This window comes from Coptis chinensis, chromosome 3, assembly GCF_015680905.1.
Source record: "Coptis chinensis isolate HL-2020 chromosome 3, ASM1568090v1, whole genome shotgun sequence".
Classification (NCBI taxonomy): domain Eukaryota; kingdom Viridiplantae; phylum Streptophyta; class Magnoliopsida; order Ranunculales; family Ranunculaceae; genus Coptis; species Coptis chinensis.
The window spans coordinates 87652231-87724319 of NC_141458.1; the positions used below are offsets into that span (position 1 = coordinate 87652231).

General features: G+C 37.6%; 2 protein-coding genes, 1 long non-coding RNA gene and 2 pseudogenes across 3 annotated transcripts; all 5 read right to left on the reverse strand.

The window, feature by feature from the left end:
* Positions 1-14214: 14214 nt before the first annotated feature.
* Positions 14215-20655, reverse strand: LOC147511404 (phosphate transporter PHO1 homolog 3-like; annotated as a pseudogene).
* A 7-nt stretch (positions 20656-20662) lies between these two features.
* LOC147511405 (uncharacterized) lies at positions 20663-21259 on the reverse strand. Its single transcript, XR_015219369.1, has 4 exons — positions 21136-21259; positions 20988-21059; positions 20830-20901; positions 20663-20740 (listed from the first exon to the last, which is right to left on the reverse strand). It is a non-coding gene; the product is annotated as an uncharacterized LOC147511405 (long non-coding RNA).
* A 4735-nt stretch (positions 21260-25994) lies between these two features.
* Positions 25995-27914, reverse strand: LOC147511406 (uncharacterized; annotated as a pseudogene).
* A 15724-nt stretch (positions 27915-43638) lies between these two features.
* Positions 43639-44028, reverse strand: LOC147511407 (uncharacterized). The gene has a single exon (XM_086598450.1). It carries the CDS (start codon positions 44026-44028, stop codon positions 43639-43641), a length of 390 nt encoding a protein of 129 aa, XP_086454576.1.
* Positions 44029-46445: 2417 nt separating this feature from the next.
* On the reverse strand, positions 46446-47429 carry LOC147511408 (uncharacterized). The gene has a single exon (XM_086598452.1). The coding sequence runs from the start codon at positions 47427-47429 to the stop codon at positions 46446-46448; it is 984 nt and encodes a 327-aa protein (XP_086454578.1).
* Positions 47430-72089: the final 24660 nt, after the last annotated feature.

Genomic DNA, 72089 nt, shown 5'->3' on the forward strand with positions numbered 1-72089 from the left:
AAAGAATCAGTTTGCCTTGGTAACCGACATAACAACCTAGTGTGTCTTGAACTTACCAAACAAGCGGCCATATCCATCGTCCCCAGCAACGTCTCCATGTCCTCATCTTTCACCTCGCGCCTTATCACCATCCAAGACGATCCCTTCTTTGGCCGGGTCGCTATGGCCCGAGTGGAAGCTTCTGATCTGGCGTTTCACCATACGCTTCTTCCCCGTCTTCCTCATGTAGTAGAATTCGCTCCCCACATCACCATAGCGCGGGGACGGACTCTCCACCGATCGGCCGATCAGGCGACCTTTGCCTCAGTCGCTACACTCCGCAGGCGTGGCGATTAGTGTCGCTTTACCCGCCGCGGTGACCTAAACACAATGCCGCCACCGGACGCCCAAAATACTCCTAGGTCGTTTATGACCCTTCGCCTCCACAAAGCAGGCTTTCCTCTTCCCCGCGATCACCATGCACGTGAGGTTCAAACTCCATCCTCTCCATTATCGGGAGACGTTTCTCTCATGCTTTCTTCTCCCTCATGAATGGGCGACACCTTGCCATGATAAAACCTAGCAAACAAAGGTGCTTCGGCCACATGAGCTACGCTTTATTCCAAACTCTTTCTCGACGAAATAACACTCTCGAGGAGAATGAACGTGACTCAACGAGCGAAGAATCAACGGCGGATGATGCACAACAAAAGAGCAAAGCGAGAAGACAGACTTAAGCTTAGGCAAGAAGATGAGCAAATACTTTGTTGGTATTCGATGAGCAGTTTTATTCAAGAGGGAAACGTCTTTTCCTAAAGCCCCATCATAACTACCTTGAGACGCCAAACGCCATCTGCCCGCCATCATTATGTTCCTTGAACCGCTCGTCTCCCTCCATGTGTCACGCACGCGAGGGAACACTGCCGTTAGCGGCACTAAACACAACACGATTTGACCTCCTTCACGAACCAGGATCCAGCGACCTGGTGGCCTCGTTACGAGCAACACCTTACAGCTGCAAGCAATTTAACAACAAGGCGCTCATGCAAGTTTACCAGTCATGGGCAGGGAAGTGGTCACTGCAATGCACCCGCCATGCTTTGTTATACGCAGACACAACTATGGTCAAGCAAGCGATTCACACATAATAGGGGAACAAACAACAAGCATGGCATACACGCAAACAACGACCTGTCCTAGCAAGTTGGAACCATAGTAAGTTAGCCGGGTTACTGAGACTACTCAGGAAATCCAACCCGACTAAACAATATTCGTCCTCACAGGAGTGCCCCAAAGCAGAACGGGGTACCAGATCACTCCAAGATCTTTGCACATACAAATAAAAGACGAATTGCCGTGTTACCCCTGTGAAACCAAATTTATTGTATCCGCGGCTTATAAAGGCGACAAAGATTACATAACAAACTTACAACTCGCCATCTCTGGGCTCGACAATTAGTTCTCCAGGCATGAGCGATTCATCAATCTCAGCATCCCTCCCAGTCACCATAACAGATACTCCATTCAAGTCTAAACTCATCAGCACATCAGACGCAGCAGCATCAGTTCACGGTAGCGCAATCTCCGGGATGACCTTTGAAGCAGCAAGAGCGCCACTAATTACTCCCGGCACCTGTTCTACCCCGATGTGAGATGTACAGCGTGCATGATCTGTCTTCAAAGCGTTGTAGTCAGCCTCTAGTTCAACGAAGTCTGCATCCAGAACGTCATAGGCTTTGGTAGCGTCCTGAGCAACCTTCTTGCAGTGTAAGGCATACTCGTTCAGCCTACCAATTTCCACGGTCGCTGCCAAGACGTTCTCTTCAGCTCCCTGTAGTTTTTGCCTCGTGATCTTACGCCCGGTGTCTTTCAACATCTTGGCGGACTTCGGTTTAATGAGCTTTCTTCAGATCTTCCAGTTCCTCGCGTTCCATCTTCGAGGCCTCCTGGACATTTTTCAGCTCATCAGATAGCTTCACCACCGCTTCTCTATCTGCCTCCGTGAACTGGGCAATCTCCTTCAATTTATGAAACCCACTTACTAGCTGCAAAAACACACGCATGGTTAATAGCCACAGAATAACAACGTGTATACGTAAACAATTACATCAAACGAAGATAGACACGCGTACCAAACATTGCGCAATTTCCGTTCGTCTCAAGTTATCAGCCAGCCCTTTCTCATCCAGCTCCTTACGGTTGCCATCCAGAGCTATCTGTTCTAACAGTAACCCGATATCTTACTCGACCGGCTACAATTGCCGGCTTCCGCGGTTATTTCGCCCATGCTCGTCCAGAACACAAACTGTCCTCTCTAGCTCGTCAGCAACCACAACACCCTTTCCACTCACCTTTTTACGCTGAGCTTTTCGCCGCCACCGGATCGGGTTCACGCCCGACGAGGGCGCACTAGACCCCGCCCCAAAGTAGCCAAGTCCATGACTCGCCAGTCGCTCCACCGGGCGAAACAATAACCCCAGCCGGGCCACCATCGAATCACCACCGGAGAGCTTTCCCCAAGAGCTTGCTACTTTCGTAACTTCGGACGGCGTCTTTGCTTTCGAAGCATCGCTACGGCCTCTTCTCCGACCTGCTCCTTTGCGTGAGGGTTGAAAACCACCGCTTTCTAACTCCACGGAGCATCGATCGAACCCCTTCGTATGGAAGCTCGATCCTCCAAATTTCGAGGCACCACCTCTAGCAGTCGCCTCAGCCCATCGCCATCGTTGCCTCTCTTCGTGTTATTAAGTCACTCGTTCGCGTCTCCATCACCTCTTCCCTTGTCTGACCTCGAGCTCGATCTTTTTGCGCCTTCCTTTTTTCCCGGATCGCAGGCCCACCCTTCTCCACAAAGAAGTGTGCAACTTCAGGCAACTTCACTTGCTTTTCTACACGAGTCAGCCGCGCGAAGCTCTCTATCTCCCCACGATCAGTTCGCTTCTTCACAGAAAACTCTGCAGTCAAAGCCACACAAAGGCCTGTTAGAACAACTATCAGTCGGTAAGTAAAGCAACAACAGAAAAATATTCCTACCCACCGGATATGTTACAAATCCTAGTTTGCAATCTACACCCGTTTACACAGTAGTTGCCAACTAGCAACAACAGCCTCTTTGTACAGGCCTCATTGCTTACACCATCGATCACAGCAGAACGCGTCGTCATGGTTTGCAAGCTAAAGTTCAAATTCCCAGATCGCCTTACCACATAGTGCTCCACTATGTCGGATACCCCTATGTCGTATTCCCCACTCGCATTCAACAGGTCAAACACCTTAAACAATCGCCAGGTGTTACCAACGAACTGACAAGGAGACTTCCAATAATGGACCAAGAAGTCACATACCAGTTTCGAGAACGGTATTTGCATATGCGCTCTCAGCTGGCCCTCACAGATTATTATTCCACCATTCGGCGGGTTGTACTCCTCACTACGAACATTTTCACTCAACCGTGGTTCGTATATCTCCAGGTCGGGGACATTAATCCCATACGCTGCCCTCAGTTCGGGGAACGAGTTTGTAGCACGACGGTTTACACTTCTAAGGGGCACATCGCTTGATGACGACATCTCCCCTCGACCTGACGTACTGGCTACGCCACCTTCTGACCTAGATCGAGTATTACCCTCATCTACCCTATCTTCCTCATCCAGTTCAACCTCAACGCCAACACTCACTACTTCTTCATCCTCATACTCTCCGCAACTCAATGATATCTCCCGAACCTCCTCCGATTGATCATCATCAATTACTCAGACATTATAACGAAGTCTTTTCTATCAATTACTCAAAATTAAACCCTATAATCTTACAATGACCTACTTACTTAACAAAGCGCGACGATGTAGAGAGGAAAGCAAATTGAAAATGGAAAGGTAACAGCCCGTGAGAAGCACTCACCGAGGAACCCTAGCTTCCCGTTTTGGGAAGAAGAAAAAACACGCAGCACCCTTTTGATGTCCCAAATTTGATTTTGTCTAAGCCGCCCGTTCAGTTACCAAGAAGTTATGATTACAGCCTATGCTCTAGCCCGCATTAATGTTCCAAGATATCTTGCCTTTTCAGCGCATTTAACGCTACCGACACCGATATTTCTTCCCCAACCGCTACGATTCTCATCGCGTGCAAATCACGCCACAACTTCCCTTTCCCGCCAAATTGTCAGGCCACATGATTCAAAAGTTGCGCCATCCCAGTTGGATCGTCCACCACAGATCGCTCATGTTCCACACGATCTTCCATTTTTTCTCTCGCCAGAACGTTTCCGTGACAAAACACTCTACCGGTAGGGGATTGACATTTCCTTAATCCTATAAATACCACCTATTTGAACTACGCCGGACTGATTCCTCTCCCCAAAAAGAGAAAACCAAAAGGGAGTGATATCCTCATAAAGTTATCGATAAACCTCTCTCTTTATGCGTGGAGCATAAAATCATACCATAGACCAATTACTCGGGACATCGACCTCCAAGACCGACAATTCTCGAAAAGGAAAGAGCAATGCTCTCTTGTGAACACACATGTCTTTCAAATGACTAATCGAACTTCGGGACATCGACCTCCAAGACCGATTATCAATAAAACAGGAGCGGTTCCTTTTTTCGGTGTAGGTGGTACGAAAGCAAAGATGTCTCGATATACCTTAATGCATGGCCAAAGACGACCCAACGCAGAAGTGGATAGGATCACCACCGAAAGGTAATCATTACCAAAATCTTACTTGTACTTCCCACCACCAAGAAATTAATGGGGATTAATTGGTAGATAAAGTAGGGAGAAAAATCCCAATCGTAGCCATTATGACTAATAATATAACCAGATTAAACCTTTGAATCACTCATTCAATAAAGTAGATCTCCACCTTTTCGATTTTGTGTGCAAGAGACACACGTGTCCCCCGGATTGACATTTCCTTAATCCTATAAATACCACCTATTTGAACTTCGAAAGCTGATTCCGGACCTGATTCCTCTCCCCCAAAAAGAGAAAACCAAAAGAGGATCGTGAATTAGCAGCTCAATTCCACTTTATCTCCTGGCGAACTTCGGTCCCTCTAGAGAATCTCAACCCTCTTCCCTCTTTCTTCGCGAACCTCAAGGAAAACCAAAACACTCCTTTACAGGTTGGGTATGAGAAAGTTGAAAGAGATAAACCTCTCTCTCTTTATGAAATTGGCATGGAACTTGTTAACAAAAGACAGTGATTGGGCCACTTTCATGAGAGGGAAGTATAACAACAGAATTGGTGAATGGTCTACCTACAAAACATCTACGATATAGACAGGTATCAAATGAGCACTAAATGAGATGAGTGAGCATCAAGGATGGGTGATTGGTAACGGAGAGAATATAAATCTATGGAAAGACAACTGGGTGCAGGACAAAGCTTTGATAGACTACATGCCCGAGAACAGGCTTATTATAACAACCCTATTTTTTTTAATTAAATAAATAAATATTTATAGTATGTATTTTAGTTTGTTTTATTAGTATATTATTTGGACGTGGGTTTAAGTGGGCTTTAATTAGAAAAAAAAAAAGGATAAATAGTGAAAGAGAAAAACGTGGGTAGATAGAGGGATATGGAGTTATAACCACCGAATTTCTTTCCTTGTATTGGGTTTTTAACAAAAGGATATGGGAGAGAAAACATAAAGTGGAAAAAAGGGAGAGATAGAGTGCTACTGTCTTAAGAGTAGTTAAGAGGAAGGTTCTGAGGAGGAAGACCACCTTCTTCGCACGATGGTCGACTTTCGGTCTCTAGTTCTGGAACTACCGCAAACTATTTTTATCATCAAGTGAGTAGTCTAAACATGTTCTTTAAAAATTTATTTGATTGATAATTATATGATTCTATTAGTTATTTACTTATTTTATATATTGGAACCTTGTAATGAAAATATTGATGTGGTCAAAAAGATTTAATTGGCATTCTTACGAACTCAAGCCTCACTTTGGTTATGCATAAATAGTCATGGGTATGTTCTCTGTAGTTAATGGTGGCTAGCATATATATAAATATTTGGAAGTAGGTTTGTGTGGTGACTTCCTTTTTGTTTTTGAGTGTCACAACCATTGTATTAAAATTGAACCATCATATTGTATAGAATGGAAACTTTGGAGAGAGCGGAAATTATTAAGCTATGGGATGCACGTTTTTATATGAATACAACCCACCATCTGGGATTATCAGGCATTTTTTTTCTCACCATTGATTATGTACAACCCTTCTGAGGTGGTGTGGTCTACTGAGCTATATATTTAAAACTTATATGTAATTTGCTTAGAAGGCCGCATATCTAGATTTAGCTGACCGTATTTGTATTGTATGGCAGCTTCAAACATTTTTTCCTAGATTTAATTGATAGAGGGTGTATAGTGGTAGGCCTACACTACCTTGTTTTGCTATACATATAAACTTAAGGTATTTAGTGAAGGTTTCCCAATATACTGCATGGGATGTATTAGATAGCTAAGCAAACTTCAGTTTTGTTTGCTGTTTAACAACAATTTCTTAGCTATCTGGGTTTCCCTTTCCTTTCTATTTTGTCATTCCTTGGGAGAACTTGAGGTGGAGGTCCATTTATATTTTGGAATTGGAACTGTACTCGTGAGAAACAGAAACATAAAGGCGCTACATACCTCACCTACCTGAGAAATCTACTTGTCTGGAATATATAAGAAGTACATGCTGAATTAGCTAAGGAAATGTTTGACTATAGTTATTGTGCACCTCTATGATATTAGGTATGTGTCTACTGGGAATAGTAATGTTTGATTTCTACACATAGCTACAGAGTGAAGTAAATTCATATACAATTGAATGATATGTGGTCAAAAGTGGAAATGTTTGACTGAGATACATGAATATATTTTTCTCTGTTCCATGATTAAATACAGAGTGTTGTCGCTGGTCTGATTTCAAACTCAATTTTGATTTAGTTATAGTTTGAACTAGATTTTTATGAAAACATAAAAAAATAGGATTTGGAAGTCTGCTTTCTATTCCAATTGGCTTCATCGCATTCCGAAGCCTATGGAATTAATTATGACGTCTGGAAGTTTGACTGGCAGAAAACAGTGCGTCAGAAATCAGTTTATGTGCACTGTGTTCGAACCTAGTTTTTGTATATTTAGAATGAGATTGAGTATTTTGTAAAACATAAAAAAAGTAAGTTCTGTGTGTTAGCTTTTCAACACAAAAAGCCTCGATGTATTTGGATACCTGTGGAAAGGGTTGTGTCATTCGGAAGATAGTCCGTCAGAAATCCAATTTGCCGAAATTAGGATGTTTACCATTTTCAACATAAGTTTTCTTTTAGATGGGCTGAGGTTGGGACTTCGAGTTCTACATGAAAAAATATGTCTACATACCCTAGTTTCTAAATAATTAAGTTACATGTCATTTGGATGAATGTAGAGAAAACTATAGCATTGACAAGTTGGCTAGAAAACCTACTGTGTTATTTTTTATGTGTATGAACCTATTTTGGGAAATATGTCTAGTAATGAACTAAGAGTCTCTTAAAATCTTCTTGGGTGTTTTATATAGTGTTTGTAGTATACTTTTAGACTGTGGTTTTATTTGGAACCGACATGGTTCATAAGATCGTTTTTTTTAGAATCAAAAGTAGAGAAATATCCATTTTTGAGTTTTTGGATTTAAAGGTTTATAGTGTATCTATGGGTATGAAACTTTACGTATATGATTGTGGGAGTATTTGAAACTTATTATATGTGATTCTATATAGTATAAATTTTTGTTTTCTTTAAAGGTACATACAAGGATATTGATATTTATTGGTTAAGAGCTATGTAAGGCTTGATTCTAATCTTGAAAGATTGGATACGTAGACAGTCTTATATAAAGGTGCAGCCACCATATTATATATTATATATTAGTTTTAGTGATAACTATATGTGTACAATATTAGTATTAAATTGGGTACGTAATAGTGGTTATTTAAAAAGGTATTCATTGAATGTGACATGAATGATTTCTTGGTGTTATGACGGGATATTCTTTGAATGTGGCGGGAATGACCCAAGGTATTCATTGAATGTGCCATGACTGACCTGTTGGTGTTATGACGGGTATTCCTTGAATGTGGCGGGAATGACCCAAGGTATTCATTGAATGTGCCATGAATGACTTGTTGATGTTATGATGGGTATTCCTTGAATATGGCAGGAATGACCCAAGGTATTCATTGAATGTGTCATGAATGACCTGTTAGTGTAATGATAAGTGATATTTCCTAATAGGTAGGACGAACCATGTGGTATCAATTAGACTTAAATGTCTTAATTGAGGTTTTGATTATGAATGGAAATTTGACTGGTTGAGATAAATCTTTTTATTGTGATGTCTAACTCTGTTTTTGCAGGAGGGTAGGATCCGCTAATCTTGTATGTAGGGACGTAAATATCCTACCCTAAGATGACTTGCTGGGTATGTAAAGGTAAAGTGTATCAAACTCATATTTAAATAAGTTATCATATGTGCATTTAATAAGTGGAAGGTAAGTGGTATTTGTATTGTGAGTTAATTTGGAAAATGGGAATGATGAGTACTGTTATACAAGTTTCTTGGAAATATATATTGGGATTGAAATCTTACTTGGAAAGAAACTACATGCCGTTTTGAGAAAACGGTACTAACTTGTCTTCCAAGTTGAAATGATTGTAATATTTTTATTTGTGAATGAAGAATTGTTCCTTTTGTTTTCATTTGATTTCAGTTTTTTTATATCATGTTTGATAACAGGGTATTAGGTTTTCGTTTCATCCTAGGTTTCCAGATGATTGAATATCATTGTTTTTTTTATTGTTTGGAAATTTGGGGTGTGACACTTATTACCATCAACAAATTCAATTCACTTCAAAGCTGAGCAGTTGCATACGTGACAGTCACTGGGTTTTTCTAGCTGAACTCACCATTCTTTTCACTAGGCTAGGACTGGACACAAGGCTTATACAACAACTTGACACCAATCAAGTTGATACAAAGGTTTGGCTTGCATCATCAGATGGGGAGTTCACTACAACAATGACTTATGAAGGTATTAGGGAGAAAGGTAATCTACCTCCATGGAGAAATTTTATGAATTGAAAAATGCATTAATACTCCCTAAGACAACAGGTATAGGATGGAAGATACTACATGGAGCTATATGGCGACTGATGAAAAGCTTATGGGAATGAAATTTAGAATGGCATCAAGGTGCTACATATGTCAGAATCATTAAGAGACGACACGAGCACTTGTTTTTTTCTTGCACACTCGCTCAAAGATGTTGGGAGTATACCACCAGTCTTCTTAAGCAGCCAAAAAGGGTTAACTACATCACACACATGCTGGGTATGTACAAGAACATAAGTAAACTCATCAAAGATTTGTGGAGAGCAGGAGCTATCACTTGTTTGGTAAGTAATTAATTGGAATAATAGGAACAACGTAGTGATCTTTGATGAGAAACAGTCGAACATAAAGCAGATTTGCTTCCTAATCAAGAGAGCTATGATTAGAGCATACCATATGTCGAAGGGAGGCATGGATAACATCACTTTGGATTTTAAAGTGTTGCATGCATGGACTGAGGTTAGGCACTAAACAACGAAGGGCACCAAGAATTCTGGAATTTATTGGGTTGATCTACCTCAAGGAATCATTAAGGTAAACACAGATGGCACTTCTAGAGGAAACCCGGGTCCTAGTGGTTGGGGAACATCTTTGAGAGGAAACAATGGGGTGTTTTTGGGAGCCTATGAAGGTGGTATAAGGATCACTACAAGCTACGTAACATAGAGCCATGCTATAGTGGAGGGTATAAAAAAAGCATTAGACATGGGATGGAAAAGAATATGGATTCAATCAAACTCAAGTGCTGCCATCAAAGCATTTCAATCAAACAAAGTCCACTGGAGCATCAAAGGGCTTTGGAATCATGTGAAAGATAAAGTTGAATGGTTAAATCTCACATGATCGTGGAGGGAAACTAACTTGGCTGCAGACACTTGCGCCAGATTTGGAGCCAATTTAACAAAGGGCACCAAGCAATGGTGGGACGATAAACCACCTTTCATGCATCATATAGAGAATCAGCACCAGACGTACTACAGATTCATGTAGCAACTTAGTGAGATTCATGCTTAATGTAACTTTGGAGATGTCTACACAAGACACTCAACTGATACAAATGTATTTTTTTTTTCTTTGCTATTAATACAATTACCCATTTAGAAAAAAAAAAAAGTGTTGCAAAGACGGCTACAGATGCCAAAATAAGGTTGTCAAATGTAGATGGATAGGCAAGCTGGTAAGCATCCACTTGACCAACCACCTATAACACAAAGATCTCCTGTTTCAGAAATTGTCTCCAGAGTTGCCAAATCGAACATGCACCAAAAGACGAAGGTGTAGCTTCTGGCGACTTGTTCAGGATGGCGACCTTAGGACATGCCAACTCCTGGTCTCCAAAACTTAATGCTTAGGTGAATTCCCCCTCATGTGGTGATGTTGCAATGGTGCTAGCTAATTGAGGTGAACTTGTATATATGCATCAAGTGATTTTTGCTAAGTTGGATGATAAGTCGCCTCTGACGACTGGGCATCATATTCAAAATGATGATCGAAGACGCCAACTACGTCACCACAAGTTGATACTGACTGGCCTTGTTGCTTATTGAGAAGAGCCCAAAACTGTAGTTTAAACCCTTTAATAGTATTTCTATTTAGCCAATTATGTTATTAATAATATATGTTTATCACTAATTACGTGTTTTTGAGTATTTCAGGCTTTAGAGTTGAATAAATGTCAGTTCGTTACTAATTAGGCGCTAAAAGGAGCTAAAGTGATTGCTAGGGAAGTTCTATGAAGAAAGCCCAAGTTTCATGGAGAAGAAACCCTAAAAAGCCCAAGTCAAAACTGTTAAGTGAAAGTCAAACCAGATTAGAGAGCTGAAGAAAAGTCAATAGAACTTCAAAAGGTCATATCTTTGGACTCAGGCTTCATATTTGGGCCCATTTTATATCAAAATGACCGGCTCAGAAATCCCTCTCCAATGGTTTAGGCCTTGACTCGATCAGAGTAGTATAAGTCGGTGAAAATTCGCACTACAGTAACACTACAAGAATTGAAAGTTTTGGATTCAACCAATTGGGTTATGGACTTGATTTATGGGTCCATAACCTAGCCTAAAAACCCATGCACGAATTGTAAACCTAACTCTCTCCTATATAAAAAGGGTTAAGGATAAACAAAACTTGGCTACTCCCCTATTTAGTTTAGTTGTAAATTAGGGTTCTCTCTCTCTTCCTTTCCCAATTAGTTTAGAGTAATTAGGGTTTAATATTCTTGCCTCCAACACCATTACACCATTATTTTTATTAATATAAGTTTAGTTTAATTTAATTATGTCTTCTTATTGTTGTTGATTGTTAATGAACCCAATGAAACTAGGCTAAAAACTCTATTAGAGGAGTTTTATGAAGTCTATGTGAGGATTATGATTGTTCTAAATTAGTTTTCTTATTGTTTTATGTGCTTCAAGTTCAAGTTCTATAGTTGTCTAGAGATAGAGATTACAGAAGTTGAACTAGAGAAAGGAAACTCCTCAAAGAGATTTGTAAAGGAGAATTTATCTTATGCTAATCATATCTTAGTACAGAGATTGCTAGGACTGGTTAGGAATCAATAAAAATTGTGACTTTTATTGTTTTACCTTGTGTAGATTAATAAATGTTAATATTAAAACATGAGAAACTAGTTAGAATAATCATAGCTTCACATAGATGGATTAATCCTTCCTCTATGTTCTTCCTATTCATTAAATTCACCTTTTAATTGTTTAGTTTAAATTAGTTTAATTTATAATTAGTTTATTGCATTGTTAGTTTAATTAATTTATAAGTAGTTTTAGTTTAAATAAATCACAACACTAACCTCTTAATGATTAAGAGTGGAACGAATCCTGACTTTCTATATTATATAATGAATTGAGAGTAGGAATAATATTGATAAGGTAGTTGATCATTAGTTGTTTGTGTTCTTCTATAGATAATTAAGGATCAATTTTAACGATTATCAAATGGCGCCGCTGCCATCTTAGTTGTTTTAGAATTAAATTCCCTTAGTTTTTCATGTCTACAATATCCCAATTCACCCACCCACCCTTTGGTTCGAATCTGACCATGTGTGTTATTTATTGAAAAAAATAGGATTTATACTTTTGGAAGTCGGCTGGAAAATTTTTCGACCACAAGATTTCGAGGCTCCCCCCCTTTTAACTCTATTTCTGAGGCCAAGACGCGCCCACTTGTTCTTGGAAAAAAAAAACAAAATTCGACACAATACTTTCGGGCCCCCCCCTTGTTTACTTTATTTCTGAGTGTGCTCGCGCCTTTATGAAGAAAGCTCGATTTTAACTAGGTTAGCTACTGGTCTTTGTTTTCATTGGAATTTATTGTTTATTCAGTATTCCAAGCATCCACAGGACAAGGATTAAAGATGCTATTCATAAGCGTAGCAAGGAGGCATTCAGGTTTTCCTTCTTCCACTCCTCGTTTCTTCTATCTGAGGAGTTTAATTCTTGTATAATCAGCCTTGTTTTTTGTAGACGCAATACCACACGCCTATCTAGAATTTCACACACTACACTTGCATCAATGGTTAAAGAACCAGAGACTCCTCTCTCTGATTTTTATAAAGTACTAAACGATGACCCTAAGTCATGCATCGTTCTTGCAGACCTAGTGGGGGATTTTCTAATTCCCTCGAATATATTTAACTTGTTACTGGTTTTCCATGGTTTAGATCGCGAGAAGCCTTATCAACACATGCGTAGGATAGAACAAGTTCTCACTACATTCCATCATCCTAGCGTAAGTCCGGATCAAGTTAAACTTAGGGTGTTTCCATTCACCCTAGCCGACAAGGCGGCATCTTGGTTAACTGCCCAAATGCCAAACTCTGTGAACTCATGGGCTAATCTTGTTCAATTGTTCATGGAACAGTTTTACCCACCACCGAAGACAGATGAAATGCTTCAAAAGATTCATTTCTTCTGCCAGAATCCTCATGAATCCTTTTCAGAGGCCTGGAATCGTTTCACTGATCTTCTTATTGAATGCCCGCATCATAATCTTGCGAAAGACATGCTTGCTCGTGCCTTCTTCAAGGGGCTTTTACATCATCACAAGGAGGTTCTAGATATCATGACTGGGGGTAGTTTTCTTAGTAAAGGAGCCTTGGAGGCTTATAAATTCTTAGAAGATCAATCTAAAAGGAATAACAATTGGGGAGGTAATGACTTTTACCGCTCCACTCCTTCTTCTTTTGAGGTTAAACCTGATCTCGAGCTTAAAACTCTTATCGATGCCCTCACTAAAAAGGTAAATGTCATATCTGTTCAACAACAACCCACTCCAGTCATGAACATTAACTCTACTCGTTGTAATGTCTGTTTTAGTCTTGAGCATTCCGACTTCTATTATCCTCTTGTCTATGCACAACCACCACGACAACCATCAAACTTCAACCAGTTAACTCAACCTCAAGGACAAGGAAACTAAGGTGACCAGAATAGAGGTTTAGTGCCCATGACCCAGAACTATCAATATCAAGCACTATACCAAAACAGGACATTCCTAACGGTCAGAAACCGTTACTAAAAATATTTGTAACGGTTTTTTTGCGTCACAGTTTTGGTGTTTCTAATGCATTATTAATATTTGTAACGGTTTAAAATCGTTACATAATTATTTATTGTAACGGTTTTTTCCGTAACTAAAAATATTTGCTAACGGTTTTATGTGCTTAATTGTGTTACTCTTTTCTAACATTAGTAACACTTTTATAGAGTTCGTAACGCTTTTTGACCGTTACTCGTTTTTAACAACAGTAACGGTTTTATAGTATTAGTAACGCTTTTTTGTGTTACTCTTTTCCAACAACAGTAACGGTTTTAGAAAGTTAGTAACGTTTATTTATGTAATTGATTTATAGAATTTGTAACATTTTGGTAACGGTTTTGTTGCTTTGTAAGTGTTACTTATTACAAAGCTTAGTTACGGTTTTCCACCGTTATAAAACTATTTCATATGTAAAAATAATAATTTCCCCCAAAACCACTCTTTTTGGGAGACTACTAACCTGCATAAAGATGTCCCAACTTATTGGGTATTATACAATCGTCCATAACATAAACAAAAAAATCTCACAAGTATATCTAATCACATAATCTTTTATTAAAATAATATCACGAAAACGTCTTTTCATAAATAAGACTTGTCACGAATGAAATATACATTGTTTTCCAAATCAATGGGACTTGTCCCTAAACTCAAGCTCTCACGTCATTTGTACAGAACTCCCACTTTCAATAGTTGCAAGCATCAGGGGATGACTTTGGGATGGTATCATCAGAAAAGTCATTTTCATCATATACACCAATAGAAATAAATAAAAAGGAGTCAGGCAGTAGAAAACAAATATGTATAGATATATACTTATATCATTATATCTTATTCTTAAGTAGTAGCTCCTTATACTCAAACTACAAAATTCAGAAAAGAGAGTATGGTAATGGACTAGTAGCAATATAAGCATAGTATTGAAAGTTTATGTAACGCCCCAAAACCCTATAACCTTGTCAGACACCTTGACGAAAGACATAAAAATTTCGGCAAAATCTCCTTTGTATTTTCAACATTTCATAGACATAAATCCCGTCATAACCTGAAAATCAAATAATATACTTTCATATCATATATTAAAACCTCAGACCTCGGTCGTAAACCTAACTACTCAAATATATATTGATTCGTAGAACCAGCTACTTAACCATCTTGACCAATGCCAGTTAAGTCAAATAACTAATCCTCGAATCAAAAGGACACTATATACACTAGTATACTGCATTGCAGTGGGGGCATGAGCGGAGCGGGGAAGATTTGTTTTTTAGGGGGGGGGGGTCTCAAGAATATGAAATGTCCATCTTACTTAGGTTTAAACGGTTTTTATGCTTTCATACATAGCTTGACTGGATGGGATTGGAATATCAATAAGCTACAAAGAAATCACAAACATACCTTAAGGAGTTTTCCAGCACCCATAACAAAACCGGCATCAGTGTTTCCAATTCCACTGGCGAACTAGCCAAATGCACCAGCATTGCATGTGTATAAATCAATACCAAGTAGGACCTGCAAGCAAATTAAATAAAGTCATAAAAGGAACCACAAAAATAAAAGAATCCTATTGAGAGAGAGAGAGAGAGAGAGAGAGAGAGAGAGAGAGAGAGAGAGAGAGAGAGGCACCTCCCCAGGCCTACAATGATGACATACCTTTATAATCCGGGTTAGCCTGCAATACGATTGAACAAATACTTGATAAATACCAGCAGAATATTAAATTCACTTAGCTGGAAAGATACAAGCGCTTTCATACTTAATGCATAAACATCCTTTTAATTTCTAAATGCAAAAAAGGGTAAGAACTTGGCCTATGTGGCTTGTGTGTGGGCTATTAGTGGTCTGCAGTGGCTTTTTTGTGGCATGTCAGTAGTATATGCTTCAGCAGTAAAATGTTAGCTCATAACTCAACAAGACTTCGCAATCTAAATTATGTATACTTCCTACAATTTGTGGACACCTTTCTAAATGCAAAATATATATACTTTTGACCTTGCACGCGTGGTACTAAGAGTACAAAGCAATATCTATATATTAAGCACTTGGAAAGTCCGAAATGTATATCACTTGGAAACTTACAGTGCAATGAACACTGCTATGCTTGGAAAAGCCTGAGGCATAATCTCCTGGAAAACCACGTCTTTATCTTTTATGGTGGTTGTTTCAAGCTTGAGGCATAATCTCTACAAAACCATGTCTTTCTCTGCAAATGTGTTTTAAGTCGAGATCAAGAGCTTCTTAAGGTAAAATTTGAGTTTCAAGCAAAAAACATGTATATATATAGTCAACTGGACACGCAATAAGCATATAATAGGAAAAGGAATAACAACGAGCACACAAACCTTCTTAAGTGATTCAGCAAGTTTTTTTTCTGGTTAAGAACCACATCATCAGGCACATCAGTTCCTCAAGTAGCAAGATTTTTGTTTTCTACATGTGTAGGATCCTCTGTAAGATTTAAGACATGTTAGGCTACACATTGCAAGTATTTTTAAAAACGTCAAAGAAGAAAAACAAAAAAACAATTTTCAAAGGAGATTCCTTCAAATTTTATATTCACAATAGTTTAACATCAAAAGACAATATTCAATGTTCGGTAAAATTATAAATACAAAAAGAATGCAATTACCGACCATATAAAGATTAGATCTGGTTCATGACAATTCTGACCACACTTGTAAAATCAATTTATCATGACAAACCCTTTGGTTTTTAATTCTTTGATTTTATAATTTTAGCAACTTAAAAGCATGTCTATCTTTTACAGAGCGATCTTTTATAGAGCATAGACTCACCTTGAGTGGCCTCTTTACGAGCAATGTTAGCTTTCAAAAGATCTGCAGCTGCTTCGGCAGCCTCAATTCCAGCTGCTCCAGTGCAGTAGCTGTTCTTGATTATTTGCTTGTAGCATTTGTAACCCCACTGATGATCTTTCCACCAAGAACCCCATACACATGTATGGTTGTTAATATAGACATATCCTCCTCATACTTCTTGTAAGTGCTGTCTCCAGCAAATACCATATATATGTGAGAACAGCTACATCTCAAAATCATCAAAATTTAGAAAAAAACCGAAATACGAGAAATATCATAGTTGTTACAAATGATAGACTGATAGCCCTAAAACAGATTGAGGGGCATTAATCCATAAAAGATGCCATCTAAATTGAAGCGGGAATGAAAAGTGTTGTTGAAGACTAAAAGGGGTTTCCAAACACTAAGGCTCGGCAATCAAACAAGGGAACCAATGAACATATACATGAATAAATGTTAAGTAACTTACCTGGCCTTTAATCGCTCTACCAGCACGATCATATTCAACTTGTTTCTCACTTTGTCCTAAGTCCAGAAGTCCAGCCCTGACCCTTCTACCCAGGCCACTACACAACAATAGTATGCTATTATACTATATTAAACAATGGGCCAATGGGGCATCCAACTCATGCCAACAGTGAGTGTCAAACGGAAACCTCAACATTCAAGTTGACAATCGTTGCACGACCAATTTCAAGTTTAGAAAACAAAAACAAATGTCTATATCAAATACATGAGCAAAATCCCCACGCTCTTGTGAACAGGATATTTCAGATATTATGGAATTGATTGTTATCGAGTAGATATGGAGTGGGGACGCACCTGGTTTGTCCAAAGCTCCTTTAGAAAATGGAGGTGGATTGTGAGGTCTGCATGTTGCCACTAAGATCATGAGAATGATGACCAATGCACCTAAAGCAATTCCTAGGATAGCTGCTTTAGATATTGAGGCTGCAAAGACCACATTGGAGGAAAATAATGAAATTACCAAGAACTAGAAAAAACAATTAAACGCAAATATAACCACATTAATTTTGGTTTTCAAGAAAATGAATGAGTTCGATGATATGGTTTTTAGAAAGTGGGGACGACTCCGAAAGGGCATGTTCATGAAGTGAATAGTCTTTACAACCACATTGACTGTGAGGTTTCAATCAGTTGCCTTCTGACTTTTTACAAATAGTTTTTTTTTACAAGGTAACCGGTCTATAGGTATATTAGCCAAAAAAGGTTGCAAGTCTAATGTAGAAGAGCCACCTACTACAAACAAAAACAAAGCAGAAAATAGTAAATATATTTCTAATGAGTTGTTGCAAGGACATTACTAGACTATTCAATAAAAGCAGTTGTTTGGGTAGAAGCTCACTCATCTTTGTCTTCGTTCTCATCGTAGTTAAATGGAAGTGGTACAGACTTGAATGCGCGATACTTCCCGACATTGTTCAAGTGCTCATTCTCCAGCCTGGTCAGTTAAAATTTTGAGCTTCTCATAAAGTACAAATGAAGACATAGAATTCGAATACAAAATGAGAATATATATTGCAAGTGATGAAATGAACGAAGTTGAGTTGACAGAATTTCTAAATTGTCACACCTGAAGAAATTCCAAATGCCACGACGAATGATCTCAAGGCTGGCAACAATTGTAATTAAGGCTTGTGGATGAAGGGAAGATAACTAGAAGTTCAAACGACACCGCATCCAAGCAAACCTCAGCCAGGACATTCAAAACCTGCAATTTCATAATGTTGTTCAAGCATTAAAATGTAGTCCACACATCAAAGAAACAAGCATTGCAATCGTATTTGTAAAACCTACCATGGCACCATAGTATACATTTTTCCGGGAGACAAGGAGCTTGTCTCTTAACCATCGATTCTTAGAATGCCGTTGTAGGAGGCCCCACCAATAACTATGTCCCATAAGTACTCACAGTTCTTGCAATAGCCGAGGAGGTGAATGCCATTACTTTCCAAGTGAGTGTATTTTGCATCTCAGTAAAATTTCGTTCTCATCTGCATACTACAATAGTTGTAAAGTATTTCAAACCTGTTGTAACCCTCACGATTTCGCCTTTCTCCTCATACAAAAGCCAAAGGCACTTTGCCATAGAGGAAAACCATAGTTAATGCTAACTCATGATTATGAAGTTAATTTGAAGCAATGAAACACATAGTAACCTGAAAAAAAAGCCACCAAAGATGGGACTCCTTGCAAGTATTTTGCCTATGTTTGAAATCTCCCCAACCATAATAGCGATATAGAACTTCGAGACTCTTAATGTCCTAGACACGAGCGAAGAATAAACAGATCGCTTATGTCTTTAAAAATATATTAAAGAAATGAATTACACACTTAAAATTTAATGTCATCTGTTGAATCGAACCCGCTAGTAATCCGGTCACCAAGAAAAAAGTCCGGTAATGTAACCTAAATCAAGGAAAAATGAAAATGTAATGTTCATTATCCTTTCTAATGCTTGAGTTGTAGAAATTGTTGATTTAAAGTTTAGTTCAATATTTACCTTATAGAGAGGAGCACGATATACTATGGAATAGACAAAGGAGTAGGAAGAAATGACTTGAGCGGTATATAAAGTTAAATGGGCATTTGTTATGAAAAGTACAAGCCGCATTGGGAAAGTCACCAGCTAATTAAGTAACACATATCAGCAAGATATAACTTGTAAACGACTATATAAACTGCACAAGTCTAGCTTCAAATCTTACAATAACTAATCCTAAAGGCATTAACTCTGTAAGCACCTCGTAATCTTTGGTTTTGGGGTCCATTTCCATGTCCAAGTTTGACAGCACAGCTGCGAGAGCAAGTGTCGCCAGAGCTGTGCTGACGAGGAAGACTTCTCTGTATCCTAACTCTGTTCCTTGCTTGAAACCAAATATAAATGGATAATTGACACGATAATGCCTCCAAAAGAATATGTTGACAGCATACATGAACATGTGTAGAACAACTAATCCAAATAAACTGCAGGAAGTTTACATTTCAAGATTAACAAGAGACAAGGAAAACAACTTCTGATTTTTCAAGAGAGCACGTGTGACATATTGGAATTTATAAGAATATTAGATCAAGGGTCACCTATAAAGGGTAAACAGGTTTTCCATATATTGAGTACTACCCTTTGTTCCCATGATTCCATGTGCATGTATGATTAGTACTAGGGCCAACAAGAGAGCTGCTGTACTGCCAGAAAAGAAACCTGGTGTATAACAAGAATAGATTCAGTTTATCCACCTGATAGCAAGTATCTAAGAGAAGAAAATATATATATTTAAAAAAAAAAAAAAAAAAAAAAAAAACTAGTTGTCCTATATCATATCTAATAGGATCCAAGTATTTGATTCCGCTTGCTATAATCATACCCAGAGAATATGTTACTTTATGCCTTTCTCTCTTTGCTTTTGGCCTTAAAATATTTATGCCTTTACTACGGTTTGCATTTGCAAGTGTTTGATAAAGGTAGCCTCCACCCTCTCCAAGAGCTTATTGATCTGAAAGAAAGCACAAACAGAACCTTAAAAAATCAAGAATGCAATGGAAAGCATCTAACGGACTACATGACTGAACAGGACTAACAGGGGCAACCTCATATCGATCGATGTAACAATTCTTCTTCATATAGTTTTAATTTAGGTCGATAAGTTCTTGATTAAAAGGTTAGTTCATAAGGGTAAAGAAGTTTTTTCTCTCATTATATGCACAAGGAAATATTGAAATAAGAAAGAGCTTACCTTATCAGAGCTACCGAGATAGGAATTATCAACCATTTTTAAATATGACCTTGAAGCATTTCTTGAAGTGATTTGCAGCAAAGGATTAGTTCCTGTCTCAGATGTATAATTCTGTGTCAATGGGAAGAGACCAATGTGATATTAAAGTCCACACTCACCTTGTCATATTTCTTCATGATCTTGGCAAATGCCAAGAGATTCAGAAAGCTGTTCTCCCATGAAATAAATTAAGTGAAAAGAAATGAAGTTAATTAGTGCATTCCTTAAAATGCAACGAGGCACCCAAATTTCAAAAAGGAAAAAACTATATATCTAAGAACAACTAAAGCGTGCATTTGTCTAGTTCTATCAAAAGCTTCGAGTTCTCAAGAGGCTGAATTCAGGATTCATTCTCTAATATTAAACATCATAAGTATAACTCACAGTGAAAACAAATTCTGTAGCTGACCGAGTTCCTGAGGAATTTGACCATAGAGTTGATTTTCTGACAGGTCTCTACAATATAATAGCATGGTTAGATTGGTTCAGAAACATTACACATCTATGTTAATGTAATAAAATAGGAAAAACTATAGGTTCCTTACATCTCCATAACACTTCTCAGATTTCCAAACTCTGCTGGAATGTAACCAGTCAATCTGTTCTTGCTAAGAATTCTAGTGGATAAACATACAAGGAATTAGCTATAACTCTATAAAGAAGAAAAATGGAGATGGAAAGGCACCAGATAGTAGAACTTAACAGTTTCAAAAGATGTTCCAAAACACCAACAGAAGAAGGAATGGAGCCAGAAATCTTGTTATTTGATAGATCCCTGAGGAAAAGAAACTAATGAAATAAACATTCCAGGGCTGATAAAAAAAAAACTTCTTTGGTTTGATGGTACTTACAAAGTATCTAAATTGCTAATCCGTGACAGTTCTATAGGGATATGGCCTTTGAGATTGTTGGACGAAAGATTCCTATGGTTCGCAAGAACAACACACACCCATAAGCTACCATACCGTCCATACGAGTATATGACAGAACTTAGAGCAAAAAAGAGGGTTTTTCTTTGAACATAATAAAATAGTCAGCATACTAATTCTCAATTTTCCTTTTTTCCCTATCATTTACATAATGCATGCATTTGTAGGATGGCGAGACATACGACCACAACACAAAAAAAAGGGTACGGCTGTTAAAAGGATAACATTCTGAACTACGAAAAATTGTTGAATAACAGGACTCACAAGGACGTCATGCTCTCAAGTCTTTCAAAACCAGGTGGGATACCTCCACTCAATTTGTTGCCATAGAGATTGCTGCCATTAAATCATGCTCTCTATTCAAATATTCACTTAACCAATATAGGACAAACTATTCAATTCGTAATCCAGTAAATTGGAAATGATCTCAAATGAACACTCTGAAAATATTTACGATCCACTATATTAAGAGGTAATATGATATGCTAAAAAAGAGCACCCCTACTAACCTTGCCTGCCCTTGAAAAGAATTGAAACACGTCTTTTTCATCTGCCTTCAAAGAAATCTGTCAAACAAAGCTTAAACTCTGAGAATTGAGTAGAAAAAATGATAAAAATAAGCATAAACATGAATTGGAAAATAAACCAGGTACCTGATACACAAATACAGTCCTTTGATCTCGTTCTGGATCAGCCTCTGCCCTATGGCTCCACTTCTTCCTTCTTCTCTTTATAGCGTTTGCAAGAAATAGAAAAAAAAAAGTTCTTGCTTTTGCACTCTGGCAATCTCTTGCACATCAGCTTCTTTCACATTTGGTCTTTCCTGCACAATCAATTTAACAAAATTAATAAAAAAAACTAACAAATATATGAACCTATAACGAAGTGAACTACAAAGAAAATTTGAGTTTTGCACGAATAACGAGCAGATCAAACATTCAATGGAAAAACAGTCCAAGGCTCCACCATCCTCCCTCCTCCTTTATACGGGCTTGGGACCGGCAGTTCAAACCAATTATATTGATTTGCACAAGCGGAGTTAAAAATGGGTTAGTACTTTCTTCAACCTGCTAAGCAAACAAGCATACATATACTGCAATCAAATTTAATAAATAGATATAGTACGAACATATTAAAGTCAATACTCATCCATACCAAAAAAAGACCATAAGTTTGTCAAGTCACTATGACATTCATATTAAATAAAAAACAAACAACATTCAAAACATAAAGTAACCAAACCATACTGAAAAATTCCAAGTTCAGAAAGTTTGCATATCCCAAACAACTTATTAAGAAAACTGCATCCTTGACTCGAGCCAAATTAAAGGACCTCCTGCACTAAAGCCATCCAAAAATCTAACTCCATCTTGAGGCCCATCGTAAACAAGAGCATCACCAACCAAGACTTCCTCTATGTAGACCTTTTTTTCACCTGCGAGAACTTTTCTGCCATTACAATCTCCAGCTGTCTCTGTCATGACAAACCCTTTAGCAACCACTACACCATCCCTATCTAATAAAGATACATTTGGTGAAGAACCAAGCGTCCCAGAAGGAGGATTCAAATTTGCAAACATATTCATCAAGTTTTGTTGAGTCGAGTGACGAATAGAACTAGAACCGACTTCAGTTTCTGGTGTTGTTAGGCCGCACGGTGGTTGAGCATTTGGTGTTCCATTGCTTTTCACAGCCTTAAGTACATCCTGACACAATTTATAGTAACAATTAGTTATACATAATGATATTGTATGCAATAAAGCACAAGTGCAAACTGTAAACTCACCTTTAACACGCCCATGACATTAACTAAGGAAGACTTCATCTCATTCATTTCCCCCTTCAACTCAGAATTGGATGAAGAGTTTGCTTGCTGCAATAATGCCTTGGCAATACACATGACGTTGCAATTGCTTCTTAGACTTGTTGGAGCTGATTCCACGAGTTCTACTCCCTTTGTCGGGCCCAAAGACTTCAGACAACTCATCATTATCGAAGTCTACTTCCATTACACTACCCTTACCACCCGCGCTTGCTTCTTTTCTTCTTTTATGAGAAGCCTCCACTTGTTCCTACAATATTAACCACCGATATGAGTAATACAATATGCAACTTAGTCTATATACAATACCAACACACAGGTAAGTTCAAGCTTCAATGTTATTAGAACTTACATAATGGGTCCGAGCACTCGCTAATATAGTTCCATCACGATGCTCATGTCCTTTTTTCCAACTATCTACCCGTCCATGTTTTACGCTAGGATCTTCTTTATCCTACAAAAAAATCCTTAATAGTTGTTAGCATAACGTGATAAGAAATCGTTAGTGCAAGAATAGACACCTACCATTTTATCCAGTTTATGGGCATATGTGTCCCGCCCATTAGTATGTCGATATATATTCTTTTTGGCATTCTCTGCATTCTTTGCGTTTCTAGCTCTCACTTCAGCGGTACTCTCATTTCTAACAAACACAGCCCAATGATTTGGGTCCTTACCATCTGGGCATGCTGCAATAGCTTCTTCCACGCTCCCGCACTTACGCAAAATTTCTTTCCGTAGGGCATACTTTGCTGATCTGAACTTTTGGGGAAAGTCCTTTTCAACTTCTCGGCATGCCATTGCTTGGGGAACATTAGGCTCAAATTCTTCCTACATGAACAAAGTGACTTTTGTTTATTTCATATTAAGTAAATTTCCATACATAGGGCTGGACAACATGTAGATATAAGATTTGAAAAACATACTAATATTCAAGAATAATGGATGCTATCATCAAAATTAAAGTACATGTAAATCTTACCATTAATTTATTCCAGACAGTATCCTTGAAGCTTCCATCTATTTTCCTCCAATCCTTGTAATGAATTGGAATATGAGATCGAACATAAATACCAACCTGGGTATTCCATTTGGCATGGTTAGGACCCATAGCGACGCCATCCTCATCGAACTATATAAGTAACTTGGTAATCGTTGGTGAGTTTCCCGAAGGCTGAGATGTGTGAGAGTCTGAAGTTGAATTATGAGATGGAAGTGGGACTGAACTTGATGGCTAGGAAGCAATATATTGAGATTGACCTAGTGCCATTATTAAATAGCCTACTATATGACAAAAAAATGTTAGAACAAATAGGTAAAATTAGGATACCACAAAAAAATGACAAAGTTCAAAAGTATACATTTATAGAGACTATTCTTGATTAAAAAAAAAGATAAAAAACAACTCAAACACACCTTTCACCCAACTGCACAGACAAACTTCAAAATAGAAAGAGTTTATATATCTAAAAGTAGAAAATGAGAAGTTCGCATGCAACTAAAAATCTCACAATATGATAGTGCACAACTATTACAATCAGGTTAGACTTTCCATCAATGGCTGCAAATTAGGTTGGTCCTCAAGAATAGATTGGAAGTCAGTTGGTGCATCTAGTTCATCAACTCGACTTGTCAATTGCCTAGGCGAATTTATGACTACCCACCAGTTAGGATTTCTCAAATCCTTCGAGTAAAATACCTGACTAGCCTCAGAAGCAAGAATCACCAGCTCATCAAAGTACTGATCAACACTCTTTAGCCTATTGAGATTAACCATCACCAAATTAGAATCTGGACAAAGTTTACAACCATTGGTCTTGTCCTCCACCCTCACCCAATTGCAGTAAAAGACAACATGCTAGAAGGTCGTATAGTCCAACTCTATTATCTGTTCGATAACCCCATACCACTTAGTCGATGCATCAATGGGATTTTTATCTTTCCTACTCGACGTAAACGTAGTGATTGCTTTCATGCAAACACCACTATCTTGTGTGGAAAATGTTTCGTCATGCGACCTAGTAGAGAACACAAAACCATTAACACAGTACTTTTTATATGTTTTAGCTTTGAACAATGGTCCTTGGACAAATCGCCATAAGTCACAATATGTGTCTTTTGCAGCCAACAACTGTGAAGTAAAAAAAAAATGACAATTAGAAAGATAAAATTAAAATACTAATTGTAATATCCTACTAAACTAAATTATATATAAAACAATACCTTGTCATATAACCACACAATAAACTCAGTATGTATCTCCACTTCTGTCTTTGCTACCCCTTTTCTTCTGGCACGTGCAGTTGCTTGCAAGGCACGATATTCACTACAATTTGTTTATACAGTTTGACACAACTATTTATTACGACTTTTTAGACTTGTAAATGTTTGAGTCAAATCTATCAAAAACAATCAAACCTGTAATGTTCATCAAGCTTTTTCGATGTCGAAAAAAAGAACCCACCTACGGATTTGTATCCATTGTTCCTTGCCTAGGATCACAGTTTTACCCTCAAGTATAGGCCCCTCATCACTATACTCTCCATCTTCATCTAGAAACGCGTCATGAGTAGCTTTGTGATTTCCATCCTGAGAATTTGGCATATACTCCATAGCATACCTAACAGACTTCGAAACAATATAGGACTCCGCAATGGAGCCTTCAACATAACGTTTATTGCTCAGAATATTTTTACACTCCTTCATTGCCCTATTAAAATAAACAAAACCAAAATTGTACTTTGTAGTTTCGTCGATAATAATTGCCACTAAATAAGAAATAAAAGTAAAGGCATTTTACATACCGTTCAAATGGAAACATCCACCTAGGATACACAGGTCCACAAATTAGCCCTTCATCAGCCAAATGAACCAAGAGGTGGATGCTGATATCAAAGAAAGTGGTTGGAAAATACTTTTCCAATACACACAATGCCTCTGCAACCATGTATTTGGCATCTTAGATTTCCTTTCGGATTAAGACTTTCGAACATAGAAGATTAAAAAATAAGCTAATCTGATGAATAGCTCTATGCAAATCGCGGTGTTTTGGAAAAGTGTGTTGAAGCAAAACTGGAAGCAAGTAACACATAATCACGTGATAGTCATGTGATTTCATTGTAAGCAAACCAGGAGGACTCAAAGTAACAATATTTTTTAAGTTCGATGAAAAACCTGTAGGAAGCTTCAAATTCTTCAAAATTGTGCAGAACTCAAGATTCTCATCTTTATTCAAGACAAATGGGGCCTTTGGTTTAATAGATCTCCCTGTGATTGGGTCTGTTTGCATCCATTGACCACTATGAATCCCCATTTTCTTCAAATCCTCTCGTGCTTGAACTGTATCCTTTGTTTTGTCTTTCTTGTCAAGAATCGCATTTATTATGTGTTCTGCCACGTTCTTCTCATCGTGCATCACGTCAATAACATGTCGAATTTTATGCTTCGGCCAATATTCCAGTTCAAAGAGAATAGACCTCTTATACCATGCTTCAGTAACTTCATAATCTTCATCATCTCCAATAGCAACCACATCCACATCATCTATACTCCGTTTGATACCTTTTAATACTTTCCCAGGTACATAATGGACACGACTTAACATTTTCTCAATTACTTCTCCCTTTAACCTTGGCGGAGGAGGGTTTAACTCTTTTGTCTTAACTCCTAAGTACTTGCCTTGCCTCAATGGGTGATAAGATTTAAGAAACATCCGGTAATTTGTATAAATGATCTTCCTTGCGTTCTGAAGATGCATAGACGGAGTTTCATCACCACAAATAGGACAGGCTTTGTAACCATGTGTTACCACGGACGATAAATTGCCATACGCTGGTAAATCATGAATGCCCCACATCAACATAGCCCTCAAAGTAAAATGCTCCTGTTTGTGCATGTCATAAGTCGCCACCCCTTCTTTCCATAACTGTTGTAACTCATCAACTAGTGGTCAAAGGAATACATCGATGTTTTGACTCGGTGCCTTCGGCCCAGGTATTAACAACGACATCATATGGAACTCAGATTTCATGCACAAAGACGGTGGCAGATTATAAGGCACCACGAAAACAGGCCAACAACTATGACCAGTGGATTGAACACCACGTGGATTGAATCCATCAGTTGTAATTCCAAGCCAAACATTACGCCCTTCCTTAGCAAAATCTGGCTAATCATCTTTACATGTCTTCCACTGAAGCGAGTCGATTGGATGCCTCATATAATTCCAAGAAGGTGTCGCTCTACTGTGCCACGTCATTTCACGTGCTATCCATGATATAGTGTACAACCTTTTAAGTCTAGGAATCAAAGGGAAATGTCTCAATACTTTTCTCGCCTCTTTTGTTTCTTTCTTTCCCGATTTCCCCTCTTTTACTTTGTACCTAGGCATTTCACATTGAGGACACACTATCAAATCAGCTTCAGTCTTATAATATAGCATACAATTATTTTCGCATGCATCTATGCACTCAGCTTTCATTCCCAGATCTTTCAACATTGCCTTCATTGCAGGATACTTAGAAGGCAAAGTGTTTCCATCTGGCAACCATGTTTTCAACATAGACAAAAGCGCGGTCACACTATTTCCCGACCAATTATACTGCTTCTTCAAGTTATGGAGGTCCACAGCTGCTGAAAGGGTTATGACAGGAGCCTCACATGAGGGGTATAATTTTTCTTATGCTTTTTTCTTATATTCATTGTACCTCTTACCCAAATTAGGTTCTAGAACAATAGGTGGTTCAACATCTTCGGCTTGACTTCCATCGCCTCCACTCAAATCACCCACTAATTCTTCATGCATGCCATAAGCAACATCAACAAAATTCCCTATCCCTAGTCCTTCCTCACTATTTTCTTCTTCAACTCGGTTTACCATTCGATCCTTATATGGGTTCTCACCATGTAAAACTCATACACGATATGTTGATTCTATACCGTTATGAATCAAATGTTTTCTAACTATATCATACACAAACCTTTTCCTATTTCGACATTTGTTACATGGGCAAGGACACGTGGTCAACGTTTCGTCTTTGCCACTAGCGAATAGAATAAAATCAGAAACCCCCTGCCTATACACACTCCCAAGTTTGTCATTTTCATTCATCCAATCTTTTGGAATCGGTTGAGACATTCTGCAAGTAGCACATCAAGTAAACACAAGGAACAAGTGATAGGTCAATGTCATTTCCTACTAGCCTGGCTTTTAGCACTATCTGTTTATGAAAATTTGATGCATAACGTTCTATAAATATTGAACTATCTCGGTAAACAAGCTAAACGGTTGCTAAACATGATCAGATGTACTTCAATTGGTAAACACAATTAGATACGAACTACTTGGCACTGGAAGGATTAAGTGTGGACTGATTTCAAACGATTTACTTTGAAGGCATTATAACATATAAGCACAAAATGCAAGACAAAATAAAAGACTTCTCATTCCCCCCAACACGCGTACACTCTACTCAAGATAATTGCCTGAAATTTAGTCTTAAAAAAAATATAAATATATGCTATCGGTTTGCACATATATACAAACTCATGTAGTTCATTGTAGATTTTATTCCAAAGGCTCAGCCAATAGGATGCGGACTGTCAAATCACTTCGATACAAGTTTGAAAATTTTGAACTTGCTTCAAATATGAGTCTGAATTTCAAAAAGAGATACTTTGTGTGCCAGTTCAGATTTTATCTATTAAAACCCACAGTTACCAGAAACAAGACATGGGTTATTCTTTGTTTAAATATTTCAACCCATTCCAACATGAACTCTAGAAAACCCTATCCACGCTGTCAAACTCAAAAAAGAAGGGAGTTAGATACTACTAACAATCAGTGGCGGAGCCAGGATTTTGTTCCAGGGTGAGCCAATGAATGCTACAACCGTAGACAGATAGCTTGTAGGAAAGTAGAAACACAATTCATAGACACACAGCTACTAGTTATCTCAGTTTAGAGTCGGATGGTGTGCATCACGATTAGCTAGTTTGATCTACGTAGAGACCACATCTATTAGACGAACAAGAATACAAAAATAATATGAAAAAATGCCAAAAAATTAGAGAGCTCGTGGCTTCACTGTCTCTCCATTGTATTTTTGTTTTCTGTTTTTTAAAGAAATTATTTTGTTTGAAAGTTCTTTCTAATTTTGCATTTCGATCTCTTCTTATGATAAACTCAATTAACCCTGAAATTAAAGGTGTGTCTATGACCACAGAAAGATCCAACCATTAGTTAAATTTCTCAATTTCCAAAGATCCAAAGGTCACATTTCTCAATTTCGAAGGCAACCTCTTTTTAATCAAGTTATCGCCATTATTTCAAAAATTTGAGAAAGATGAATAAGATGGAAATAATAAATACAGAGATGTTAATGAGAGTTAAGACATGAACGCTCAACAAGCCTTAATTCAGTTCAACCATCTACAGACGAAGTAGTAGTGACCTTGCTGGAAAAACAAAATCAAATTATGCAACAAAACTCCAAGTTGATGAACGATCAGCATGGTCAAAACTCTAAAATGATGCAACAAACGATGCAAATGATGCAGTCTTTGTACCAAAAGGTTATTGACATGTCTCCTAACCAAAATAATAACCAAACAGGCGTGTTTCCATGTCAAGCAGTACCTAATCCTAAGTCAACAAACACCGCCTTCGAAATAAACAGTATTCAATATAATGGTAATATAACCCTAGGGGACCTACAGGCAGTCACTACCCTTCGTTCAGGGAGAGTAGTTGATAACAAAGTAACCATGCCTGAAGATCGCCCGCAAACAGAAGCTAAAAATGAAACCATACCAAATACTGCCATAGAAACTGAAGACCCTACAACTGTAAAAGGGAAACCCTTACAAAACCCCATAATAGAAATTGATGATCCGACGCCTGTAAAGGTTCCAACTTGGACACCTAGATGGAAAACGGCTAAATATAAAGTAAAGATTAATAATATTTTTGACCCTTATGCTAAATATAGAGATAAACCACCGTATCCCCAGAGACTACTTGTGTCTAAAAAGGACGAGAATTTTGATGAGATTAGGGAAGTGTTTAACAATCTGACTATAAACCTACCTTTTCTAGATGCTATAAAAAGTCTACCTAGACACACTAAGTTTCTAAAAGAGTTGTGCACCAAGAAGAGGAAAACCAACATACCCAATGAAGCCTTCTTAACTAAATAACATCCCTCTTTATCTGAACATAACGGAATTATTAAGTACAAGGACCCTGGTCGTCCTACTGTACAATGCACCTTGGGAGATTACTTCATAACAACTGCTTTATTATACTTTGAGGGCGAGTGTTAACTTACTCCCTTTTTATTTATATAAACAACTAGGTCTAACAAAATTTCAACCAACCAAAATGCATTTACAGTTAGCCGATCGTTCTATTAAGTACCCCAAGGGCGTAGTTGAAAGCATTCTCGTTAAGGTTCAAGACTTTTACTATCCACCCGACTTCGTTATTCTCGACATAGAAGTTGCTCATGATTCCATTCCCATAATCTTAGGGCGTCCTTTCTTGGCAACTGCCAATGCCCAAATCAATTGTCGAGATGGCTCAATGACTCTTTCTTTTGGAAATCTTTCTGTGGAAGTTAACATGTTTAGACAAAAGCAGGGACAACTAGGTTTGCCTATAAAAGGAGAAAGAAAGTCCATTGAGAGTTTTGTATCTCACATTAGTGCCGCCGACGATTTTGTCCCCACACTAGTAGATACCCCTCTTATGGAAGAAGACAAAGATCATAATTTCGACTCCCTAGATGTAGATGAAATCGAGGGAGATTTCCTTCGACTCTTTTGCAACCCTTCTTCGCTAGCTACCACACGAGTCCCCTCCTATTGATATCCATTCATCCTTTGACGCCATGACGGAAGAAGAATTTTTCAACCTCTATCCCACTGATTCTTTTAACCCACCTATTGAAGGCTATCTTGCATATCTCAAGGCTTCTGATGATCTAGAACTGAGAACACTAGTTGAGCACCATTTTACCTCACATCCTCATGTCACTCATTCACCTTCCATCATGAATTTTCCTCGCCCTCCACCTTTTCAAAGAACCATTGAGTTTGCACTTGACCTTCTTGTTTCTCCTATGCTTCATGACTTTTTAAACCCATCTGGTGAAGAAGTAATACCCAAGGACAAGACACCTGACACTTTCATTTTTTCCATTCATTCCTTCTAAAACTTATCCACATCCCACGTATTTTCCAAAACCATCCATTTTCTCACGCTCATTCACTTGGCATCCCTTTCATAAGAGAAAACAAAAGAAACTATATACTCAATTAGGTTCTAGATCCATCAGAATTCACTCCCATTCCACTAAGCCACGTTATAGGAAATCTTGGTGCTTAATTTCTGTTTGATGGAGCATTCCATGTTAACAATTTATGGAAAGATCCACAATTATTTAGATTATTAATATATGGTAAACTGCATGTTAATATATATATCACATTAAGTCTAGGGAATCTGACTTTAAAAGACCCATATAATTTTTTGTAACATACCACCTTTCTGGAGTATAGGCCACAAAATTTTTCAAATTTAAAAAGAGTTTTTAAATTTTGTTTAGGGGTGGCGTATTTTAGTATTTCATTTCAAATCTTTTTGCCACCCTTTGCCGGCCATGTTTACTCTAGTAGAGTCCATGTTAGTTAGTACGTAACAGTTTAATTGTGTTTCATGTTATCATATCTTTCTTATAATATTTATGTTATAGGTACTGCCAATTTTTGCCACGTTTCTATGGTAAATTCTTTCCTTATCTCTTTACACTTCGAGGATAAAGCATTCGATTGTTTGGGGGTGGGATGGAAACATTTGCAAAAATTAGGCACTTTTAGGATGTAAATTACGCACTTTTCTTTATAAAATGTTAAAAATCATAAAAATTAGTTAGTTATATAATTTAATTGTGCCATTGAATTATTTCATGAACCCCCTTCTCGCAAATTATTTGGGGGTGGTATATTTAATTTTAGCACATTGTACGTTCACGTATTAAAATTGCATGTATAAATATCGAAATCTTGATTTAATTGGGATGCATAATGTAATTAGGTACCTTAATTACGTGAAATTAACTATTTCACAAAATTTCAGAAGCTAATCCGATAGGAGCCATGATAGGCGCATGCTTGATTTGTGAACGTATGGTATTATTTTATTTACGTTAGAGTCCGCTTATGTCCTAAACACTATTTATTATTTCATGTTATCCCCATAACGGGTGGAACTCATATAGGAGTTGCATATGTTTTTATTTCTTTATATTATTATATATTAACCTTCTTTTTCAGGTGCTCCCATTTACAAGCACTTTTCTATAGTACTCTCTATCCTTTATTTTCATTCCAAACTTTGGGGAGAAAGCATGATTCTGTTTGGGGGTGGTATAGAAACACGTTGTAAATGTTTAAGCACATATTAGGTTGTATATATATATATATATATATATATTAATCTAGTTCAAACAAATAAAGAGATCAGGTAAAACACCTGATTAATGCAGAAGTGATCAGTCAGCAGCAAGAACAATTGTAAACAAACTGAACTTTTATTTATATAGATGGATGTTTATGTTACAGGGGGGAAAGTGAGAGCACACAAAGAGAATTGAAAGTTAAAATAAAAGATAAAATTGAAAGATATTCCTCAACAAGGGTGAGGTATCCCTTTTATACTAGTCGGAACTCAAAATATAATTTGGAGTCCACACAGGAAGTAGCTACGTGTGCTAAAAGAGTCGCAGTCGACTGGGCCACCATGACAAGGCATACTTTTCTTTTACTTCTGTCTTGAAAGGATAGGAATCCTTATAATGCTTAACTTTTGACTTTGGGGAAAAGCAAGGGTTCCACTTAGATAAAGCATTGTCTTTCCAGCTGTAAGGATAAGAATCCAAAGCAAAATAATGCTGATTCTGTTTCTGGTCCTTATCATGGGTCATAATGTCTGTCATTATGTTCAGGAGTGCCAAGTTGGGTACGTAGATTCTCAACAACTTGGATAAGGATATCATTATCCACATCTTCTGGTTCTGACTCAGAGGAAAGGTACCCGAGATGATTAAGGTACTCATAGGATCCCTCTTCATTAATAAGCTATAACATTTCCCTAGCAAATGGGCTAAGATCCAAAGAACTGGTTCTGCTGAATTGTTTATAAAATTTGGTTCTATTAGAATTGTCCAAAGATTCTATAAGGATTAAGAATCTATCAGATTCAAACAAAATAGTGAACTTTGGATACTTTTGTATTAAATTATGTCTGATAAACCACTTAATCTGATGAAGACCAATAACACGAATTTCGGCCATTTCTCTGATTATGTCTTATGTTGTAATAGTATAAAATTTCTCCTTAGATTCCAAAAGAGTAAGAGCTTTTGATATATCAAAAGGTCTCTGTTTGTGGATTCGGACCAAATATACTGAAGGATAAGTTTCATATTCTGTATATTCAGGGCAAGCTGTGGTAAATTTATAGTAAACAGTTCCATGCCATTTCATCATAGTATTTTCTATGGCTTGAACCAACGGAATAGTCAGGAATGTTCTATTATTAGTTCCTGCTTCCAAAGAAACCTCTGTGTTGATAGTGAAGGATTTAATAAATCCCATCTCTAATAATTCATCAATTAAATACATATCTCCAGGATGAAAATATTGCCAAAATGTGGCAGGAAAAAGGATATGAAGACTTGGATGCATACTATGGGTGCCTTCAGTGATATGGGCAATACCTTTAACAATTAAAGGACAAGTTCCCAAAACTATTGAATTCCAATTATTAATCCATTTCTGAAAATGTGAAGGAGGGAGATTTTGGATTAATTCTGGCAAAGGTGCTGGAAGGGAAATTTTGGCTTTATTCCAAAAGGATTCTGAAAAGTCTTTGGAGAGAGTACTCCAAGACACACAATCAAGGGCTCTCTTTAACTCACTGACTTTATTATACTTGAAGTCAGTGCAAGTCTTGATTGAATTATGGTTAATCTTGTTAAATTATTAAGCAGTAATCTTGAGGATCTAGAAAAGACTCCTCTTATTATTCTGATCAAAAGAATTGATAACATTATCCAAAATGGACTTCTGAAAGCTGTTAAGCTTTTGATGTGTAAAGAACTTATGTCTGTTATCATGGACGTAAGGTAACTCTAGATCATCAAATCATACTTTTCTTTTACTAGTACAGTTAGACTTTCTAGAAAGATTATGCGAAGAACTCGCAATGGTGCTGATATAATCAGTCTCCAAGGTTTTACCCTTGTTGGAGTTGTCAGGTTGACTAACAGACTCCTGGGAATAATCCCAGTTAGGGAGGCCTAAATTGTCCTTAAAGATGTTGATAATTTCAACATCAGCAGTATCCTTAAACGATTCAGAGGCCACTGGTGGTTGCTCTGTATGTTGTCCATATAATGGATTCTCCAATGAACCAAATTGGAGCATTCTAGATTATGTAGAAGACATTAAATTATGTCTTAGATGCACAGGATATAATCCTGGAGAAATATTCTCTGAATAATAATGAAAAGTATGTTGTTTCCAAAATATTTGGGTACTTATAAGAACATCTGTTTGTGAATTATATTTCACAATCTTGGCTCGCCATGTCCTGCAAAGAAAAGGAGATAAATTCAAAAACCAAAGGGTGATTCTCAAAGTTAGTGTAAATACCATAATTATTAATTTTATTAATAGGCATAATGGTATTTAAGAAAGTGGTTCCCAGTATACTTTGCTAGGTAAAATTTTTAATTAATAAGAATGATAGAGGTATATTCACCTCATTCTTACTAATAGTGACCTTAGTAAGTTTATGCTGAAAAGCTATTTTACTACCACTAGCACTGGTCATAGTTTTAGTAGTAGTTTCAAAATATTTTTGAGGAATTAATCCTTCTTGGATGCAATTCATATCTGCACCACTATCAACTAAAGCAATATAATCAGTAAGAATATATTCTTTGTTAATAATCAAAGTTATAAAAATATTCCATTTCCTAGAAAATGTAGAGGATATAAAATTGCAGTGTTGGAAGTCATTGTCTGACTTTTATGTAATAACTTCCTTGAATTGGTGTTTCTCAATATGAAACACTCTTTGTTTTAATTGAAGAATCTCCTTGTTAAGATTCAGGTCCTGAGTAACTAGAGATTTTGAAGAACTAGGTTTATTTTTTCCTAGGCGATCAAAAACCTCTTCAAGATTGTAACCTTCAGAATGATCAACAATATTATCCTTCACTGCTTTGAAGCAAGTTTTAATTAACTTTAGCTTAGTATCAGGGTTAGTAATGGAATCTATAAGATCCAAAACAATTTGCTGATCATGGGTTAAGACATTAATAGTCAACCCATTCATCTGTAAGATAACTTCCATGCTATCACATTTTGCTTGCAACATGTTACACTGACATGGTGTATCATTAACAGAAGAACTAGAATAAGGATCATCAGATCCATTATCTGATTCAGAAGAACGAGTGTTAAGTAAAATTTTACTTAATTGTAATTTAATATCTTCATCAATCTCTAAATTATTAAGTTTCTGTTTGGTCTAACACCTGTTGGCATAATGACCAACCTTTTCACATTTCAAACAAGTAACATTACTTTTGTTGTGTGGATTATTATAAAACTCCTAATTAGGTTTCCAATTTTTATTGAAATTCTTTTTATTCTTTCAAGAATATTTTCTCTTGTAGGGTTTCTGGATTTTTTTAGAAGAAATCTTCTTCTTCCTCTCAGGAGGAATATCATAAGCCAATTGCTCAGAAAATTCTCCTAATTATTTCTTACCCGAAAGATTTTGCTTTTTAAGCTGATGCTGTAGCTTTAGATCATTACAAAGGCTAAGACCTTTTTGAATGACCTGATTAATGAGACTCCCATATATATAAGACTCATAAGAAATATTAGATCCTCTATTTAAATATCTAAGCTTTTTTCTAAACTTTTCTACAAAAAAGTTAGGAAGATCATCAATAAACTTAGATTTCCAATGCTCACTATTATCATCATGTAATTGAAGCACTTTGGCTAAGAAGACATCCTTATATCATCTAAAATAAGATAGAGTAGGACATCTTAGATTTTGGAGAAGTTTTCTATTCTTCTCAGCACTCATGCCTTCCGGTCCCATGAAATAATGGACAATAGACAGACATAAAGTATAAACAACATCTGATATAGCTAACTCTTGGTTAGCTTCTGAACTAAACTCCATCTTGGTAGAGTTAAAGATTTTAGATCTTTGCTCATTAGTGAGAATATTATCCCACCAACCTTTAAAGTACCAACAAAACCATGGGTAATAAATCTATAGATATCTGCGTCTGTATTACCATGGGCTTTGCAAACACTTGCATACATGAGCATCTCCTGTAAAGTGTGATAAATCTGATAGTCAGATTTAGCATCAATATTCCAAGTTATCAGAGACATGACAGCTTAATTTGAGGTTAGTGCTTAATGGTGAGGAAATGTCTTACAATTATATTTAATTGTTTTATTTCCTAAGAAAAGATGTATGTAAGAGATATAAGTATGATTAAGGAAAAAGGCATGAGGGTTACTCTTTAGGACTACTTGCTAAAGGTTCGGTTTTTCAACCACAAGAATGTCCGCCTGGATCCTAAAATATTGTTGACTCTTCCTTTCCAGTATTATAAATAGTATCTTGTTAGAGATGAAGTTAGGATAACTTAATTTCATTCTTGTTGATATAAGACTATTTGCATAAGCAATTGGTCATTATTATTTCTTTATGTTTATATTGGTAACTCTGGGACGTCACCCAAGTCGCGTAGGGTATATGCAGTGCCATTTAGCAGGAAATGCGTTTAGGCCGTTTGCTCCCCGTAAAGTGTTGATAGATGTGGTTTTACGTAATATAAACTTTAAAGACTTGATTTTGATTGTACTGTTTATAATATTTGGAGAAGAAGAGGATGTATCAATGACTGCATCATGAGTAGTTTTAATACTGTTTAGTATGATTATAATTCATTATACTCTACTTGTTTTGCACTAACACCTCAACACCCATGGCACATTTATCAAATGATGATCTGAGTTCAATTAAGAACACATAATTAATCGAGTATGATCTCGACACACAGGACAAAATGAATAAATGGACGATTCTTAATATTGATCCCAAAACCATATATAGATATGGTAACTGGATTGAAATATTGACTAGTAAAATTGCTATAAAAACTATGGAACAAACTATTAGTTTACATTCCATGAGTAATAATTTGCATCTTTTAAGTCCTCGTGATTTATATCCTTATGTGAAAAATTATAAATTCATTCATGTAGGATTAATACAGGTTGCCTTTAGACCTTTGACCCTTTTGGGTATGAATGCTTGTATTCAAGCAACTCTTAGAGATGCTAGGTGTCTCGACTATTTATCGTCCCTCATGGGAGCAGTAGAGACTAGTCTTTGTCATGGACCAGTCTATTTTAATGTCTATCCTAATTTAAGTTTATCTTTATCGGATAGAAATCTTTATGATTCTTTATCATTACAAATTCAGGCTAAAGGTTATAACTTTTTACCTGGATCTGAGGTGATTGGAATTATATACAGAATTCACTATAAGGTGTTACAAACTTTAACTCCTAATGCATGGAATAAATCTACACCCGGTAAAACTGTGTTAATTGATACAAATCTTTTAACTTATAGTGTAGCAACACCCATGATGATTCCTTGGAGTGATATTCGATTTCCTGATTCATGGATTTGCAGAAATGGGCACTGTTCAACCACAACCAATTATTAATAATGATTTAGATCAGATAATTCAATCTACAGAAGGTGAAGTTATATTAAACTTTAAGAAACCTTTTGTTAGTAGAAGTTTGTCTTCGAGATCCTCTTATAAGATCTCCATACCACAATATTCTAGGAATTCAGTTTTAGAACCTGAATCTTTATCTCAGTATAATCAATCTGTAGAAAAGATTCGTATCTCTAATCAACAAATACCACATGGTATTTATACGCAGAAAGCTAGAGAATCTCCCACAGCGTCAGAGATGGATTTTTTTTTTTTAATGGATTACACCTTTTATGAAACAAATCAATTTTATAAATTAAAACATGAAAAGTTGAGTAAATATTTTACTCCTATTGAATTGAAACCTATGATTTGACCTTATGATGATTATTATGATTATCATTAGAAGAATCATACTACTCTTGCAAAATGGTTTTGTCTTTAGTATCAGAATCATAAAATTTTGAATGGCAAAATTGAGCGTGCAACTCTAAATAAAGTTATTAGTGATTATTTAAAAGCCAAACAACAGGCTAGGCTTATGGCCAAGGTAAAAATTGAGTTACCTAATAATCATAATAATACTTTAATTAATAAAGAAATTATTTTACCTAATAAAGAGGTAAAACATAATCAAGTACAGGAAAAGATAATTTCTCAACCAGTAATTTCTGAAGTAAAAAATAATATTACTATTGAAAAATATACCTTAACTCCTGTAGGCAATAATAGGGTAAAACCTATTTCTCAGGTTAATAACTATTTACCCACTCAATCTGGGTAAAGAGAGATTTACCAAATATCACAGTAAAATCTCATGTTAAAAAAAATTATGGACTTGTTGATAATTATATTGGAGTTTTAGAATGTGATAAAAAAACATTTTACTGAGAACAAGAAGATTTCGTTTGTTCATCCTCCAATAACACCTTTAAATCTAAAGGATAATATTGAAAAGGTGAAACCACCTAAAAAACTGGACATATTAGTCAAAAAGACTGATAATAAATTTAAGAATTATAAACAACCAAAAAGTCTTAAAGAGAAACAGCACTGGAAGAGACTTATACCTAAAGCTAAAGCTCTTCGTTTTTGTCATAAATGCGATTATTATGGTCATAAGACTAGTCAGTGTTCTACTATACCACAGGACTATAGTAATCTTTTGAAGATAAGAAAATTTAAGATTAATTCACAAGATAAGACCCATAATCTTAATTATCTTCAGAACTTTATGACTTTACAAAATCTTGGTTCTTTTAATAATATGAGACTTCCTAATACTCTTCATTTTAAGGGTAATTCTCGTATTACTAATTTTCTTGATTTACAGTATGAGGTTAATAACCTTAAAACAGAAATAAAAGCCTTAAAGATTAGTAAGAATCTTTTGGATAGTTCAGTTTTTTAGCATTATAACAAGATGGATAATATTATATTCCAAAGATGGAATGTTTATGTCACCTTGGTTATTAAAGGAGAATATACCCTTTGTATGAACACAAGTTACAACCTCTAAGACCCAATGTCTTCGAGCCCCCCTCTCTCTCTCTCTCTTTTCTTCTCTCTTCTTTCTTCTCTACTGTTCCTTTTTATATCATCCCTCCTTCCTCCCTATCCGTTGCTCTCCCTCCCATCCTTTGGTCCACCTTGGCACACCTGCCTTCTTAGGGTTCCGCTACCTTTCTACTGTACCCCCATTTCTTTTCCATTAAGTTGCCTCTTCTTTGACTACGACCACACTTTTCTCACATGCCCCTGTACGGCCTTGTCCCTCTTAGGGTGCCTTGGACACAATCTGGTGCTTCGCGCCTCTGCTCTCTTATCCTACTTCGGGCCGACGGGCATGCCACCTCGGATGTCATAAAATAGGCTAACACAGATGCCCCCTCTCGGCCCTCGGATCCACTTGGGTCCGCGGGCCGAGACTCGCCGACTATCCCCTTGACGTGTTGTCCCATCCTAGGTCCTGTCACTCACTCCTGAAGCATCATTTCATCTGACATCCCTGTTCCCACGCTCGTTTTGAACCTTGGGACATCGAACACGTGTCTCGTAGCACGTGCCTCTCCTCACACGCGCCACCGCCCTTGTTTCATCGAGCTCCGTGCGAACACGCGTCTCTTCCTGTGTGGCCCTTTTCCATGCTTTTTACACTTCTACCCCTGCCTCTTCAAATCCCGCCCAAAATAAAACTCTCTTTGCTCCCCTTTTGTCTTCCTCACTTCCAACCTTTCCTCTCCACTTAACACAACCTCTCCAGTTCCTCACACATGTTCCTCATTTTCTCTAGCCCCCATGCTCTCCCTTTCCTTCCTTCCTTTCCTTCCGGCGAGCCTTCCCTCTCTCTTGCTTTCGCTCCACCGTCGATCACCGTCGGGTTTAGCTTATCCTTCAACAGGTTCGTACTTTCCTCTTTTCTTTTTTCGTTTATAGGTGCCTTTTATTTTGCTAAACTCGTTTATTCCCCCCCTACTCCGTTCAACTCCTTTGCTATCGTGTGTTCTTTGCGACCCCCAACCTGACTTTCCATTACCCACCTGTCATCGCCATGTCGGACTCCCATTCTGGTGGCTCCTCCGCTACCAGATCTTCCAGATCTAGGGCTTCAACCTCCAGATCTGCTGACTCCACCGACCTATTCTGAACCGTCTGGATCCACCGCGGACCAGTCGGAGTCCCCTTCTTCGGATCCTACTCGCTCCTCCGCTACCCTTTCTACCTCAGGGAGTCCCTCAACACTTCCTCCCCAGCCTTCTCATTATCGGAGGCCTAACTTGGCCGCCGTCCAAGCCATAAATGGCATCCCAAGAGACGTGGTGTTAGAACATGTACCAAGAGTCACCCATTTTCCTCACCTTGTTCTGCCGCGGCCAGGCTATTTAGTGGCTACGGTGGGTCAAATCGCCGCTGGACTCCGCTTTCCCCTATCCCTACTTGACGTTAAAGTCTGCAACCACTTCAACATCCCGCCGTGTCAAGGCATTGGCAACTTCTGGCACATCATGTATGCCGCCAACTATTACAACAGAACGAATACCCCGCGGATTGGCTTGCACGATATCACGGCTCATTATTTCATAATGAAGAGCACCAAACTGGGGAGTGTAGGATACCAATCGTTCTGCGTGCGCCCTCAAAAAAAGTCCTTTGTTATCCGTGTCATCACATCTGACAAGGTGTGGCACCACTACCTTCTATACGTGTCTGAGAATTTACACTCCACGGATCTCCCTCCAGAGCTGTCTCTTAGACACTCCCATTTCATTGATCGCGGTGAGTCTAGTTAGCTGTTGTGTTGCCATTGATGTGATGCCTTTCTTAACCAGTTTATTCTTCTATGTTTCAGGTTGGGCCCCAGACTCACACTCCCAAGTATACACCGGCGTTTCCTCTGAAATTTTTGACAGACTCCGCAGCCAAGGAGAGAGCCAGTGCGACATCCTTGGCATTGACCCCGACAAGGGCAGCCCGCTCCTCCTAGACCCTTCCCTCAAAGATATCGGAAAGTACAGCGGTCCTTTGTACCTTCTTCTGCCTCCTAAAGAGAGGAAACCCAAACTCTCTCCCCCAAAAAGCCGGCGACAAAAGCGCCCGGTCCATCGGTCTTTTGGGTTTACCTCCAAAATCTCCCATAGTCAAGCTCTTGCACGTAAGGCCGCGACTTCCCAGACTCGGAAGGCCCCTTTGGTTCTCCAGCGCCCATTCCAGACCCTGCTCCCCGATCCTATTCTTCCATAGCTGACTGGGAGGACGACTTTGCTCCTACTGCTGACATGGACGTCTCCAAACTTAAGCTTTGGGAGAGTGATTCTGAGGGTGAGGCCCCCTCCAACACTGCGAACCAAGGGTCCTCACGCCAAGAAGGCCAAGACCACCGCCTCCACCTCCAAGTCCACTACCTCTCGGTCAACTTCACCACGGCCGATAGCCACCTTATGCCATCCTAGGAAAGAGGTCGTCCCCCTCGATCCCCTGCCTACGGGGCCAGTTGAACTCTGGCACCCTCAATTCAAGGCTAGGGACCGTGACATCACCACCAGGGACTCCGCGCTGGACAATCCTGCGGTAGCCGTCTCCCTATTTTTCAGCTCCCATCTCCCGCGGGACCAAGCTTATGGGGACTCCGGCTCCTTTGCCTCCCACAGGGCTGCAATATACACTGGATGGGAGAGGGTATGTCCCCCCCCCCCCCCCTTTTCCCTTTTTTCCTTTTCCAGCTGAGCCTTGATGTGGGCTATGTTATCCGCGGTCTCACCAACACCCTGGATGCCCTCGAAACGGTGAAGGCGGAAATCCACGGGCCAGAAGGATAGAAGGCCAAGTATGCTAAAACGGAGGCAGAGAGAGATGAGGCCTGTCTTACCACCATCAAGCACCACAAAGAGCTCCAATGTGCAGAACAAGTGCTTCAAGATTATGTGGCTGGCGTCACTTCCCAGTTGGAGCGATAGAGAGATCTTGAACAATCACTAAAGGATGCAGCGGAACATTTCAAAGCCTTGGCTTCTAAAATGATAGCCAGGGAGCTGAAGCAGCAACTAGAATCCATCACCGCAGCTGGACGTCTTCTCCCCGACCAACCATCGGCCACTGCCCCTTCCGACTCTGCGGTGCCTTCTCCTGCTCTGGCCCCGAAGGTCGCCATCCAGACCGGTGTGTCATTCTCCCTTATAGATGTGTATGAAGCTACTGAGGCGATGGAGGAGGACCCTAGCATCCGGATGTTTGTTCCACGGCTGCTTGATGTTCTCCCTTTGGGGTGTCTGTAGCAGCTGTAGGTCCCGGACATCCCTGCCTCCACCACAGTGTAAGGTCCCTCCCAGTTGGGTCCCAACTTCCTGTTTGTCTTCTCCTTGGTGGCTGGGGTCACCCTCCGAAGCACCAGATCTCCAACATGAAATGTCCGCGGCCTCACCCGTTTGTTATACTGTCTCTGCAATCTACTGTGATACTCTTCTAATTGGATGCGCGTAGTGTCTCTCCTCTCCTCTGTTAGGTTCAGTTCCTCAACCAGAATTTTCTCATTCACTCCTGCCTCCACCGCTTTGGTTCTAGTCGTCGGAGCCATCATTTCCACCGGGATCACTGCCTCCATTCCGTAGGCCATTGCAAAAGGGGATTCTCTTGTAGATGTCCGCAGCGTTGTGCGATACGCCCACAATACATGATTTAACTCGTCTGCACAGCACCCCTTGCGCTCCTCTAGCTTTTTCTTTAAATTATCCATGATAAACTTGTTGGAAGACTCTGCCTGACTATTCCCATTGGGATTTTACGGGGCAGAAAACCCTTGCTTCACTTTGTAGGCTTGGAGGAAGGCTTTCACTTTTCCCCCCGTGAATTGAGTACCGTTGTCCGCGATGATGGTGTGTGATATCCCAAACCGGCATATTATATTCTCCCACAAAAACTTTCTCACCTGTTCCTCTTTCACCTGCTGTAGGGCCACACACCCTCAACCCACTTCGTAAAATAGTCCGTCGCGGCCAGCATAAACCTACTTTTGCTACTGGCCATAGGCAGGGGCCCGACGACATCCAACGCCCACATAGCGAATGGCCACGGACTAAATACCTTGTGTAATGGTTCTGCAGGCGAATGTATCAGCGGTGCAAAGGTCTGACATTTTCGGCACCTCTTGGAATACTCAGTCGCATCTCTCTTCATGTGGGGCCAGAAGTACCCTTGAGATAGCAACCGGTGGGCCATCGTCTTTCCTGCCGAGTGGCTTCCACAATCCCCTTCGTGAGCCTCTCCTAACACCTCTTATGCTTTCTGCGGCCCCAAGCATCTCAAAAGTGGTCCGCTGACGCTCCGCCGATATAACTCTCCATCTGTCAAAATGTATCTCCTTGACCTCTGTTCCATTCTCCTTCTCTCACCTTTGTCCCCTGTATCTATCCCCGATAAGTAACTTTTGATGGGTTCCATCCATCCATGCTCTTGTTCCGTAGTTAGGCACACATCCTTGTCCTCTGCGGTGCTTGGTTTGCTCAGCACCCTGACTTCAATAGATCTACCCTTTGTCCCAGGGAGTACCGCGGCAACGTACGCCAAGGCGTCGGCGTGCCTATTCTCCCCCCTGCCTAGATGAGCAAAGCTGATCTTCTCAAACTTTCCTGCCTTTTTCTGTACCACCTCTAGATATTTGGCCATCCGAGGGCACCGCGCCACAAATCCTCCATTGACTTGACATATTACCAAATTAGAATCTGAATACACTGTCAATTTGCACACACCCAAATCCTTGGCTAAATCCATCCACTGCTATCACTGCCTCATACTCAAACTCGTTGTTCGAAGCCGCAAAACCCAGTTTCATTGACAACTCTAGGCTAGTGTTCTCAGGGGTGGCCAGCACCACCCCAATTCCGTTCCCAGTATCTGTAGCTGATCCATCCGCGAAATATCGTCCAACCATTCCGCATGTCCCACGGATCTAAGGGGTCATGATTTTGGTCCGTCTCCTATTCCATAACCATCTCTTCTCCCTAGGTGGGGTCCTCGACTAGAAACTCGGCTAGGAATTCCACCATCGCTTGGGCCTTCTCTGCGGTTCTAGCTTGGTACTTGATCTCATAAGAGCTGAGCAGCACGGCCCACTTCAACATTCTTCCTGACTTCTCGGCCCTCAATGCTTGCTTGAGTGGCAAGTTAGTCACTACTACCAAAAAATGAGCATTGAAGTATGGTTTCAACTTCAGCACTGAGAAGACCAGTGCCAGGGCATACTTTTCAATCCTACTCTACCTCGTTTCGGCGTCCAACATTGTTTTTCTTTGGAAGTACACCGACCTCTCTGTCTTTCCCACCATCCTTATCAACACTGAACTAATCGCACACTCCGACACCCCCAGATATAAGTACAGCTTCTCCCCCTGTCCTGGCCGCGACAGGATCGGGGCCTTGCCCAAATATTCTTTCAACTCCTGGAACGCCCTTTCACATGCCTTGGTCCACTAGAAGTCACTCGTCCTTCTTAACAGTAGGTACAATGGCCGACACTTGTCTGATGACTTGGGATATAAATCTATTAAGCACCGCGACCCTACCAGCCAGCCTCAGAACTTTCTTCACATTCTGCGGGGACGACATTTCTAGTAAAGCCCTAATCTGATTTGGGTTTGCTTCTATGCCGCAATATGTGACTATATACCCCAGGAATTTTTCGGATGTTACCCCAAATGTGCACTTCATTCTCTGGGTTCAACATCAGCTTGTGTCCTCGCAATATGGTGAATGTCTCTCTCAGCCCCTCCAAATGCTCCTCTTCAGTTATACTCTTCTCTACCATGTTATCTATGTAGATCTCCATCTTCTTTTTGATTTTAGCCTCGAACATCTTCTCTCCCACTCTCTGAAATGTTGCCCCTGCATTCTTCAAACCAAAAGGCATCTTGGTGTAACAGTATGTTCCCCCTTCCACTATGAACGCCGTTTTTTCTTGGTCCGAACCGTACATCACCACCTGATTGTAGCCCATTGACGCGTCCATGAATGAAAAGAACTTATACTCTGCAGTTTGGTCCACCAACTCATCTATCCGCGGTATGGGGTAACAATCCTTTGGACACTCCTTGTTGATGTTTGTGAAATCCACACACATTCTTACTTTCCTGTTCTTTTTAGGCACTGCTACCACATTCGACAGCCATTCAGTGAACTTGCATTCGCGGATGATACCCGCATCCTTCAGTTTCTTTACCTCCTCCCGAATTCCTTGCACATACTATGGTTTCATGCTCCTCATTTTCTCCTGGACTGGGCGGGCCCCTTCCCGCATGTGTAATCTGTGACACGCAAACTCCGGGTCCAAACCCACCAAATCCTCGATTGTCCATACAAATACATTGTTGTTCTCAGCCAACAAGGCAATCAGTTTTGCCTTCCAACCCTCTGATGACAAACTTGCCCCCACATTCACAAACCTCTCCTCCACGGCCACTCCGATGCTCACAACCTCAATCTCGTCCATTGTCTTGCCCCCGACGAGTGACCTCTTTTCTTCGGCCGCGATCTGTAATTGCTATGCTAGACTGTCCCCTATCTCCAGCGTCCCCTTACCGGGTGCGCGCACAAGACCCTTCGCTGTTACCTGGCAGAGGTTCTGAGTCGCGACCTGATCACCCTTTATCTCGTACATTCCCCCATTCGTCGGGAAGCGGATCACCAGGTAATAAGTGGAGGGAATTGCCTTCATCTCATGAATCCATTTTCTTCCCAGGATCCCGTTGTATTGCGAGTTAGTGTCCACTACCATAAACTTGGTGAAAATAGTCACCAGCCCCGCGATCACCGGCAGTACTAGCTCCCCCAATGGCTCAGTCATGTTGACGTTGAACCCGAACAAGTTAGTCCGTGGAGGCTTCATCTGCTCCTTTTATATTCCCATTTCTTCCATCGTACTCTGAAACAGCAAATCCACTGAACTTCCGCAGTCTAGTAGCACCCTCTTCACCATGTAATTCCCCATTGGTAATCACCAGCGCATCTTCGTGCGGCGAGCTCACTGACTCCAGATCCTTTGGAGTAAACTCTATCCTGTCCTTTCCTCTGCTACTTCCTGGAATTGGTCACGGACTGCTCACAACTTCGTTTATCTGTTGCAGACTGGCTGTCCTCCTCACCTTATCCCTATGGGCATTCTTCCCCAGTGTTTCTCCGCTAAATATAACATTTATCGTGCCTAGGATTCTGGCCGCGGCAGGAATCCTTTTGATCGGTTGAACTTCCTTGACATGTTCCTTTAGTTGTCCTCTCCCAATCATTCTCTCTACTAACCATTGTAAAGCATAACATTTATTGGTAGCATGATTCCTAACCTGATGGTATGCACAAAACGACTTTCCCTCTATCTCCTTAGGCGAGCTCCGCGGTTCTTCGTAATGTCGATGTCCCTTGATCAGGGGCAGGATTTCCTCCAACGGCTTGTTCAGTGGAGTCAAGTCTATCTCGCGGTAAGGTTTTCTCTCCCTGTATTCCCTTCGGGCTTGGTCCCTACCCCTCTCTGCTCTCTGTGTCTCCCCCCTGTAGGTTCCTCCGTCACGTGCTACGACCCTGTCTCTGTCTCTCCTATCCTCCTCGGCCATGGCGTGCACTGAATTGTCGGGTTTCTTAGGTTCCTTACTATTTCTCCGCAAAATGTCCTCGTATCGGATGTACCTCTCTACCTTCAAGTACAAAGCATGCAAAGTGGTAACTTCAATCTTTGATACTGATTCATGCACCCTGGTTCCCTGCTTCAGTCCATGTTGGAATGCTATGACCGCGGTGCGCTCATCCAAACTCTCCACCCTCAGGGTCTCTTCCTTGAATCTGCACAAGAAGTCTCTGAGTGTCTCCGTGGACTTCTGCTTGACATTAAAGAGATCTGCTATGTCTACCACCCTCTTCTTCTGATGGATGAAGTGATTCACAAAAGCTTGCTCCAACTCCTCGAACCTTTGTATACTCCGCGACGCCAACCGATAGTACCAGTTGGATGCTCCTCCTTTCAAACTAGCAGGGAACATCATACAACGGAGGCCATCATACTTTGCTTCTTGCCACAGCGGCATCTACTACTGGAAGTGATGCAAATGGTCCGCTCGATCTCCTTTCCCGTCGTACCTCTCAAACCGCGGCTGCGTGATCCTTTTGGGTAGCTCTGAATTCCAGACTGAATCAGCAAGTGGATTCTGTTTCAGGCTGTCCACCACCTTCTTGGCCACGCCATGTTTCTCCTTTTCCACCGCACGGTTGTCCTCTCTGTCTCTTTCGATCATCGCCTGCACCATTTCCATGGTAATGCCTCCTGCGTGGTTCACCCCAGGCTTCCTGAGGAAGTTCCTCACTTTGCACTTCCACTTCACTACCCGCAGGTACTGCGGTTTTCGCTCCTCCCTGAGTGTCTTCTCTTTCTCTTCTCAACTCCTCATTTTCTTCCCTAAGTCTACCTACCTCCTCCTGAAGCAACCTAGTCGCTTCAGCCACCGCATCTTCAACTTCCTCTTCCCCCACCTCTATGTTTTCCACACTCGCCATTTCATTCTGAATGGCCTCCTCCCTCGTCAGCCTTCCTCTGCCTTGTCCTCTCCCTCTTCCTCTACCTCTTCCTCTCTTAGCTGGAGCCATGTTTCGCAACTTCCCCTTCTTCCCAAATAGTGGACCTACCTTGTCCCCACAGACGCCAAATGTATGAACACAAGTTACAACCTCTAAGACCCAATGTCTTGAGCCCCCCTCTCTCTCTTTTTTTCTTCTCTCTTCTTTCTTCTCTACTGTTCCTTTTTATATCATCCCTCCTTCGTCCCTATCTGTTGGTCTCCCTCCCGTCCTCTAGTCCACCTTGGCACACCTGTCTTCTTAGGGTTCTGCGGCCTTGCTGCTGTACCCCTGTTTCTTTTCCATTAAGTTGCCTCTTCTTTGACTACAACAACACTTTTCTCACATGCCCCTGTACAGCCTGTCCCCTCTTAGGGTGCCGCGGACACGATCTGGTGCTTCGCGCCTCTGCTCTCTTATCCTACTTCGGGCAGGGCATGCCACCTCGGATGTCGTAAAATAGGCTAACACACTCTTACTAATCATATTGCTCTTATTGATAGTGGGGCAAATTTGAATTGCATTCAGGAAGGTTTAATTCCTACTAAATATTTTGAGAAATCGACTCAAAATCTTTCTACTGCTAGTGGTGCACCCATGCAGGTTGCATATAAGTTAACAGATGTATTCATCTGCAAAGAAGGACATTGTTTATCTTCCACGTTCCTTCTAGTTAAAGATATGTCTCAGCACACTATATTAGGGAATCCTTTCCTTAATTCTATCATGCCTATTATTGGTATTACTGGGATAGGTATTCATGCAACCATTAATAATAGAAGAGTTATTTTTGAATTTATAACTCCTCCTGTGCAGAAGCAGATTGCTATGATTAACAATAATTTGATAGCTAAAGAAAGTCAATTAAACTTTCTCAAAGAATAAATAACTTCTTTAAAACTGCAACAGAGACTTAACACTAAGGAATTTCAGTTACAAATTGAATAGATTAAAAATCAGTTTATTACTAAAGTTTGTAGTGAGGTATCCAATGCCTTTTGGGAAAGAAAGAAACATATTGTCTCTTTACCCTATGAATCAAGCTTTAACGAAAAGTTTATTCCAACTAAGGCTAGGCCTAGTCAAATGAAATCAGATTATTTGATTTTATGTCAGAAGGAGATCCATAATCTTATGGATAAGAAATTAATTACTCAAAGTAAGTCTCCTTGGAGTTGTACAACTTTTTATGTTAATAAAGCTGCTGAGAAGGAGAGAGGAGTTCCGAGATTAGTTATTAATTTCAAACCCCTCATTGATGCGTTACAATGGATTAGATATCCTATTCCTAACAAGAAGGATCTTTTAGATCACTTATCTACAGTAATTATTTTCTCTAAGTTTGACCTTAAGTCAGGATATTGGCAAGCCCAAATTGATCCTAAAGACAGGTATAAAACTGCTTTTACTGTATCCTTTGGACATTATGAATGGACTGTAATGCCCTTTGGTTTGAAAAATGCTCCTTTAGAATTTTAGAATATTATGAATGATATTTGCAATCATTATTCAGATTTTTCTATTGTTTATATTGATGATATTTTGATTTATTCTAAATCACTAGAATAGCACATCAAGCATTTAAAGATTTTTAAAGAGCTTATTAAATGTAATGGTTTAGTGGTCTCTACACCCAAAATGAAGTTGTTTCAAACAACTGTTCGTTTTCTTGGTCATAACATTACTGAAGGAAAAATAATTCCTATAGACAGAAGTATTGAGTTTGCATCTAAATTTCCTGATGAAATCTTAGACAAAACTCAGTTACAGAGATTTCTTGGTAATCTTAATTATTTAGCAGACTATTATAAGAATCTTTCATAGGATACCTCTATTCTATACTCTAGACTGACAAAGGTTCCAACAGCTTGGAGCCCAGCCCATACTCTTGCAGTACAAAAGATTAAGCTTAAAGCAAAGCAATTACCTTGCTTATCTTTGCCTAATTTTGAATGGTTTAAAATTGTTGAAACAGATGCTTCCATTATTGGTTATGGTGGTATCTTAAAACAGAAGACTCCTATTTCTAATAAAGAAGAATTAATCCGTTTTACTTCTGGAACTTGGAAGAAAGCACAGATTAATTATTCCACTATAAAGAAGGAAATTCTTTCTCTGGTGAAATGTATTCATAAATTCCAGGATGATTTATTAAATTAGAAATTATTGGTTCGTATTGATTGTAGTACTGCTAAACAGGTATTACAAAAGGATATCAAGAATATTGCTTCTAAACGGATTTTTGTAGGATGGCAAGCTGATCTCTCTGCCTTTGATTTTGATATTGAATATATCAAGGGTTACTTTAATTCTTTGCCAGATTTTCTAACTAGAGAATTTTTGCAGGGATCATAAGCACCTCTCAGAGAGGCAAAGGTCATGGTTATACCACTAAAGGCCGTGGAAAAAGCAAAGGAAAATATAATTTCCTTGATAATACGGAAGCAATTTCCTCCATTATCTCAGCCGAAAGGAAAGTCAATGAAAGAGGTAGTTCTTACTCCTCTGACTCCTTATGTCCCTAATAAAAGGGCAAATCAAACAGTCATTTATCTTCAACCAGGTGATAAGCAATGGATGCTTGATCCTTGGGAAATTCAAAGAAGATATTTTGACACACAACAGTATCCTGTTGTTGATGACAAACATAGATATATCTATGAAGAAATTTTAGCTTCGGCTACTTCTACTATGGATATTAACCATACATTATAGAAACCTGATTCGGAATATAGTCCGATCTCTTACAGCAAAGCAATATTTAAGAGAATTATCTCTTATAATGAGTGGGGTTTGGATCCCAACAAGTGTCGAAAATTGAGTTCGACAAATATCCTTTATAATTACTACGATTATATCTCAGCTTTTACTAATGTGTTTTTTTATCAGAATGCTCACAGGAAACATTCATGGTTTATTAAACTATGTCCCCAGTCTATCAAGACTGACTATCCATATTGGATTTTCCAGTGGTGGGAATATTTTGGTCCGGAATTGGATATGCTCCCTGTGAACCTTTTAGATATTTTTCTAAAATGGATGGACTATCATCCTCAGCTGAAAGGTGATGACAAGATGCCAAGAGGATTATCATCCTTAACCCTTTTTACCATATATGGTATACCTTGGATATTCAAGTGGGATTTTAAATGTGAATATAATCACCTTAAAATTCCATTCCTTAAAAGGAAATTTTACTCAAGATGGTGGATTACGTTTTCAACAAAATAAGCCATTATCAGCATCGAAAATGATTTGAAATCATTTATTGAGCAGACTCCCAGACATAATCCTGAGGGAGATATGGATACAGGAAACCCTTTTGATATGATGAAGAATCTTATCAAATTTCAGAATCCAAGTTTCTCAAAAAGTCAAATTAATGACTTATGTATGGAGAAGCTTAAGAGTTATTTTTTGAACTCTTTCAAGTTACCAACCACAGCATCTCTCGGCACTAAAGAGATTTCATCTTCGGAAAATGCAATAGTTTCTTCCCAACATGATGATGTTTCAATGGCATCAATTAACAGTTAAGAAGAAGCAAACCAGTTTGCTTGCCTAGCAGGAGAAGGTCAGCCAGATGAGGAATTGGGTGACAATTTTGATCTTACAAAAGCCTTAACTCAGATATATCCGAGTTCTTCTAAGCCTCCAGTAGAACCTATTGACATATGGGCCAAATTCAAAGAAGCTCTTAAGGCTAAACAGGAGCCCAAGCCCACTTCCTCTAAATAAGATGATTTTTGGTTCTCACAACAAGCCTTCTAGATTCTCTAAGAATAGATAAGGACCACCTATGGCCCTTGAAGAAGACATAAAACGGCATTATTCTCTATAAAGAGAAAAGATTATCCTGATAAGGACCAAAAATAGGATCAACATTATTTTGCTTCAGATTCTTATCCTTACAGCTGGAATTATAATGCTTTGTCTAAGTGGGACCCTTGAGAGGGATATCCTACCTTAACGGTGAGGAAATGTCTTACAATTATATTTAATTGTTTTATTTCCTAAGAAAAGATGTAAGTAAGAGATATAAGTATGATTAAGGAAAAAGGCATGAGGGTTACTCTTTAGGACTACTTGCTAAAGGTTCGGTTTTCCGACCACAAGAATGTCCGCCTGGATCCTAAAATACTGTTGACTCTTCCTTTCTAGTATTATGAATAGTATCTTGTTAGAGATGAAGTTAGGATAACTTAATTTCATTCTTGTTGATATAGGACTATTTGCATAAGCAATAGGTCATTATTATTTCTTTATGTTTATATTGGTAACTTAGGGACGTCACCCAAGTCATGTAGGGTATATGCAGTGTCGTTTAGCAAGAAATGCGTTTAGGCCGTTTGCTCCCCGTAAAGCGTTGACAGACGTGGTTTTACTTAATATAAACTTTAAAGACTTGATTTTGATTGTACTATTTATAATATTTGGAGAAGAAGACGATCTATCAATGAGTGCATCATGAATAGTTTTAATACTATTTAGTATGACTATAATTCATTATACTCTACCTGTTTTGCACTAACACCTCAACACCCATGGCACAGTCATCAAATGATGATCTGAGTTCAATTAAGAACACAGAATTAATCGAGTATGATCTTGACACATAGGACAAAATGAATAAATGGACGATTCCTAATATGGATCCCAAAACCATATATAGATATGGTAACTGGATTGAAAAATTGACTAGTAAAATTGCTGTAAAAACTATGGAACAAACTATTAGTTTACATCATTCCATGAGTAATAATTTGCATCTTTTAAGTCCTGGTGATTTATATCCTTATGTGAAAAATTATAAATTTATTCATGTAGGATTAATACAGGTTGCCTTTAGACCTTTGACCCTTTTGGGTATGAATGCTTGTATTCAAGTAACTCTCAGAGATGCTAGGTGTCTCGACTATTTACCATCCCTCATGGGAGCAGTAGAGACTAGTCTTTGTCATGGACCAGTCTATTTTGATGTCTATCCTAATTTAAGTTTATCTTTATCGGATAGAAATCTTTATGATTCTTTATCATTACAAATTGAAATAAGATTATAACTTTTTGCCTGGATCTGAGGTGATTGGAATTACATACAGAATTCACTATAAGGTGTTACAAACTTTAACTCCTAATGCACGGAATAAATATACACCAGGTAAAACTGTGTTAATTGATACAAATCTTTTAACTTCTAGTGTAGCAACACCCAGGATGATTCCTTGGAGTGAAATTCGATTTCCTGATTCATGGATTTGTAGAAACACCGTTCAACCACAGCCAATCATTAATAATGATTTAGATCAGATAATTCAATCTACAGAAGGTGAAGTTATATTAAACTTTAAGAAACCTTTTGTTAGTAAAAGTTTGTCTTCGAGATCCTCTTATAAGATCTCCATACCACAATCTTCTAGGAATTCAGTTTCAGAAGCTGAATCTTTATCTCAGTATAATCAATCTGTAGAAGAGATTCGTATCTCTAATCAACAAATACCACATGGTATTTATAAGCAGAAAGCTAGGGAATCTACCACAGCGTCAGAGATGGATTTTGTTTTATAATGGATTATACCTTTTATAAAACAAATCAATTTTATAAATTAAAATATGAAGAGTTGAGTAAATATTTTACTCCTACTGAATTGAAACCTATGATTCATCCTTATGATGATTATTATGATTATCATCAGAGGAATCACACTACTCTTGCAAAATGGTTTTGTCTTGAGTATCATAATCATAAAATTCTAAATGGCAGAGTTGAGCATGCAACTCTAAATATAGATATTAGTGATTATTTAAAAGCCAAACAACAGGCTAGGCTTATGGCCAAGGTAAAAATTGAGTTACCTAATAATAATAATAATACCTTAATTAATAAGGAAAATACTTTACCTAATAAAGAGGTAAGTTATAATCAAGTACAGGAAAATATTATTTCTCGGCCTGTTATACCTAAATTCAAGGAGAATATTACTATTAAAAAATGTAATTTTACTCCTGTAGACAATTATATTGGTGTTTTAGAATTTCATCAAAAGAAGTGGACTACTGATGATGAAAAGGAGATGATAGATATTCATCCTCCAACGACACCTTTAAAGCTGAAAGATAGTCTGGAAACTGCGGCTTATATCAAGCCCCAAGAGGATACGCACAAATATGTTCATATCGAAGATATTAATAAAATTTCTAAACAAAATAATTATACGAATTTATGTTTACAAACTATTGGAGCTCAATTAATTAGAATTGAGAATAATGCTGAAAATATCCTTAAGCATATCCCAAGGATAGACCCTAATAAGGACAAAGAACCTTTAAAGAATATTTCTTTAAAACAACATATTTCTGCTGGTCATATTAGACCATCGATTTAGCCACCTTTGGATATTCCAAATTTTAAACTGGATCAATCATCATCCAAAAATGATTTCATTGAGAAATTATATACTCAATTAAGTAAATTGAATCTTAATATTTTATCTCAAGAATCTAATTTTGAAGACGATATTAATCCAAATGAGATTTTGGATATTGAAGCAAATTTTGTTTCCCCCAATATTAATAAAATAACTTATGAAAAGAATACTCAGAAGATGGGTCATGTAGGCCATAGTAGAAATTACTATCCTCGTCCTACTCCCCAAGATATTCTTTATGAAGAAGCTTATTTTAATGACCAAGTGTCTTATCAGGCTAAAACTATCTACACTTTGAATATTGATGCTAAATCTGACTATCAGATTTATCACACTTTACAGGAGATGCTCATGTATGCAAGTGTTTGCAAAGCCAATGGTAATACAGACGCGGATGTCTGTAGATTTATTACCCATGTTTTTGTTGGTACTCTAAAAGGTTGGTGGGATAATGTTCTCACTAATGAGCAAAGATCTGAAATCTTTAACTCTACCAAGCTGGAGTTTAGTTCAGAAGCTAACCAAGAGTTAGCTATATCAGATGATGTTTATACTTTATGTCTGTCTATTGTCCATTATTTCATGGGACCGGAAGGCATGAGTGCTGAGAAAAATAGAGAACTTCTCCAAAATCTTAGATGTCCTACTCTATCTCATTTTAGATGGTATAAGGATGTCTTCTTAGCCAAAGTGCTTCAATTACATGATGCTAATAGTGAGCATTGGAAATCTAAGTTTATTGATGGTCTTCCTAACGTTTTTGCAGAAAAGGTTAGAAAAAAGGTTAGAGATTTAAATGGAGGATCTAATATTTCTTATGAATCTCATACATATGGGAGTCTCATTAATCAGGTCATTTAGGAAGGTCTTAGCCTTTGTAATGATCTAAAGCTACAACATCAGCTTAAAAAGCAGAATCTTTCGGGTAAGAAAGAATTAGGAGAATTTTCTGAGCAATTTGCTTATGATATTCCTCCTGAGAGGAAGAAGAAGATTTCTTCTCAAAAAATCCAAAAACCCTACAAGAGAAAATATTCTCGAAAGAATAAAAAGAATTTCAATAAAAATTAGAAACCTAATAAGGAGTTTTATAATAATCCACACAACAAAAGTAATGTTACTTGTTTGAAATGTGGAAAGGTTGGTCATTATGCCAACAGGTGTCAGACCAAACAGAAACTTAATAATTTAGAGATTGATGAAGATCTTAAATTACAATTAAGTAAAATTTTACTTAACACTAGGTCTTCTGAATTAGATAATGAATCTGATGATCCTTATTCTAGTTCTTCGGTTAATGATACACCATGTCAGTGTAACATGTTGCAAGCAAAATGTGATAGCATGGAAGCTATCTTATAGATGAATGGGTTGACTATTAATGTCTTAACCCATGATCAACAGTCTATTTTGGATCTTATAGATTCCATTACTAACCTTGATACTAAGCTAAAGTTAATTAAAACTTGCTTCAAAGCAGTGAAGGATAATATTGTTGATCCTTCTGAAGGTTACAATATTAAAGAGGTTTTTGATCGCCTAGGAAAAAATAAACCTAGTTCTTCAAAATCTCTAGTTACTCAAGACTTGAATAATGAGGTCCAGAATCTTAACAAGGAGATTCTTCAATTAAAGCAAAGAGTGTTTCAGATTGAGAAACACCAATTCAAGAAAGTTATTACAGAAAAGTTAGACAATGACTTCCAACATTGCAATTTTATTTTCTCTGCATTTTCTAGGAAATGGAATATTTTTATAACTTTGATTATTAACAAAGAATATATTTTTACTGATTATATTGCTTTAGTTGATAGTGGTGCAGATATGAATTGCATCCAAGAAGGATTAATCCCTCAAAAATATTTTGAAACTACTACTCAAACTATGACCAGTGCTAGTGGTAGTAATATAGCTATTCAGCATAAACTTACTAAGGTCACTATTAGTAAGAATGAGGTGAATATACCTCTATCATTCTTATTAATTAAAAATCTTACCCAGCAAATTATACTGGGAACCCCTTTCTTAAATACCATTATGCCTATTAATAAAATTAATAATTATGGTATTTACACTAACTTCGAGAATCACCCTTTGGTTTTCGAATTTATCTCCTCTTCTTTGCAGGACATGGCGAGCCAAGATTGTGAAATATAATTCACAAACAGATGTTCTTATGAGTATCCAAATATTTTGGAAACAACATACTCTTCATTATTATTAAGAGAATATTTCTCCGGGATTATATCCTGTGCATCTAAGACATAATTTAATGTCTTCTATAGAATCCAGAATGCTCCAATTTGGTTCATTGGAGAATCCATTATATGGACAACACACAGAACAACCACCAGTGGCCTTTGAATCCTTTCAGGATACTGCTGATGTTGAAATTATCAACATCTTTGAGGACAATTTAGGCCTCCCTAACTGGGATTATTCCCAGGAGTCTGTTAGTCAACCTGACAACACCAACAAGGGTAAAATGTTGGAGACTAATTATATCAACACCATTGCGAGTTTTTCGCATAATATTTCTAGAAAGTCTAACTGTACTAGTAAAAGAAAAGTACGATTTGATGATCTAGAGTTATCTTATGTCCATGATAACAGACATAAGTTCTTTACACATCAAAATCTTAACAGCTTTCAGAAGTCCATTTTGGATAATGTTATCAATTCCTTTTATCAGAATAATAAGAGGAGTCTTCTCCAGATCCTCAAGATTACTGTTAAATATTTGAGCAAGATTAACCATAATTCAATCAAGACTTGCACTGACTTCAAGTATAATAAAGCCAATGAGTTAAAGAGAGTCCTTGATTGTGGGTCTTGGAGTACTCTCTCCAAAGACTTTTCAGAATCATTTTGGAATAAAGCCAAAATTTCCCTTCCAACACCTTTGCCACAATTAATCTAAAATCTCCCTCCTTCACATTTTCAGAAATAGATTAATAATTGGAATTCAATAGTTTTGGGAACTTGTCTTTTAATTGTTAAAGGTATTGCCCATATCACTGAAGGCACCCATAGTATGCATCCAAGTCTTCATATCCTTTTTCCTGCCATATTTTGGCAATATTTTCATCCTGGAGATATGTATTTAATTGATGAATTATTAGAGATGGGATTTATTAAATCCATCACTATCAGCACAGAGGTTTCTTTGGAAGCAGGAACTAATACCAAACATTCCTGGCTATTCCGTTGGTTCAAGCCATAGAAAATACTATGATGAAATGGCATGGAACTATTTAATGTGAATTTACCACACCTTGCCCTGAATATACAGAATATGAAACTTATCCTTCAGTATATTTGGTCCGAATTAATCCACAAACAAAGACCTTTTGATATATCAAAAGCTCTTACTCTTTTGGAATCTAATGAGAAATTTCATACTATTACAGTAGAAGACAGAATCAGAGAAATGGTCGAAATCCGTGTTATTGGTCTTCATCAGATTATCAGACATAATTCAATACAAAAGTATCCAAAGTTCACTCTTTTGTCTGAATCTGATAGATTCTTAATCCTTACAGAATCTTTAGATAATTCTAATAGAACCAAATTTTATGAACAATTCAGCAGAACCAGTTCTTTGGCTCTTAGCCCATCTGCTAGGGAAATTTTCCAACTTATAGATGTTGATGTAGAACACTTGTTCTCCATCTGGTCTCTCAAAGAAAATGCAGTTATAGTAAAAATAAGATGCTAGTGTTGGAGAATAAAGTGCATCAGGTCTTACTATAAGCGGTTCCCAGCCTACGTATGTGATCGCCTCATGAAAAACAAGCACCATAAATAGTGCTTTGGAACAAATCTTCAAGACTGTTCCGTATCAATGTAGGAGATGTCATCTCAAAATTACGCCTGAATAGCTGCGAATGACCCGGCAACAACCCTTGGCCGGAATTTTTCGGTCCACGGAAGTCGGTAGCCGAGTCGCTCCACTTGAAGCCTTGAAGTCGCTCGATGATTTTGGAATTACAGTGTTTGAGCGCGAGTCATGCTCACCTTGGGCGCGAGTGAGCTCTGTACAAAATTCTGACAAATGTGTAGGGCGCAAGTGCGCTCCGAGGTGCTGAAGATCGAAAAATGAGACGAAACGTGGGAAACGTGGGAGTGAAAGGTGAGTGGTGGAAGTTAGGTGTAGTGTAGGTTGTGAGTGTAGAATGAATGAAGTTTTTATAGGTTTTGAATTGTTAAAATGAATCGGTAGGTTGCCAAAAAGCTTTAAGGCAATTTCCGGAAACAATAAAATTTCCGAACCCGAAAACGGAAACAACTCAGATTCTCTATTCTATAACAACCCTAATATCTTTTATACTGGATTTAGACTAGTAACTTCTAAACTCTCTTAGATTTCATCCTACCACCACATCTAATCATAGGTATGCTAATTACGGCAATATTCTCAACCTTCACTCCAAAACAAACTCTAAAATGGAGGATCTTCTACAAATCATGATAGAATAAATAATACCACCCCTAAACAATTCGGGAAAGTGGGATTAACAATAAAATCCATGCACAATTTGAAAAGAACCACATTATATTAAAATTGAAATTCAAACAACATTTAACTACCAAATTCAAAGTTAACTACAGAATTTAACAACGTAACATCCTATCTACTAAAAAATAATAAAAACAACATCAAAATAACAAACAAGGAGAAATCTAGCTACTCTTAAAGGGAGAGGGTGGGGATAAGAATAGGAAGTTTAGTGATCAAGCATGGAAAAACCAAACACCCCACTCCCAAAACAAATTTTTGAAAACATGTTTGTAAAAATTTGTTTTAAAACGTGGGTCTTTTAAAGTCGATTCCCTAGACTTAAAGTGATATATATGTATTTACATGCAGTTTTTCCATATATCAATAATCTAAACAATTGTGGATCTTTCCATAAATAGTTAACATGGAATGCACCACCAAACCCGAATCAAGCTCCAAAACTTTCTCCGGCCTTGACTTAGTTGAATAAGAACGTGTCCAAGTGAATGATCGTGAGTAAATGAATGGTTTTGGAAAATACTTGGAATGTGGATAAGTGTTAGAAGAAAAGGGTGGGAAGAATGATTGGATTTTATGAGGGATTAACTTAGGTGGATGGTGGTAGGGTGATGCTATAGGTAGTGCTTGAGAAGGTGGATCATCACAGGCTCTTAGAAACTCGTCGAATTCCTCATCTAGGTTGTTCGCATCCATATAATTATGGTATTCATCTCCATCTTTGAGGAATTCATCTATTTCGTCTATTGTGAGGTTTAGTCCATCTCTTTTATGGTCAGAAGGCAGGGTTGAAAATTCATTCTCTAGTTCAGTTATGTTCAAAGAGTCAAAATTGTGATCTTTGTCTTCTTCCATAAGAGGGATATGTACTAGTGTAGGGACGACATTGTCGGAAGCACTAATGTGATATACAAAACTCTCAATAGACTTAATTTCACCTTCTACAGGAAAATCTAGTTGTTCATGCGGTGTTTTATCCCTATACCTAATATGAGGGGGAACATATTTGTTAACCGTTGTTTTATCTTTTATCACTTTCCAACTAGGTTTCCATATTGGAACCTCTACAGGTGTAGGGTCTTCAATTTCTATGACAGTATTTGGTATGGTATCATTTATAGTTTGCGGGTGATCTTTAGGCATAGTCACTTGGCTATCAACTACTCTCCCTGAACGAAAGATAGTGACTGCTTGTAGGTCCCCTTGGTTTATATTACCATTACACTGAATACTTTTTATTTCGAAGGCGGTGTTTGTTAACTTAGGATTAGGCACTGCTTGACTTGGAAACACGCCGGTTTGGTTATTATTTTGGTTAGAAGACATGTCAATAACCTTTTGGCACAAAGACTGCATCATTTGCATCGTTTGTTTCATCATATTAGAGTTTTGATCATGCTGATCTTTCATCAAGTTAGAGTTTTGTTGCATAATTTGATTTTGTTTCTCCAACAAGGTCACTACTACTTTGTCTATAGATGGTTGTATTGGAATTAAAGCTTGTTGAGCGTTCATGTCTTGATGTTGATAGTTCTGGGTTATGGGTACTAAACCTCTATTCTGGTCACCTAAGTTCCCTTGTCCTTGATGTTGAGTTAACTGGTTGAAGTGTGATGGTTGTAGTGTTGTTTGTGCATAGACAAGAGGACAACAGAAGTCGGAATGCTCAAGACTACACCAGACATTACAACGAGTAGAGTTAATGTTCATGACTGGAGTGGGTTGTTGTTGAACAGAGATGGCATCTACCTTTTTAGTGAGGGCATCGATAAGAGTTTTAAGCTCGGGATCATGTTTAACCTCAAGAGAAGAAGGAAATGAGCGGGAGGAATCATTTCCTCCCCAATTGTTGTTCGTCTTAGATTGATCTTCTAAGAATTTATAAGCTTCCAAGGCTCCTTTACTAAGAAAACTACCCCCAGTCATGATATCTAGAACCTCCTTATGATAATGTGAAAGCCCCTTGAAGAAAGCACGAACAAGCGTGTCTTTCGCAAGATTATGATGCGGGCATTCAATGAGAAGATCAGTGAAATGATTCCAGGCCTCTGAAAAAGATTCATGAGGATTCTGGCTGAAGAAATGAATCTTGTGAAGCATTTCATCTGTCTTCAGTGGTGGGTAAAACTGTTCCATGAACAATTGAACAAGTTGAGCCCATGAGTCCACAGAGTTTGACGTTTGGGCAGTTAACCAAGACGCCGCCTTATCGGCTAAGGTGAAAGGGAATACCCTCAGTTTAATTTGTTCCGCACCAACCGTAGGATGATGGAATGTTGTGAGAACTTGGTCTATCCTACGCATGTGCTGGTAAGGCTTCTCGTGGTCTAAACCATAAAAAACCGGTAACAAGTTAAATATATTAGGGGATTCAAAATCCCCACTAGGTCTACAAGAACGATGCCCACTTAGGGCCATCGTTTAGGGCTTTATAAAAATCAGAGAGAGGAGTCTCTTGTTCTTTAGCCATTGATGCAAGTGTAGTGTGTGAAATTCTAGATAGGCGTGTTGTATTTATTTCTATGAAAAACAAGCCTGATTATACTAGAATTAAAACTCCTCCTCCGACGTAAGAGGCGCAGGAGTGGAAGGAGTACCCTGAATGCCTCCTTGCTACGCGTTTGAATAACGCCTTGTATACGCGATCTCAGTGTATTTAACAAGTTAGAAACATTGAGTAACTTGAAGAAATAGAAATTTGAACTAACCTATGAAAATTGGGATGTTCACGCTGAATTTTCCTTCGAGGGCGCGGGTGCCCTCTGTTTTTTCGAATGTCCAGTGTTTTGGGCGCGGTCGCGCTCGGTTTGGGCGCGGGTCGCGCTCCAGGGTTTTCAAGTTTTAGGCCTATTATCGTACTCCAAAAAATTTGAAATTTTTACAGTAATTTGCTAAGACATCTATCAAGTAGCCTGTAAAATTTCAGATCAATCAGAGCTATGAAAGTCCCTCTACTTTCCTGCAAAGTTTACAAAACAGTTTTCGGACACAATATAAACAACCGAATGGTTAACCCATCAAAACAAAGCCAAAAATTGCCAAATTTTTACTGGAGACTCCTGACAGATCCTACTTGTTCCTGTAAAAAGTTTAGAGAAATTGGAGTTCTACAACCTCTCCTTATCGTCTGGTGTTCCAGATATTAAGTGTTTGCAACACTGCAGAAACACACTGGAAACACTCTACTATTTAGGTGGCCAAAACAAATTAAAAACTCGTCAACTTTTTACTACAAGCTCCTGACTTAGGATAGATAATCCTATAAAAATTATAAAATTTTTAGAACTCCCTAAGTAACCTTACTCGTCTGTTTTTCAAGAACATACGGTGTGGAAACTGAAATGCAGCATTGTAGAGATCGTATCTTTTTCACAAGGTAAAACAACTTTGAAAAATCTGAAAATATTCCAGTAAATCAAAAACACATTAAATATTATGTATAAAAAATTTTAGAATTTTCAAAAATTTAGAAATACCTTCACCGCAGTGTTTTTCTCTATGAATCCGCAGCCCCTATGCCTAAAACAATGAACAGTTCCGAAAATTCAAGAAATAAGAATGAAAAATTAAAAGGGTGGGTAGGTAGAGAATGGGGGATTGATGGGGGATTGCCCCTTGGATTCAAGCAATTGAATTCTTGTATTGAACGAGATTAAGATGGCAGCGGCGCCATTTGATAAAAATGATTTTACGTATTCTAACTATATAAGCGTAAACACAAATAATCAATTTACGTAAATACGTGTTTATATCAATATTCCTACTCTCAATAATGAAGTAATATAAGAGAGTCAGGATTTGTTCCACTCTTAAACCCTCAAGACTTAATTAGAATTCAACTACTCGACACAAAGAACAATGTGAGAGTAAAGTGTGATATGAAATTTCTATACTACCATTCCCAACACAAGAACAATAATAACAATAAGACATAATGAAATTAAACTGAAATTAAAACTAATTTAGAACTAAGATTGTGAATAACTAATTATGAATTTAAGACAACTAAATCTAAATAAGAATTTAAGCAATAATCTAAATTGAAATGAAGAACTAATACTTTATTCTAAAAACTAAATATAATTCTAAACTACTAATTGAATGAATGTAAAAAACTAGATCTAGAACTAAGGTTTAATGGCTACTTTTCTTATCCTAACCTAATTTATTTTCTAACCTAACTATCTACCATTAACAAAGAGCTAAGCTTTGGTTTTTATATGTTCAGATCCAAAAATCGTGCATGGGCTCTTCAGCTGCAGTTGGCTTTGACAGATGTTTCATCCACTTCTCCTCCTCTAATTGGGCCAAGGCTTGGACCATTTGAAAGATCTTTCCGAGCCGGTCGTTTTGACATAAGATACTCCCAATTCCGAGGTCTGAGTCCAAAGATACAACCCCGGAAGTTCTCACGACTTGTCTTCAAGCTTTTACTGTGTTGACTTTTCAGCTTTTGGGCTTTACAAAAGGCTTTGTCTCATTGAATCTTGGCATTTATTCACGAGAACTCCTTAGCAACCGACCTTTGCTCCTTTATCTCACTAAAAGTGGCACATTTCTGCACATAATAGACTTTGAAGCCTGAAATGCATAAAACACGTGTCGGTATTAACTCTTAATTATTACTCACATAATTGGTCTAAAAGTACGATTGTTAAGGGGTTAAAACTACAGTTTTGGGCTCTTATCAGTACCTTAATCATCTCAGGTACCTTTCCTCTGAGTCAGAACTAGAAGATGTCGATAATGATATCCTTATCCAAGTTGCTGAGAATCTACGTACCTAACTTGGCACTCTTTAACATAATGACTAACATTATGGCCTATGATAAGGACCAGAAACAGAATCAGCATTATTTTGCTTTGGATTCTTATCCTTACAGCTGGAAAGACAATGTTTTATCCAAGTGGAACCCTTGCTTTTCCCCAAAGTCAAAAGTTAAGCATTATAAGGATTCTTATCCTTTTAAGATAGAAGTAAAAGACAAGTATGCCTTGTCATGGTGGCCCAGTCGACTGTGACTCTTTTAGCACACGTAGCCACTTCCTGTGAGGACTCCAAATTATATTTTGAGTTCTGACTAGTATAAAAGGGATGCCTCACCCTTGTTGAGGGATATCTTTCAATTTTATCTTTTATTTTAACTTTCAATTCTCTTTGTGTGCTCTCACTTTCCCCCCTGTAACATAAACATCCATCTATATAAATAAAAGTTCAGTTTGTTTACAAGTGTTCTTACTGCTGACTGATCACTTCCGCATTAATCTGGTGTTTTACCTGATCTCTCTTTATTTGTTTGGTATCAGAGCCCTGGGAATAATCCCAGTTAGGGAGGCCTAAATCGTCCTCAAAGATGTTGATAATTTCAACATCAGCAGTATCTTGAAAGGATTCAGAGGCCACTAGTGATTGCTCTGTGTGTTGTCCATGTAATGGATCAAAGCCATGGCAGCTTAAATTGAGGTTAGTGCTTAACGATGATGTTGACAGCACTAATCCATTATATCACACACACACACACACACACACACACACACACACACACACACACACACACACACACATATATATATATATATATATATATATATATATATATAGTTTATGCTATGCACTTAGTGATAATGGTATTGTTCTCTTCTCCATGATGATTTTAGTCTAGAAATCTCATGTAGTACTTGAATTAGGATTTAATTTTTGAAATGTAGATTAATACGTAGGTAATAGTCATTGCATCTTTTCACGAACATCTTGCATGAGCATCTTTGATTGTACTTGGCAGTACTTTTCTGAGATCTAGGTTAGAGTACTTAATACATATCATGTAAGCATATAGCCTAAAAGCCTCATAAGAGTGAAATATCTGAGTGATAACACAAGGGAGAAGTAAATTCCGAGTAGAGAAATTTCACATCCACTTGCTTGATCACCATACCATATCCTAAGCGAGAAAATATGCCCTCTTTGGATCGATATAGCCAGAAATTCACACCTATATAAAATTTATTATCCGCTAGTCGACCCACTGAGCCTTTCATTGGCCTTTTCACAAACCACAAATCATTTACCCAATAAAACAAAATAAATAAAATCAGCCTACCTATCTAGATAAGTCTGAGAAATAAGATGAGTGAAGAAAAGAGAAGAAAAAAACATGTGTAAACAAAAATTAGTTAGTTGCTTCGAAAGAAATAGAAAAATAAAATAAAATAAAGCTTCCAAAAGAAAAGAAAAAATAAAAGTTAGAACTCCAAAAATAGAATAAAAAAGAGTCAAAAGCCAAAATAAGGGCTAAGTATGGAGCAAAAAGTGTAGAAGCAAAAAAACAAGGTTTTTTCTAGTTACATAATATGAAGACCTTATTTTCTTAGACTTGTCTTTTTGAATATCCATTTCCTTCATTCTTTAGCCAATACATACGCCCCGTATTAGGAATAGGTTGGTGTGATAGTAAGTGGTAGATGTATTTGATTAACCTCGGCTTTCTTGGATTGTCATTGAGATTGTGAGGAAATGTGTGCCCACTGTACACTAGAGTTAGCAAACTTGAGTGGAAAAATCATAGTATTATGTGTCTTTACACATTCCTTGTAAGAACCTACTTAGGCACGCTACCCAAAAGTTTCAGAAAAACACTACTAAAAAAAGGCTTTTAATGACAGCTAAAAGTTGTCATTATATGCTTGTGATGATGGCTTTTGGGTGAGAAAATAACCGTCATTACTGGGGGCATCATAAAAAGTATATCAAATGATAACCCGTGAAAACTTAACTAGATTACTCTAACTTTATTCTTACGGTATCAATTATTTATTTCCTACTCTCACATGTATATTCATGCAATATATAGAGTACGGAATCATTCCACTCCTAAACTACCAAGACATAATAGAATCAAATTAATCAAATACAAGGAAACAATGGTGAGAGGAATATTTATAGAGGTGAATTTATCCTATGAAACTAAATATATAAATTTAACTTATACTAATTTAACTAAGCAATTGAATATGACTTGAATAAAGTATGGAGAAAAAATTAGGGGGATTTGATTCCACTTTGATTTATTCCTAATATGCTAGTATAGATTATTGCAATCCTAACCAATTAAGATTAAGTATTTGATCCCTAATTATTTATAGCAATCTCTGTCGACTAATAATTAGCATGTGAGGAAGTTCAACCCATTCTCATGGCGAATCAACTAACTTACTAGAGTGAAACTCTTAAATGCAATAATTCTAACTAACACATCAAGTCTTCATCAAAACTCCATTAAACCCCTCTAATGGAGGTTTAGCTAAGAATCATGAGGCTATCATAAACATAATAATAAATAGAATAAGACATCATGAATAACTACTTTATTAAAGAAACTAGAATTGAATAAACTAAAGCTTTTATTAAAAGGTTCTAATGGAGGCTATAAACTAAACTAATTAAATAAAACTAAACTAAAAAGGAAGAGAGAGAGAGAGAACCCTAATTTACAACTAAACTAAAGAGGAGAGTAGCCAAGTTTTGTTTTATCCTTAACCCTCTTTATATAGGAGAGGGTTAGGTTACAATTTCGTGCATGGGCTTTGGAGCCATGTTTTGGGCTATGAAATCAAGCCCAAAACCTAATTACATATGTCTAAAAAGGGTTTCTCTGCATAAATTTACTTTAACACCCTTTTCGTCTATTTTTACTACTCTGATTGGGTCAAGTCTTAGACCATTACAAAGCTCTTTCTGAGCCGGTCGTTTTGACATATAATAGGCCCAATTCCGAGGTCTAGGTCCAAAGATACAACCTGTGGAAATTCTATTGACTTTTCTGCTCTATTTCTGCCCGCGTTGACTTTGACTTTTCAACTTTGACCGGGCTTTAAAAAGGCTTTTTCTCCTTGAATCTTAGCCTTTAATCATAAAACTTTTTAACAACCAACCTTTGCTCTTTAACTCACAAAAGTGACATGTTTCTTCACATATTTGACTCCAAGACCTGAAATACACAAAAGCACGTAAACAGTACTAACTCTTATTTATTATATAGATAATTGGTCTAAATGTAATATTATTAAGGGGTTAAAACTACAATTTTGGGCTCTTATCACCAAAATCGTCATTAAATTTATGACAGTTACTAGAAAGTTGTCTTAAAAGGTCATGCTCTAATGACATTTTTTTCATCTGAAAATGTCAATATGGGTGAGTTATTGTGTCATGTTCTCTCTACCCGTCATGATTTCTTAGCAAAAAACGTCAAGAAATGACAGTATTTCTTGACTGATTTTCTTCAACCGTCATAACATTATATATTTTTTTCCAAAAAAAAAATATTTTGAATTTTTCAATATATATATACACACACACACCTGTAGATAATTTATAGTAGAAAGCATTTAAACTTGTATACAATGAACTCCATTGTAAAAACTTGAACCATAACATAATCCATATAAAATTCAAAAAAATTCTCAATTATATAATCTCTTATGCAACAAGTTGTATATTAATTATATAATTTACATGGTTTATAAACTAATTAAATTTGAACACATCATACAAATATTCTAATAAACTATATATCAATCTAAATGAGTCTTCTGCCAAGCTCTTATTCTTTCGTTTCTCAACCATACATTGTTCACTCTCTCCTTTGCAAAAAGAACTAATGCAAAGATATGAACATTCTCTGCATCAACCAGAGTGCACTTCCATTTCCCTGTAACAGAAAAATCACCTTTTAGTCTATAATAATTGAGCAATAGAAAAATATACAGCTAACCATATCTTTTAAGCTAAAGGACAAGTGAAGGATGTCCGCACTTCTCTTTTATACGACTATGTTATAATGGTAGTCATTAGTAAGCAAAACGAATTAGTCTAAAAAATGCAGACATAGGTTAAACAACTGTTAAACATAGGTTAATTCACAATAGTAATATATATATATATATATATATTACTATTGTGAATTAAGCAACTGTGGGATAGTTGTTTAACCTATGTCCGTGATTTTTAGGCTAATTCGCTTTTGCTTTTCTAATGACTACCATTATAACATAGTCGTATAAAAAGAGAAGTGCACATCCTTCACTTGTCCTTTAGCTTAAAAGATATGGTTAGTCAGTATATTTTTCTATTGCTCAATTATTATAGACTAAAAGGTGATTTTTCTCACATGGGAAATGGAAGTGCACTGTCGATGCAGAGAATGTTATATATATATATATATATATATATATATATATATATATATATATATATATATATATATATATGCACCAACTCTTCACACACTCACATACACACACTTGACCACCACCTGCACACACACACTAGCATCCTAACATATATCTGACCACTACCAACATCACCACTACCAGAAGCACACTCACATATACCTGCACCACTACCAGCAGCACCACCACATGTCCACACATTGCACACCACCAGTCCACACACTAACTAGTAGCACCTGCACACACTCACACACTAGCTAGCAGCAACACCGGGAAGTAGTAGTAGCAGCAGGAGTACCTGCAGCACTAGTCCACTGCACTACTAGCTAGTCACACCACTGCACCACCATAGTCTACCACCACACACTGCACACCACCAGTCCACACAATGCACACCACCACTCCACTCATGACATACACACCACCTCCCACAACACACTCACATACACACCACCAGCACACTCACATATATAAAACGAAGCTTCACAGTCAAAAGAAAAACTCCCTATATGCATATAATTCTAACAATATGAATAGATCATTAAAAGAAACTAAACTTAAAAAATTTCAGAAAGATTCTAATTTAGATTAAACTATTTACATTATTCAAAATATATCAAGAGCTCCTAACACTTTCAAAGTTAGATTGTCCAAGCAAAACCAGTCCACATCTCAATTTTTACTAATGGTACGTGCTACTCGGAACAAGATAACCATACAAATATATAATTAAGTTAATGTGAAACTTTTATTGACGAATGAAAATTTGAGAAAACAATCAATATACACTTAGGTCATGCATCCATATGCTAGGTTCTTAGACCAAGTAAACAACTCAAAACATATATGTTTAAGGTAATAGGCATCAAGCGTTCAAGGGTGAAACTAATGTAGCAACAAAGAAGTAACAAACATAAGATCTATAGTTACCAGAAAACAGCTATATAGATATTCTAATTGACCAGTCCACCTTGCATCTAAAGTGTTTCACAATCCAATTGCTAAAACTAAGTAGTGGGTGTGACACACATAATTGTGCGTGGCAAGAAAAATTATCATTATTATACGACACTTGAGCTGAGTAGAAATGGATGAAGCTAGTGGCTTAAAAACTTTGTCGTGACTTACTAAACCATGGAAGAAGTCCTTGTTTAAGAACTGACATCTAACACCTACATCCCTAACCCGTTCTTAAAATGTACACGATATGTAAGAACATGTAGAAGAAAGAGCTTACAAGAATGTCGGATTTGTTTATTCAAAAACTTCAGTTTCACATTGCTTCATGAACTTTCCTGAATTTCATAACAAAATAAGAAAAATAATTTTTTTTTTTAAAAAAACACAAGACAAAAAATCTGTAAATGAGGTAAAAGTGTTGCGCCACAAGGTTTATCCCCAAAAAAACCAGAGATAAGTTATAATGCTATAGAAATAATATTTCAAGATTAAACCATATTTCAACATGTCTATACATCTGATATCTAAAAAGTTCCAAGACCATTTCTTATGGACAAGCTTGCTGATACTAATATAGATCAACAATCAAAATCAAGCCACCGAGAAATTACAATCAAAAATTTCGAATTGGATTGTTAACATAAGAAAAGAAATCATTTTTTATAAAAAAAAATTTGCAAAGCACTGTAGCAATTAACTAAAAACAAGAAAAAAAATATATATACCTACCAAATCACCGCGGTGACTTATCGATGTCTTAAAATTGATTGATAAAACCGCCGAATCCTATCACACGCATGGACTAATAACCATTGGAAAAGCAAGCACTTCGATTCTCGTCAAATTGAGGCAATAGACCTCAACGAATTAAAAAAACAAAAAAAAAAAAAAAAAAAAAAAAAAAAAAAAAAAAAAATCATAGAGACGAATGGATGGTGAGTGAAACAGCTAGAACCTTGTATTTAATCAAGAACCTTTAGCTATACCTGTACCATTGATATTTCAGAATTAAGATGAATATGAAAGCACTAAACCATCAATTTGGACAATGGCATCTCGTGAAGAGGAAAACGACTTCCTTTGCAGCCTCTCTTGGGGATTCAATACTGGATCCAGTGCATTCATTTGATTAATAGACAAAAACAAATTAATTCAGTTATCGTGCCCCCAAATAAACTAGAGCACTCAAACCAGATTATTTAAAATGTGTAGTTGTTAAGACTTGGCTCAGTAACATAGAACCCCTGTGCATAAATAGAAAAGCCACTATAAGATGAACCAAGTACAAAGGCATTGTATTGCACTAGTTAACACTTTGGTACTGGAATGAGATGCCGATAAGAATATTTTCTATTTTTTACGCAACTGGACAAAATGAACACCCAAAGGGTAACTGTGCAACAGACTCATATAGACCTGGTGAACTTGTCTTATAAAACATGATTGCTTATTGGAAACCCAATATAGCATACTATCAAACATTTAGTATGCACAAAACAGAACCCCCGCATTAGTAAATAATTTCAAACAGCTACTCAACAACTTACCAACAATTCTAAGCATCCCACATGTGCAATATGTAACAAAGCAAATTTTCGATAAATCACCAACTTTTTTCAATCAAAATATTCAAAAGACCAACTTTTCTATATCAAAACGTTGATCAACAGATGGAAAACAAGAAGTGACGAACAAAAACTCACTAGTTTGCAAAAAGTTCATCAAATATCAAATTTTCTATTGGAAACATTGAAGTTCAAGACAAGTTAAAGTGATTGAGCAATCTCCCAGATTTTAGCAAGTGGTTTCGAGAATTGAACAAGAGAGACTGAAAGAGATACAAAAGGCTTAGCTAGGTTTTTGAGAAGTGAGAGAAACCGGTTTGAAGAAGAGAGCCAGAAAGGTTTTGCTATGTGTGGGAATGTAATTATTTTCTTTTCTTTTTTGCGACACCTTTGTACGTCTTGACTCATGACGCTTCAATCTTCTGTAGGCTTGACTCAAAAAAAAAAAAAAAAAAAAAAAAAAAAAAAAAAAAAAAAAAAACACACACACACACACACACACACACACACACACACACACCAAACGGTCCAAACGATGCAACCAACCCATTCTACTAAAGGTTAACCTAAACCGTGTCATAAATATTCTTGACGCTTGTCTTAATGACATCATAAAATAGGCAAAGCCGTCATAACAAAACTAGTCCAACTTGACAATTTTAAAAAACCCATCATAAAATCACCATATTTTCATGATGCTTGTATTAGACATGACATAATGTTGCGACAATTGTCATAAAAATATCATCAGAACACTTATCTTGACAATTTTTAACAAATTCGTCAAGATATAAAAAAAAACAGCCGTCATAATAAGTCATTTTTTTAGTAGTAAAAGACCTACCACTGCATTTCATATCATAGTTCATTGTATAGTTGTTTATCTTAAAATGATTTGATTATTATGCATTTATTAGTTTAAGTTTTAGAATGATCATCCTTGTTTAAATACTAGTGAGATGTATAGATTCTGAGATAAAATTAGGGAACAATTACTTTTATTTCTTAGTCATTGTAGTATAAATGAAGTTTGTGAGTACCTTCTCTAGAAAACTCTTACGATGCTATAACTCGTCCACTAGAGAATTCTTAGTGGTTTAAGGCCTTATTGTATATGGTCAATGCAATTGTACTCAACGAAATGAGACTAGTTAAAAATATATTTTTGGCCTTTGCTTGAGGACAAGCAAAATGCTATTTGGGGGTGGTTTGATAAGATCCCAAAATTATAGTTTAAACCCTTTAATAGTATTTCTATTTAGCCAATTATGTTATTAATAATATAAGTTTATCATTAATTACGTGCTTTTGAGTATTTTAGGCTTCAGAGTTGAATAAATGTCAATTCGTTACTAATTAGGCGTTAAATGGAACCAAAGCAATTGCTATGGAAGTTCCATGCAGAAAGCCCAAGTTTCATGGAGAAAAAGCCCT

What these genes read in the sequence shown, in the direction of transcription:
- LOC147511407 (XM_086598450.1), bottom strand. Translation starts at nt 44,028, where the DNA reads ATGGCCAAATATCTAGAGGTGGTACAGAAAAAGGCAGGAAAGTTTGAG.
- LOC147511408 (XM_086598452.1), bottom strand. Translation starts at nt 47,429, where the DNA reads ATGCCGCTGTGGCAAGAAGCAAAGTATGATGGCCTCCGTTGTATGATG.